The sequence below is a fragment of the Protomyctophum bolini genome, assembly GCF_963924005.1.
Source record: "Protomyctophum bolini genome assembly, chromosome: 15".
Lineage (NCBI taxonomy): Eukaryota > Metazoa > Chordata > Actinopteri > Myctophiformes > Myctophidae > Protomyctophum > Protomyctophum bolini.
In genome coordinates, this window is record NC_137876.1 from 44,390,818 (window position 1) to 44,462,906 (window position 72,089).

Sequence of the window (72,089 nt, forward strand, 5' to 3'; positions counted from 1 at the left end):
GAGGTTGTCATACTCATATTCCATGAATTGTCTTAGTTCTGAAGGTTCAGTTAACACAAACACATCTATAGCAACTCAAATTGACATTATAATATGACATATGACAATAATAATATAATATGTCAGCTCTATATGACATTAGAGCTGAACTATTGAACAGACTCTGCTAGGACTATGCTCTGTTACTGTGCATTGACGATACCTCGTGGCCATTCAGTTGCATGCATGCAGAGAAATCACAGCATCCATGAGAGGTGAGAGTGGTGTGTGAAATATGTGAATAATTATGACAGAACAGTAAGGTCGAGGGGTCATTGCCTTTGTTCTCAGAGTTACATTACTCAACTCACCTCTTCACTCTTGATTTTAGTTTTGTTCTCTGCCATGGTTAAATATGAATGAATGAATTAGTTAGTTAGTTAGTTAAACATTACAAATAAAATAAAATCATTATTCTGAAGTTAGTCTGTCAATAATTGTATATCAATAGCCTAGCTAAATTTGATTTATGGTTGTGAGCTTGTAGATCAGCTAATGTCCCAGTTCAAAGGAAGGTCAGTAAGGTTCAAAGCTCTAGGCTTCCTTATCAATCAATCCGTCCCCCAGATTGAAGGGAAGGAACCAGATCATAATAATACAACTTTATTTGTATAGCACCTTTCATGACATGAAATGCAGCTCAAAGTGCTTTACAGAACAATGGAGAATAAAAGAAAAGCAGTAATGCAATACAGTGAGGACATGAATAACAAAAAATAAAATAAAAGATCAATTAAAAGCAATGTTGTAGAAGTCATAGATCATTTTAAATCCTGGCTATGACAATACAGCGGAGAAAATAAATGGGTATATCACAGCAGGTTATTAGCAATGCAGGGAATCGCACCCCGTACAGTCCAGCAGAAGCTGGCTATAGTACTATACCATTGCTGTTTGTGTTTGCATGTGAATTGGCCCTAGACAGTACAGTATTACATGATTTTCACATCTAAAGAATTAACCTTCGATATAACATTTAACCAACCTCATATACATTTCCTATATGAAATGAGCAGATCTACAAGCTCACAACATGCTATTTAAAAACATGCTATTGTGTATTGTTCTCAATTTGAGTAAAACATTTCTAAAATAGCAAGCTGTTGCTGCTCCACGCTAATGTACACCAATTGAACATACAGTAATAAATAATGAGAAGAACCCATCCTGCAGCTAACATGTTAACATATGCTGCAATGTCCATATATATGCCAAAATGAAGCAAAAATGTTCCAAATTAAAATCGATTCCTTGGTGGGACCTGGTTGAAGACAAGGTGCCTTTAAATATTTTCCAAACACCTTGTACGATTTAATAAAAAATATTAAATATCCCACTGTCTGTCTCTCTGAGGTAGATGGATGGGGAAAAAGGCTATCATGCTAGCCGATGCTACAGGTCCATAACCATCCATAACTATGCCAAAATGAACCAAAAAAAATCCAAATTAAAATCGATTCCTTGGTGGGACCTGGTTGAAGACAAGGTGCCTTTAAATATTTTCCAAACACCTTGTACGATTTAAAAAATTTTTTTAAATATTCCACTGTCTGTCCCTCTGAGCTACATGGATGGGAAGAAGGCTATCATGCTATGCTAGCATCTCCATAACTATCCATAACTTTGCCAAAAATGGACAAAAATGTTCCAAATTAAAATCGATCCCTTATTGGCCCCTGGTTGAAGTCCTGCTGCCTTTCAATATTTTTCAAACACCTTGTATGATTTATTAAAAAAATATGAATAAATACCTACACTGTAGCACTGAACAACAGAGCAAGATGGCCGCCGTTGTTGTCTTGAATCTGGGAGAGGGGGCGGTGCCCTGCAGTCAGCTGTCAGACAGGAGACTGACAGACAGCAGAACTGGCCAACTGGGCGCACTCCAAGCGATATTAGATGGGCCAATAGCCCTCCAGGGAACATAGAGAAATCTTAGAAAGACATTTTAGAACAACCCAGAGAAGTAGGTGATGGAGGGAGCGCAAGGACACGAGTTCATTATTTGAGGTTGTCATACTCATATTCCATGAATTGTCTTAGTTCTGAAGGTTCAGTTAACACAAACACATCTATAGCAACTCAAATTGACATTATAATATGACATATGACAATAATAATATAATATGTCAGCTCTAATATGACATTAGAGCTGAACTATTGAACAGACTCTGCTAGGACTATGCTCTGTTACTGTGCATTTACGATACCTCGTGGCCATTCAGTTGCATGCATGCAGAGAAATCACAGCATCCATGAGAGGTGAGAGTGGTGTGTGAAATATGTGAATAATTATGACAGAACAGTAAGGTCGAGGGGTCATTGCCTTTGTTCTCAGAGTTACATTACTCAACTCACCTCTTCACTCTTGATTTTAGTTTTGTTCTCTGCCATGGTTAAATATGAATCTATGAATTAGTTAGTTAGTTAGTTAAACATTACAAATAAAATAAAATCAGTATTCTGAAGTTAGTCTGTCAATAATTGTATATCAATACCCTAGCTAAATTTGATTTATGGTTGTGAGCTTGTAGATCAGCTAATGTCCCAGTTCAAAGGAAGGTCAGTAAGGTTCAAAGCTCTAGGCTTCCTTATCAATCAATCCGTCCCCCAGATTGAAGGGAAGGAACCAGATCATAATAATACAACTTTATTTGTATAGCACCTTTCATGACATGAAATGCAGCTCAAAGTGCTTTACAGAACAATGGAGAATAAAAGAAAAGCAGTAATGCAATACAGTGAGGACATGAATAACAAAAAATAAAATAAAAGATCAATTAAAAGCAATGTTGTAGAAGTCATAGATCATTTTAAATCCTGGCTATGACAATACAGCGGAGAAAATAAATGGGTATATCACAGCAGGTTTTTAGCAATGCAGGGAATCGCACCCCGTACAGTCCAGCAGAAACTGGCTATAGTACTATACCATTGCTGTTTGTGTTTGCATGTGAATTGGCCCTAGACAGTACAGTATTACATGATTTTCACATCTAAATAATTAACCTTCGATATAACATTTAACCAACCTCATATACATTTCCTATATGAAATGAGCAGATCTACAAGCTCACAACATGCTATTTAAAAACATGCTATTGTTTATTGTTCTCAATTTGAGTAAAACATTTCGAAAATAGCAAGCTGTTGCTGCTCCACGCTAATGTACACCAATTGAACATACAGTAATAAATAATGAGAAGAACCCATCCTGCAGCTAACATGTTAACATATGCTGCAATGTCCATATATATGCCAAAATGAACCAAAATTTTTCCAAATTAAAATCGATTCCTTGGTGGGACCTGGTTGAAGACAAGGTGCCTTTAAATATTTTCCAAACACCTTGTACGATTTAATAAAAAATATCAAATATTCCACTGTCTGTCTCTCTGAGGTAGATGGATGGGGAAAAAGGCTATCATGCTAGCCGATGCTATAGGTCCATAACCATCCATAACTATGCCAAAATGAACCAAATTTTTTCCAAATTAAAATTGATTCCTTGGTGGGACCTGGTTGAAGACAAGGTGCCTTTAAATATTTTCCAAACACCTTGTACGATATAATAAAAAATATTAAATATTCCACTGTCTGTCCCTCTGAGCTACATGGATGGGAAGAAGGCTATCATGCTATGCTAGCATCTCCATAACTATCCATAACTTTGCCAAAAATGGACAAAAATGTTCCAAATTAAAATCGATCCCTTATTGGCCCCTGGTTGAAGTCCTGCTGCCTTTCAATATTTTTCAAACACCTTGTATGATTTATTAAAAAAATATGAAGAAATACCTACACTGTAGCACTGAACAACAGAGCAAGATGGCCGCCGTTGTTGTCTTGAATCTGGGAGAGGGGGCGGTGCCCTGCAGTCAGCTGTCAGACAGGAGACTGACAGACAGCAGAACTGGCCAACTGGGCGCACTCCAAGCGATATTAGATGGGCCAATAGCCCTCCAGGGAACATAGAGAAATCTTAGAAAGACATTTTAGAACAACCCAGAGAAGTAGGTGATGGAGGGAGCGCAAAGGATCCGGAACAATCCTCTCTGTTTTACCCCTGCCCTTATTGGCCGCCCAAAAGCATGCAGGCTCCCATTGTCCCGTGAGTTCCAACCTCTCGGCCAACGGGAGATTGCCCCTGTGTTTCAATGGCGTTGCCACGTCTGCTCGTATCAAGCCTGGCTTCGTCCACTGAAAACGTTTTTATTTCGGGAACATTTTTCTGATTTTATTTGACTTGATTATGTTGTTCTTATTTGCTTGTTGTACTGTCACTGTTTTAATTATGATTGATTTTATTGTGTCACTGTACAGCACTTTGTAACATTGTTAAGAAAGGTGCTTTATAAATAAAATGTACTTACTTACTTACACAAGGCAGGTCGCTGGTTTCCGTGGCAAAACATGGCAACGACCCAGTGCGTCTCACAATGTTGTGATTTCTCTGCATGCATGCAATTAAAATGAATGACCATTAGGTGTCGTCAATGCACAGCGTCTGATCAATAGTTGAAATGTCAATTTTGATTGATTGATTGAAATATTTATTAACAGTTTGCAGAATTACAGTAGGCCTACATTTCAAGCACAAACTCAATACAAAGACTGTTAACTGTGAGTGGACGACCCAATTAAGCCTTACACTTGTTTACCAAAAGGGCATTGTTCAATTCATGAAAACATTTAGAGACAAACAAATAGACACTTAAATCAAATGTAAAATTCTACAGTGTAAAGACACCAATTTAATTATAAATGTCAATATAGTTGAATATCTAAGAATATCAATTTAAAATGTATTATCCAATACAAATTTCCTTACCATTTTTAATGTTTTAGTTTTGTATTATATTTGCTAATTGTAGATTGACCTTTTTTTTGTTTCTGGCATTCCGCTGCTTGTTATTTTTTATTTTATTTTCATGTGAAGTACTTTGAGTTGCATTTTATGTATGAAATGTGCTATATAAATAAAGTTTACACCACTGACTGTCCCTCCATATAAAATAAAGGCGAAAGTCACCATAAAAAATGGATCAGTTACAATTCCAGACTATGAAGAATCATTTAATAAAGGAAGACTTCCAGATTCAGTTAAATTAGCTACAATAATTGTGATATTAAAAGTTAAATCAAGTAAACCTTCAACTGAATGCTCGTCATATGACATAACAGAGAGGAATGGGCCGGACCCTAAGCGCAAGGGGACAATTTACAATTTAGGCATTTAGCAGACGCTCTTAATCCAGAGCGATTTACATTTTAAATTGATATTGTAATCACAGACTATCTTCTTGGTGTCTTTGAACTATAATTTGACATTTGATTTAAACATACAAAAGGACAAAAGTGTCATCAAAGCAGGTTATTGAGCAATGCAGGGCCTCGCACCCCATATAGGTCAGCAGAAGCTGGCTAATAGTACTATTACCATCGCTTTTCGTGTTGCTTTGCTTTGTGACACTTGAGTTCATTGTTCATCATCCAGCAGCTAGCTAACATGCTAACAGATACTACATGTCCATAACTAAGCCAAAAATGGACAGAAATGTTCCAAATTAAAATCGTTCCCTTATTGGCCCCTGGAGAAAGCCCTGCCGCCTTTAAATATTTTCCAAACGCCTTGTACGATTTAATAAAAAAATATCAAATATTCACACATAATATTAAGAACCCATCATCATCATCATCATCCAGCAGCTAGCTAACATGCTAACAGATACTACATGTCCATAACTAAGCCAAAAATGGACAGAAATGTTCCAAATTAAAATCGTTCCCTTATTGGCCCCTGGAGAAAGCCCCGCTGCCTTTAAATATTTTCCAAACACCTTGTACGATTTATTAAAATTATGAATACGTCCATCCACCGCACACTGTAACAAGATGGCCGCCGCCGTGCTGTTTTGGAATTACTGAGAGGTAGGGGCGGGACCATGCCCCCATTGGCTCCTGGGGTGGAACCCCAGGTGGAACCAGCCAATGGTAGCCTGCACGATCCGGGCACCGGCCAATCGGTGGCCCGGAAGTTGAAACAATGTTGGAACACTTGGAACAAAAAAAGGACGAAGATGGAACTCGACCAAGCGCAAGGATGACACGCAAATTCGTGAAGCGTTCCGTATTTTTCACCATTTTGAGCACTTTTTTTTGCGAATCCACTTTTTTGTTTTTTTTGCTAATCCTAAATTACATCCGTGCGCAGGGAGACACATATCAGCACGTTCGTCTTATCGATAGCTATGCGTAGATGCAAGGCACTTCCATTTTCGACCTTTGTGGGAGGAGCTATCGCGCTTTAAGGGTTAGCGACCGTACGACCTTGTGTGGAGAAACACATATCAAAATGTTCGTCTTGACAAGCTACATAACATACTAAAAGATGGGACCGTGTCGACCTTTGTGGGAGGAGTTATCTGACTGTAACTGCGGCGTGCCCTACACAGTTAGCCTTAGCCGGGAGACCCATAGATGTCCACACTGAGACCTATATCTATTTGGACTAGCCAGGGTACTCCTGTGTCAGCTTCTTCTGCACATATAATAAAATTGGAACAATACAGAGTAGATTGGTTTTCTGCTAAAATTGGAACGAAACAGTAATTTGTTTTTTTCTAAAATTGGAACAAAACAGTAATTCGTTTTTTTCTAAAATTGGAACGATACAGAGTAGATTGGTTTTCTGCTATAATTGGAACAAAACAGTAATTCGTTTTTTTCTAAAATTGGAACGATACAGAGTAGATTGGTTTTCTGCTAAAATTGGAACGATACAATAGATTAGTTTTTTCTAAAATTGGAACGAAACAGTAGATACATTTTTTTCTAAAATTGGAACGATACAGAGTAGATTAGTTTTCTGCTAAAATTGGAACGAAACAGTAGATACATTTTTTTCTAAAATTGGAACGATACAGAGTAGATTGGTTTTCTGCTAAAATTGAGGACCCTTTCTGTTCTTTGAGTTTTTGGCCCCTGGCCCCGTGCGGCCCCGCAGGGGCCGTGCGGACGCCGCCCCTGGGCATGGTGCCGAGCCCCAGGCCGCCCAGGCCTGGGAAACGCGGCCGGCGTGCCCTGGCATGGCCTCGTTTGCCCGTGGCGGGCCCAAAAGCCCGATAATTGGAACGCACAGCCTCCGCGTTCCTATTTTAGTCGGTGCGTTCCTATTCCCCTCTCAACCCGCCTCCCAGAACGTGGGAGGCGCCTTCCCAGAACGTGGGAGGCGCCTCCGACTCTATTAAAATAGCATTTTTGTATATGCCCGCCCACAGTGTCCTGAGGTGACCCTGGCCCGAGGTGACCCGAGGTGACCCTGAAAGAAAAAGCAGTGCGCCGAGCGGTTTCCGTGTGTTTTACTCAAAATTGAGAACAATACACAATAGCATGTTTTTAAAAAGCATGTTGTGAGCTTGTAGATCAGCTATTTTCACTCATGCTTAAACATTTAATTTCTAATGTATGAAAGCTAGAATGAAGTGATAACTGAATGACATAGTGGAATCAGCCACATCAATTTAAGCCGTGCAGCTACAGATAACTAACCAGATTGATTACGTTAATGTTATCCATACTGATATTACCTTATTCACAATCCACGTTATCCATTGACAGCTTATTAATATAGATGACATGGTTATAAAACTATATGCATGTATGCGGGATATGGCTCAGGAGCCACTGGAAGGTTTGACCTCTGTACTTCTCCTCCAGCCTGGATGATGCAGGCCGTGGCCTTCTTCAGCACCTCCACAGGCATCTTCACCTTCGACCCCGAGCGTGACTTCTGAATTTCAACTGGTTATAGTTTTAACTGGTTTGACCCTATACTGACTGACTTACTGACCGACTCAATCTATAGTTATTTCCTTTACCAGAGTAGGCAATAAAGCATTGGAAACATTTTTGATTAAAGGTGGCACGTCGTGAGCTGGTGATCTGCTATTTCTGCAGAGTCTATTGTAGGTTACAATGAGATAGCCTTTATCTAGCTATGCATGCTCTAAACTGTGCTTAATATGTTTTCAAAAGGATGAAATATAAAATAATATATCATAATCAAAGGTCTACATCATTCATCTTTATGCTCATTGGGTCTTCTTCATCCATTCATTAATAGTTTGACCCCAGTTTGACAGCTGTCTGCTGTACCTAGAGAGGCATTATCATGGTACATGGTACATGGCTGGACAGATTATGCCAAATATCCCGTGGAATACATGTTAACAAGGCAGAGCCAACACGCTAACATGGATTCTACATTCACGTGTTGGCACAAGGCCCTTGCGCTTGGACACGAGTTCATTATTTGAGGTTGTCATACTCATATTCCATGAATTGTCTTAGTTCTGAAGGTTCAGTTAACACAAACACATCTATAGCAACTCAAATTGACATTATAATATGACATATGACAATAATAATATAATATGTCAGCTCTAATATGACATTAGAGCTGAACTATTGAACAGACTCTGCTAGGACTATGCTCTGTTACTGTGCATTTACGATACCTCGTGGCCATTCAGTTGCATGCATGCAGAGAAATCACAGCATCCATGAGAGGTGAGAGTGGTGTGTGAAATATGTGAATAATTATGACAGAACAGTAAGGTCGAGGGGTCATTGCCTTTGTTCTCAGAGTTACATTACTCAACTCACCTCTTCACTCTTGATTTTAGTTTTGTTCTCTGCCATGGTTAAATATGAATCTATGAATTAGTTAGTTAGTTAGTTAAACATTACAAATAAAATAAAATCAGTATTCTGAAGTTAGTCTGTCAATAATTGTATATCAATACCCTAGCTAAATTTGATTTATGGTTGTGAGCTTGTAGATCAGCTAATGTCCCAGTTCAAAGGAAGGTCAGTAAGGTTCAAAGCTCTAGGCTTCCTTATCAATCAATCCGTCCCCCAGATTGAAGGGAAGGAACCAGATCATAATAATACAACTTTATTTGTATAGCACCTTTCATGACATGAAATGCAGCTCAAAGTGCTTTACAGAACAATGGAGAATAAAAGAAAAGCAGTAATGCAATACAGTGAGGACATGAATAACAAAAAATAAAATAAAAGATCAATTAAAAGCAATGTTGTAGAAGTCATAGATCATTTTAAATCCTGGCTATGACAATACAGCGGAGAAAATAAATGGGTATATCACAGCAGGTTTTTAGCAATGCAGGGAATCGCACCCCGTACAGTCCAGCAGAAACTGGCTATAGTACTATACCATTGCTGTTTGTGTTTGCATGTGAATTGGCCCTAGACAGTACAGTATTACATGATTTTCACATCTAAATAATTAACCTTCGATATAACATTTAACCAACCTCATATACATTTCCTATATGAAATGAGCAGATCTACAAGCTCACAACATGCTATTTAAAAACATGCTATTGTTTATTGTTCTCAATTTGAGTAAAACATTTCGAAAATAGCAAGCTGTTGCTGCTCCACGCTAATGTACACCAATTGAACATACAGTAATAAATAATGAGAAGAACCCATCCTGCAGCTAACATGTTAACATATGCTGCAATGTCCATATATATGCCAAAATGAACCAAAATTTTTCCAAATTAAAATCGATTCCTTGGTGGGACCTGGTTGAAGACAAGGTGCCTTTAAATATTTTCCAAACACCTTGTACGATTTAATAAAAAATATCAAATATTCCACTGTCTGTCTCTCTGAGGTAGATGGATGGGGAAAAAGGCTATCATGCTAGCCGATGCTATAGGTCCATAACCATCCATAACTATGCCAAAATGAACCAAATTTTTTCCAAATTAAAATTGATTCCTTGGTGGGACCTGGTTGAAGACAAGGTGCCTTTAAATATTTTCCAAACACCTTGTACGATATAATAAAAAATATTAAATATTCCACTGTCTGTCCCTCTGAGCTACATGGATGGGAAGAAGGCTATCATGCTATGCTAGCATCTCCATAACTATCCATAACTTTGCCAAAAATGGACAAAAATGTTCCAAATTAAAATCGATCCCTTATTGGCCCCTGGTTGAAGTCCTGCTGCCTTTCAATATTTTTCAAACACCTTGTATGATTTATTAAAAAAATATGAAGAAATACCTACACTGTAGCACTGAACAACAGAGCAAGATGGCCGCCGTTGTTGTCTTGAATCTGGGAGAGGGGGCGGTGCCCTGCAGTCAGCTGTCAGACAGGAGACTGACAGACAGCAGAACTGGCCAACTGGGCGCACTCCAAGCGATATTAGATGGGCCAATAGCCCTCCAGGGAACATAGAGAAATCTTAGAAAGACATTTTAGAACAACCCAGAGAAGTAGGTGATGGAGGGAGCGCAAAGGATCCGGAACAATCCTCTCTGTTTTACCCCTGCCCTTATTGGCCGCCCAAAAGCATGCAGGCTCCCATTGTCCCGTGAGTTCCAACCTCTCGGCCAACGGGAGATTGCCCCTGTGTTTCAATGGCGTTGCCACGTCTGCTCGTATCAAGCCTGGCTTCGTCCACTGAAAACGTTTTTATTTCGGGAACATTTTTCTGATTTTATTTGACTTGATTATGTTGTTCTTATTTGCTTGTTGTACTGTCACTGTTTTAATTATGATTGATTTTATTGTGTCACTGTACAGCACTTTGTAACATTGTTAAGAAAGGTGCTTTATAAATAAAATGTACTTACTTACTTACACAAGGCAGGTCGCTGGTTTCCGTGGCAAAACATGGCAACGACCCAGTGCGTCTCACAATGTTGTGATTTCTCTGCATGCATGCAATTAAAATGAATGACCATTAGGTGTCGTCAATGCACAGCGTCTGATCAATAGTTGAAATGTCAATTTTGATTGATTGATTGAAATATTTATTAACAGTTTGCAGAATTACAGTAGGCCTACATTTCAAGCACAAACTCAATACAAAGACTGTTAACTGTGAGTGGACGACCCAATTAAGCCTTACACTTGTTTACCAAAAGGGCATTGTTCAATTCATGAAAACATTTAGAGACAAACAAATAGACACTTAAATCAAATGTAAAATTCTACAGTGTAAAGACACCAATTTAATTATAAATGTCAATATAGTTGAATATCTAAGAATATCAATTTAAAATGTATTATCCAATACAAATTTCCTTACCATTTTTAATGTTTTAGTTTTGTATTATATTTGCTAATTGTAGATTGACCTTTTTTTTGTTTCTGGCATTCCGCTGCTTGTTATTTTTTATTTTATTTTCATGTGAAGTACTTTGAGTTGCATTTTATGTATGAAATGTGCTATATAAATAAAGTTTACACCACTGACTGTCCCTCCATATAAAATAAAGGCGAAAGTCACCATAAAAAATGGATCAGTTACAATTCCAGACTATGAAGAATCATTTAATAAAGGAAGACTTCCAGATTCAGTTAGATTAGCTACAATAATTGTGATATTAAAAGTTAAATCAAGTAAACCTTCAACTGAATGCTCGTCATATGACATAACAGAGAGGAATGGGCCGGACCCTAAGCGCAAGGGGACAATTTACAATTTAGGCATTTAGCAGACGCTCTTAATCCAGAGCGATTTACATTTTAAATTGATATTGTAATCACAGACTATCTTCTTGGTGTCTTTGAACTATAATTTGACATTTGATTTAAACATACAAAAGGACAAAAGTGTCATCAAAGCAGGTTATTGAGCAATGCAGGGCCTCGCACCCCATATAGGTCAGCAGAAGCTGGCTAATAGTACTATTACCATCGCTTTTCGTGTTGCTTTGCTTTGTGACACTTGAGTTCATTGTTCATCATCCAGCAGCTAGCTAACATGCTAACAGATACTACATGTCCATAACTAAGCCAAAAATGGACAGAAATGTTCCAAATTAAAATCGTTCCCTTATTGGCCCCTGGAGAAAGCCCTGCCGCCTTTAAATATTTTCCAAACGCCTTGTACGATTTAATAAAAAAATATCAAATATTCACACATAATATTAAGAACCCATCATCATCATCATCATCCAGCAGCTAGCTAACATGCTAACAGATACTACATGTCCATAACTAAGCCAAAAATGGACAGAAATGTTCCAAATTAAAATCGTTCCCTTATTGGCCCCTGGAGAAAGCCCCGCTGCCTTTAAATATTTTCCAAACACCTTGTACGATTTATTAAAATTATGAATACGTCCATCCACCGCACACTGTAACAAGATGGCCGCCGCCGTGCTGTTTTGGAATTACTGAGAGGTAGGGGCGGGACCATGCCCCCATTGGCTCCTGGGGTGGAACCCCAGGTGGAACCAGCCAATGGTAGCCTGCACGATCCGGGCACCGGCCAATCGGTGGCCCGGAAGTTGAAACAATGTTGGAACACTTGGAACAAAAAAAGGACGAAGATGGAACTCGACCAAGCGCAAGGATGACACGCAAATTCGTGAAGCGTTCCGTATTTTTCACCATTTTGAGCACTTTTTTTTGCGAATCCACTTTTTTGTTTTTTTTGCTAATCCTAAATTACATCCGTGCGCAGGGAGACACATATCAGCACGTTCGTCTTATCGATAGCTATGCGTAGATGCAAGGCACTTCCATTTTCGACCTTTGTGGGAGGAGCTATCGCGCTTTAAGGGTTAGCGACCGTACGACCTTGTGTGGAGAAACACATATCAAAATGTTCGTCTTGACAAGCTACATAACATACTAAAAGATGGGACCGTGTCGACCTTTGTGGGAGGAGTTATCTGACTGTAACTGCGGCGTGCCCTACACAGTTAGCCTTAGCCGGGAGACCCATAGATGTCCACACTGAGACCTATATCTATTTGGACTAGCCAGGGTACTCCTGTGTCAGCTTCTTCTGCACATATAATAAAATTGGAACAATACAGAGTAGATTGGTTTTCTGCTAAAATTGGAACGAAACAGTAATTTGTTTTTTTCTAAAATTGGAACAAAACAGTAATTCGGTTTTTTCTAAAATTGGAACGATACAGAGTAGATTGGTTTTCTGCTATAATTGGAACAAAACAGTAATTCGTTTTTTTCTAAAATTGGAACGATACAGAGTAGATTGGTTTTCTGCTAAAATTGGAACGATACAATAGATTAGTTTTTTCTAAAATTGGAACGAAACAGTAGATACATTTTTTTCTAAAATTGGAACGATACAGAGTAGATTAGTTTTCTGCTAAAATTGGAACGAAACAGTAGATACATTTTTTTCTAAAATTGGAACGATACAGAGTAGATTGGTTTTCTGCTAAAATTGAGGACCCTTTCTGTTCTTTGAGTTTTTGGCCCCTGGCCCCGTGCGGCCCCGCAGGGGCCGTGCGGACGCCGCCCCTGGGCATGGTGCCGAGCCCCAGGCCGCCCAGGCCTGGGAAACGCGGCCGGCGTGCCCTGGCATGGCCTCGTTTGCCCGTGGCGGGCCCAAAAGCCCGATAATTGGAACGCACAGCCTCCGCGTTCCTATTTTAGTCGGTGCGTTCCTATTCCCCTCTCAACCCGCCTCCCAGAACGTGGGAGGCGCCTTCCCAGAACGTGGGAGGCGCCTCCGACTCTATTAAAATAGCATTTTTGTATATGCCCGCCCACAGTGTCCTGAGGTGACCCTGGCCCGAGGTGACCCGAGGTGACCCTGAAAGAAAAAGCAGTGCGCCGAGCGGTTTCCGTGTGTTTTACTCAAAATTGAGAACAATACACAATAGCATGTTTTTAAAAAGCATGTTGTGAGCTTGTAGATCAGCTATTTTCACTCATGCTTAAACATTTAATTTCTAATGTATGAAAGCTAGAATGAAGTGATAACTGAATGACATAGTGGAATCAGCCACATCAATTTAAGCCGTGCAGCTACAGATAACTAACCAGATTGATTACGTTAATGTTATCCATACTGATATTACCTTATTCACAATCCACGTTATCCATTGACAGCTTATTAATATAGATGACATGGTTATAAAACTATATGCATGTATGCGGGATATGGCTCAGGAGCCACTGGAAGGTTTGACCTCTGTACTTCTCCTCCAGCCTGGATGATGCAGGCCGTGGCCTTCTTCAGCACCTCCACAGGCATCTTCACCTTCGACCCCGAGCGTGACTTCTGAATTTCAACTGGTTATAGTTTTAACTGGTTTGACCCTATACTGACTGACTTACTGACCGACTCAATCTATAGTTATTTCCTTTACCAGAGTAGGCAATAAAGCATTGGAAACATTTTTGATTAAAGGTGGCACGTCGTGAGCTGGTGATCTGCTATTTCTGCAGAGTCTATTGTAGGTTACAATGAGATAGCCTTTATCTAGCTATGCATGCTCTAAACTGTGCTTAATATGTTTTCAAAAGGATGAAATATAAAATAATATATCATAATCAAAGGTCTACATCATTCATCTTTATGCTCATTGGGTCTTCTTCATCCATTCATTAATAGTTTGACCCCAGTTTGACAGCTGTCTGCTGTACCTAGAGAGGCATTATCATGGTACATGGTACATGGCTGGACAGATTATGCCAAATATCCCGTGGAATACATGTTAACAAGGCAGAGCCAACACGCTAACATGGATTCTACATTCACGTGTTGGCACAAGGCCCTTGCGCTTGGACACGAGTTCATTATTTGAGGTTGTCATACTCATATTCCATGAATTGTCTTAGTTCTGAAGGTTCAGTTAACACAAACACATCTATAGCAACTCAAATTGACATTATAATATGACATATGACAATAATAATATAATATGTCAGCTCTAATATGACATTAGAGCTGAACTATTGAACAGACTCTGCTAGGACTATGCTCTGTTACTGTGCATTTACGATACCTCGTGGCCATTCAGTTGCATGCATGCAGAGAAATCACAGCATCCATGAGAGGTGAGAGTGGTGTGTGAAATATGTGAATAATTATGACAGAACAGTAAGGTCGAGGGGTCATTGCCTTTGTTCTCAGAGTTACATTACTCAACTCACCTCTTCACTCTTGATTTTAGTTTTGTTCTCTGCCATGGTTAAATATGAATGAATGAATTAGTTAGTTAGTTAAACATTACAAATAAAATAAAATAATTATTCTGAAGTTAGTCTGTCAATAATTGTATATCAATAGCCTAGCTAAATTTGATTTATGGTTGTGAGCTTGTAGATCAGCTAATGTCCCAGTTCAAAGGAAGGTCAGTAAGGTTCAAAGCTCTAGGCTTCCTTATCAATCAATCCGTCCCCCAGATTGAAGGGAAGGAAGCAGATAATAATAATACAACTTTATTTGTATAGCACCTTTCATGACATGAAATGCAGCTCAAAGTGCTTTACAGAACAATGGAGAATAAAAGAAAAGCAGTAATGCAATACAGTGAGGACATGAATAACAAAAAATAAAATAAAAGATCAATTAAAAGCAATGTTGTAGAAGTCATAGATAATTTTAAATCCTGGCTATGACAATACAGCGGAGAAAATAAATGGGTATATCACAGCAGGTTATTAGCAATGCAGGGAATCGCACCCCGTACAGTCCAGCAGAAGCTGGCTATAGTACTATACCATTGCTGTTTGTGTTTGCATGTGAATTGGCCCTAGACAGTGCAGTATTACATGATTTTCACATCTAAAGAATTAACCTTCGATATAACATTTAACCAACCTCATATACATTTCCTATATGAAATGAGCAGATCTACAAGCTCACAACATGCTATTTAAAAACATGCTATTGTGTATTGTTCTCAATTTGAGTAAAACATTTCTAAAATAGCAAGCTGTTGCTGCTCCACGCTAATGTACACCAATTGAACATACAGTAATAAATAATGAGAAGAACCCATCCTGCAGCTAACATGTTAACATATGCTGCAATGTCCATATATATGCCAAAATGAACCAATTTTTTTCCAAATTAAAATCGATTCCTTGGTGGGACCTGGTTGAAGACAAGGTGCCTTTAAATATTTTCCAAACACCTTGTACGATTTAATAAAAAATATTAAATATTCCACTGTCTGTCTCTCTGAGGTAGATGGATGGGGAAAAAGGTTATCATGCTAGCCGATGCTATAGGTCCATAACCATCCATAACTATGCCAAAATGAACCAAATTTTTTCCAAATTAAAATCGATTCCTTGGTGGGACCTGGTTGAAGACAAGGTGCCTTTAAATATTTTCCAAACACCTTGTACGATTTAATAAAAAATATTAAATATTCCACTGTCTGTCCCTCTGAGCTGCATGGATGGGAAGAAGGCTATCATGCTATGCTAGCATCTCCATAACTATCCATAACTTTGCCAAAAATGGACAAAAATGTTCCAAATTAAAATCGATCCCTTATTGGCCCCTGGTTGAAGTCCTGCTGCCTTTCAATATTTTTCAAACACCTTGTATGATTTATTAAAAAAATATGAAGAAATACCTACACTGTAGCACTGAACAACAGAGCAAGATGGCCGCCGTTGTTGTCTTGAATCTGGGAGAGGGGGCGGTGCCCTGCAGTCAGCTGTCAGACAGGAGACTGACAGACAGCAGAACTGGCCAACTGGGCGCACTCCAAGCGATATTAGATGGGCCAATAGCCCTCCAGGGAACATAGAGAAATCTTAGAAAGACATTTTAGAACAACCCAGAGAAGTAGGTGATGGAGGGAGCGCAAGGACACGAGTTCATTATTTGAGGTTGTCATACTCATATTCCATGAATTGTCTTAGTTCTGAAGGTTCAGTTAACACAAACACATCTATAGCAACTCAAATTGACATTATAATATGACATATGACAATAATAATATAATATGTCAGCTCTAATATGACATTAGAGCTGAACTATTGAACAGACTCTGCTAGGACTATGCTCTGTTACTGTGCATTTACGATACCTCGTGGCCATTCAGTTGCATGCATGCAGAGAAATCACAGCATCCATGAGAGGTGAGAGTGGTGTGTGAAATATGTGAATAATTATGACAGAACAGTAAGGTCGAGGGGTCATTGCCTTTGTTCTCAGAGTTACATTACTCAACTCACCTCTTCACTCTTGATTTTAGTTTTGTTCTCTGCCATGGTTAAATATGAATGAATGAATTAGTTAGTTAGTTAAACATTACAAATAAAATAAAATAATTATTCTGAAGTTAGTCTGTCAATAATTGTATATCAATAGCCTAGCTAAATTTGATTTATGGTTGTGAGCTTGTAGATCAGCTAATGTCCCAGTTCAAAGGAAGGTCAGTAAGGTTCAAAGCTCTAGGCTTCCTTATCAATCAATCCGTCCCCCAGATTGAAGGGAAGGAAGCAGATAATAATAATACAACTTTATTTGTATAGCACCTTTCATGACATGAAATGCAGCTCAAAGTGCTTTACAGAACAATGGAGAATAAAAGAAAAGCAGTAATGCAATACAGTGAGGACATGAATAACAAAAAATAAAATAAAAGATCAATTAAAAGCAATGTTGTAGAAGTCATAGATAATTTTAAATCCTGGCTATGACAATACAGCGGAGAAAATAAATGGGTATATCACAGCAGGTTATTAGCAATGCAGGGAATCGCACCCCGTACAGTCCAGCAGAAGCTGGCTATAGTACTATACCATTGCTGTTTGTGTTTGCATGTGAATTGGCCCTAGACAGTGCAGTATTACATGATTTTCACATCTAAAGAATTAACCTTCGATATAACATTTAACCAACCTCATATACATTTCCTATATGAAATGAGCAGATCTACAAGCTCACAACATGCTATTTAAAAACATGCTATTGTGTATTGTTCTCAATTTGAGTAAAACATTTCTAAAATAGCAAGCTGTTGCTGCTCCACGCTAATGTACACCAATTGAACATACAGTAATAAATAATGAGAAGAACCCATCCTGCAGCTAACATGTTAACATATGCTGCAATGTCCATATATATGCCAAAATGAACCAATTTTTTTCCAAATTAAAATCGATTCCTTGGTGGGACCTGGTTGAAGACAAGGTGCCTTTAAATATTTTCCAAACACCTTGTACGATTTAATAAAAAATATTAAATATTCCACTGTCTGTCTCTCTGAGGTAGATGGATGGGGAAAAAGGTTATCATGCTAGCCGATGCTATAGGTCCATAACCATCCATAACTATGCCAAAATGAACCAAATTTTTTCCAAATTAAAATCGATTCCTTGGTGGGACCTGGTTGAAGACAAGGTGCCTTTAAATATTTTCCAAACACCTTGTACGATTTAATAAAAAATATTAAATATTCCACTGTCTGTCCCTCTGAGCTGCATGGATGGGAAGAAGGCTATCATGCTATGCTAGCATCTCCATAACTATCCATAACTTTGCCAAAAATGGACAAAAATGTTCCAAATTAAAATCGATCCCTTATTGGCCCCTGGTTGAAGTCCTGCTGCCTTTCAATATTTTTCAAACACCTTGTATGATTTATTAAAAAAATATGAAGAAATACCTACACTGTAGCACTGAACAACAGAGCAAGATGGCCGCCGTTGTTGTCTTGAATCTGGGAGAGGGGGCGGTGCCCTGCAGTCAGCTGTCAGACAGGAGACTGACAGACAGCAGAACTGGCCAACTGGGCGCACTCCAAGCGATATTAGATGGGCCAATAGCCCTCCAGGGAACATAGAGAAATCTTAGAAAGACATTTTAGAACAACCCAGAGAAGTAGGTGATGGAGGGAGCGCAAGGACACGAGTTCATTATTTGAGGTTGTCATACTCATATTCCATGAATTGTCTTAGTTCTGAAGGTTCAGTTAACACAAACACATCTATAGCAACTCAAATTGACATTATAATATGACATATGACAATAATAATATAATATGTCAGCTCTAATATGACATTAGAGCTGAACTATTGAACAGACTCTGCTAGGACTATGCTCTGTTACTGTGCATTTACGATACCTCGTGGCCATTCAGTTGCATGCATGCAGAGAAATCACAGCATCCATGAGAGGTGAGAGTGGTGTGTGAAATATGTGAATAATTATGACAGAACAGTAAGGTCGAGGGGTCATTGCCTTTGTTCTCAGAGTTACATTACTCAACTCACCTCTTCACTCTTGATTTTAGTTTTGTTCTCTGCCATGGTTAAATATGAATGAATGAATTAGTTAGTTAGTTAAACATTACAAATAAAATAAAATAATTATTCTGAAGTTAGTCTGTCAATAATTGTATATCAATAGCCTAGCTAAATTTGATTTATGGTTGTGAGCTTGTAGATCAGCTAATGTCCCAGTTCAAAGGAAGGTCAGTAAGGTTCAAAGCTCTAGGCTTCCTTATCAATCAATCCGTCCCCCAGATTGAAGGGAAGGAAGCAGATAATAATAATACAACTTTATTTGTATAGCACCTTTCATGACATGAAATGCAGCTCAAAGTGCTTTACAGAACAATGGAGAATAAAAGAAAAGCAGTAATGCAATACAGTGAGGACATGAATAACAAAAAATAAAATAAAAGATCAATTAAAAGCAATGTTGTAGAAGTCATAGATAATTTTAAATCCTGGCTATGACAATACAGCGGAGAAAATAAATGGGTATATCACAGCAGGTTATTAGCAATGCAGGGAATCGCACCCCGTACAGTCCAGCAGAAGCTGGCTATAGTACTATACCATTGCTGTTTGTGTTTGCATGTGAATTGGCCCTAGACAGTGCAGTATTACATGATTTTCACATCTAAAGAATTAACCTTCGATATAACATTTAACCAACCTCATATACATTTCCTATATGAAATGAGCAGATCTACAAGCTCACAACATGCTATTTAAAAACATGCTATTGTGTATTGTTCTCAATTTGAGTAAAACATTTCTAAAATAGCAAGCTGTTGCTGCTCCACGCTAATGTACACCAATTGAACATACAGTAATAAATAATGAGAAGAACCCATCCTGCAGCTAACATGTTAACATATGCTGCAATGTCCATATATATGCCAAAATGAACCAATTTTTTTCCAAATTAAAATCGATTCCTTGGTGGGACCTGGTTGAAGACAAGGTGCCTTTAAATATTTTCCAAACACCTTGTACGATTTAATAAAAAATATTAAATATTCCACTGTCTGTCTCTCTGAGGTAGATGGATGGGGAAAAAGGTTATCATGCTAGCCGATGCTATAGGTCCATAACCATCCATAACTATGCCAAAATGAACCAAATTTTTTCCAAATTAAAATCGATTCCTTGGTGGGACCTGGTTGAAGACAAGGTGCCTTTAAATATTTTCCAAACACCTTGTACGATTTAATAAAAAATATTAAATATTCCACTGTCTGTCCCTCTGAGCTGCATGGATGGGAAGAAGGCTATCATGCTATGCTAGCATCTCCATAACTATCCATAACTTTGCCAAAAATGGACAAAAATGTTCCAAATTAAAATCGATCCCTTATTGGCCCCTGGTTGAAGTCCTGCTGCCTTTCAATATTTTTCAAACACCTTGTATGATTTATTAAAAAAATATGAAGAAATACCTACACTGTAGCACTGAACAACAGAGCAAGATGGCCGCCGTTGTTGTCTTGAATCTGGGAGAGGGGGCGGTGCCCTGCAGTCAGCTGTCAGACAGGAGACTGACAGACAGCAGAACTGGCCAACTGGGCGCACTCCAAGCGATATTAGATGGGCCAATAGCCCTCCAGGGAACATAGAGAAATCTTAGAAAGACATTTTAGAACAACCCAGAGAAGTAGGTGATGGAGGGAGCGCAAGGACACGAGTTCATTATTTGAGGTTGTCATACTCATATTCCATGAATTGTCTTAGTTCTGAAGGTTCAGTTAACACAAACACATCTATAGCAACTCAAATTGACATTATAATATGACATATGACAATAATAATATAATATGTCAGCTCTAATATGACATTAGAGCTGAACTATTGAACAGACTCTGCTAGGACTATGCTCTGTTACTGTGCATTTACGATACCTCGTGGCCATTCAGTTGCATGCATGCAGAGAAATCACAGCATCCATGAGAGGTGAGAGTGGTGTGTGAAATATGTGAATAATTATGACAGAACAGTAAGGTCGAGGGGTCATTGCCTTTGTTCTCAGAGTTACATTACTCAACTCACCTCTTCACTCTTGATTTTAGTTTTGTTCTCTGCCATGGTTAAATATGAATGAATGAATTAGTTAGTTAGTTAAACATTACAAATAAAATAAAATAATTATTCTGAAGTTAGTCTGTCAATAATTGTATATCAATAGCCTAGCTAAATTTGATTTATGGTTGTGAGCTTGTAGATCAGCTAATGTCCCAGTTCAAAGGAAGGTCAGTAAGGTTCAAAGCTCTAGGCTTCCTTATCAATCAATCCGTCCCCCAGATTGAAGGGAAGGAAGCAGATAATAATAATACAACTTTATTTGTATAGCACCTTTCATGACATGAAATGCAGCTCAAAGTGCTTTACAGAACAATGGAGAATAAAAGAAAAGCAGTAATGCAATACAGTGAGGACATGAATAACAAAAAATAAAATAAAAGATCAATTAAAAGCAATGTTGTAGAAGTCATAGATAATTTTAAATCCTGGCTATGACAATACAGCGGAGAAAATAAATGGGTATATCACAGCAGGTTATTAGCAATGCAGGGAATCGCACCCCGTACAGTCCAGCAGAAGCTGGCTATAGTACTATACCATTGCTGTTTGTGTTTGCATGTGAATTGGCCCTAGACAGTGCAGTATTACATGATTTTCACATCTAAAGAATTAACCTTCGATATAACATTTAACCAACCTCATATACATTTCCTATATGAAATGAGCAGATCTACAAGCTCACAACATGCTATTTAAAAACATGCTATTGTGTATTGTTCTCAATTTGAGTAAAACATTTCTAAAATAGCAAGCTGTTGCTGCTCCACGCTAATGTACACCAATTGAACATACAGTAATAAATAATGAGAAGAACCCATCCTGCAGCTAACATGTTAACATATGCTGCAATGTCCATATATATGCCAAAATGAACCAATTTTTTTCCAAATTAAAATCGATTCCTTGGTGGGACCTGGTTGAAGACAAGGTGCCTTTAAATATTTTCCAAACACCTTGTACGATTTAATAAAAAATATTAAATATTCCACTGTCTGTCTCTCTGAGGTAGATGGATGGGGAAAAAGGTTATCATGCTAGCCGATGCTATAGGTCCATAACCATCCATAACTATGCCAAAATGAACCAAATTTTTTCCAAATTAAAATCGATTCCTTGGTGGGACCTGGTTGAAGACAAGGTGCCTTTAAATATTTTCCAAACACCTTGTACGATTTAATAAAAAATATTAAATATTCCACTGTCTGTCCCTCTGAGCTGCATGGATGGGAAGAAGGCTATCATGCTATGCTAGCATCTCCATAACTATCCATAACTTTGCCAAAAATGGACAAAAATGTTCCAAATTAAAATCGATCCCTTATTGGCCCCTGGTTGAAGTCCTGCTGCCTTTCAATATTTTTCAAACACCTTGTATGATTTATTAAAAAAATATGAAGAAATACCTACACTGTAGCACTGAACAACAGAGCAAGATGGCCGCCGTTGTTGTCTTGAATCTGGGAGAGGGGGCGGTGCCCTGCAGTCAGCTGTCAGACAGGAGACTGACAGACAGCAGAACTGGCCAACTGGGCGCACTCCAAGCGATATTAGATGGGCCAATAGCCCTCCAGGGAACATAGAGAAATCTTAGAAAGACATTTTAGAACAACCCAGAGAAGTAGGTGATGGAGGGAGCGCAAGGATGACACGCAAATTCGTGAAGCGTTCCATATTTTTCACCCTTTTGAGCTCTTTTTTTTGCTAATCCTAAATTACATCCGTGATTTTTCTAAAATTCGAACGATACAGAGTAGATTGGTTTTCTGCTAAAATTGGAACAATACAGTAATTTGTTTTTTTCTAAAATTGGAACGATACAGGGTAGATTGGTTTTCTGCTAAAATTGGAACAAAACAGTAATTTGTTTTTTTCTAAAATTGGAACGATACAGAGTAGATTGGTTTTCTGCTAAAATTGGAACAAAACAGTAATTCGTTTTTTTCTAAAATTGGAACGATACAGAGTAGATTGGTTTTCTGCTAAAATTAGGACCCCTTCCGTTCTTTGAGTTTTTGGCCCCTGGCCCAAAAACCTTTTCCAAAGGAACGAAACAGTAATTTGTTTTTTTCTAAAATTGGAACGATACAGAGTAGATTGGTTTTCTGCTAAAATTGGAACAATACAGTAATTTGTTTTTTTCTAAAATTGGAACGATACAGGGTAGATTGGTTTTCTGCTAAAATTGGAACAAAACAGTAATTTGTTTTTTTCTAAAATTGGAACGATACAGAGTAGATTGGTGCTAAAATTGAGGACCCCTTCCGTTCTTTGAGTTTTTGGCCCCTGGCCCAAAAACCTTTTCCAAAGGAACGAAACAGTAATTTGTTTTTTTCTAAAATTGGAACGATACAGAGTAGATTGGTTTTCTGCTAAAATTGGAACAATACAGTAATTTGTTTTTTTCTAAAATTGGAACGATACAGGGTAGATTGGTTTTCTGCTAAAATTGGAACAAAACAGTAATTTGTTTTTTTCTAAAATTGGAACGATACAGAGTAGATTGGTTTTCTGCTAAAATTGGAACAATACAGTAATTTGTTTTTTTCTAAAATTGGAACGATACAGGGTAGATTGGTTTTCTGCTAAAATTGGAACAAAACAGTAATTTGTTTTTTTCTAAAATTGGAACGATACAGAGTAGATTGGTTTTCTGCTAAAATTGGAACAAAACAGTAATTCGTTTTTTTCTAAAATTGGAACGATACAGAGTAGATTGGTTTTCTGCTAAAATTAGGACCCCTTCCGTTCTTTGAGTTTTTGGCCCCTGGCCCAAAAACCTTTTCCAAAGGAACGAAACAGTAATTTGTTTTTTTCTAAAATTGGAACGATACAGAGTAGATTGGTTTTCTGCTAAAATTGGAACAATACAGTAATTTGTTTTTTTCTAAAATTGGAACGATACAGGGTAGATTGGTTTTCTGCTAAAATTGGAACAAAACAGTAATTTGTTTTTTTCTAAAATTGGAACGATACAGAGTAGATTGGTGCTAAAATTGAGGACCCCTTCCGTTCTTTGAGTTTTTGGCCCCTGGCCCAAAAACCTTTTCCAAAGGAACGAAACAGTAATTTGTTTTTTTCTAAAATTGGAACGATACAGAGTAGATTGGTTTTCTGCTAAAATTGGAACAATACAGTAATTTGTTTTTTTCTAAAATTGGAACGATACAGGGTAGATTGGTTTTCTGCTAAAATTGGAACAAAACAGTAATTTGTTTTTTTCTAAAATTGGAACGATACAGAGTAGATTGGTTTTCTGCTAAAATTGGAACAATACAGTAATTTGTTTTTTTCTAAAATTGGAACGATACAGGGTAGATTGGTTTTCTGCTAAAATTGGAACAAAACAGTAATTTGTTTTTTTCTAAAATTGGAACGATACAGAGTAGATTGGTTTTCTGCTAAAATTGGAACAAAACAGTAATTTGTTTTTTTCTAAAATTGGAACGATACAGAGTAGATTGGTTTTCTGCTAAAATTGGAACAAAACAGTAATTCGTTTTTTTCTAAAATTGGAACGATACAGAGTAGATTGGTTTTCTGCTAAAATTGGAACGATACAGTAGATTAGTTTTTTCTAAAATTGGAACGAAACAGTAGATACATTTTTTTCTAAAATTGGAACGATACAGAGTAGATTAGTTTGTTTCCTAAAATTGGAACAATACAGTAATTTGTTTTTTTCCTAGAATTGGAACGATACAGAGTAGATTGTTTTTCTGCTAAAATTGGAACGAAACAGTAATTTGTTTTTTTCAAAAATTGGAACGATACAGAGTAGATTGGTTTTCTGCTAAAATTGGAACGAAACAGTAGGTTAATTTTTTTCTAAAATTGGAACGATAGAGTAGATTAGTTTTCTGCTAAAATTGGAACAAAATTATTTTCTAAAATTGGAACGATACAGAGTAGATTGTTTTTCTGCTAAAATTGGAACGAAACAGTAATTTGTTTTTTTCAAAAATTGGAACGATACAGAGTAGATTGGTTTTCTGCTAAAATTGGAACGAAACAGTAGGTTAATTTTTTTCTAAAATTGGAACGATAGAGTAGATTAGTTTTCTGCTAAAATTGGAACAAAATTATTTTCTAAAATTGGAACGATACAGAGTAGATTGGTTTTCTGCTAAAATTGGAACAAAATTATTTTTTTTCTAAAATTGGAACGATACAGAGTAGATTGGTTTTCTGCTAAAATTGGAACGAAACAGTAATTAGTTTTTTTCTAAAATTGGAACGATACAGAGTAGATTGGTTTTCTGCTAAAATTGGAACGAAACAGTAATTTGTTTTTTTCTAAAATTGGAACGATACAGAGTAGATTGGTTTTCTGCTAAAATTGGAACGAAACAGTAGGTTAATTTTTTTCTAAAATTGGAACGATAGAGTAGATTCGTTTTCTGCTAAAATTGGAACAAAATTATTTTCTAAAATTGGAACGATACAGAGTAGATTGGTTTTCTGCTAAAATTGGAACAAAATTATTTTTTTTCTAAAATTGGAACGATACAGGGTAGATTGGTTTTCTGCTAAAATTGGAACAAAACAGTAATTTGTTTTTTTCTAAAATTGGAACGATACAGAGTAGATTGGTTTTCTGCTAAAATTGGAACAAAATTATTTTCTTTCTAAAATTGGAACGATACAGGGTAGATTGGTTTTCTGCTAAAATTGGAACAAAACAGTAATTTGTTTTTTTCTAAAATTGGAACGATACAGAGTAGATTGGTTTTCTGCTAAAATTGGAACGAAACAGTAATTTGTTTTTTTCTAAAATTGGAACGATACAGAGTAGATTGGTTTTCTGCTAAAATTGGAACGAAACAGTAATTCGTTTTTTCTAAAATTGGAACGATACAGAGTAGATTAGTTTGTTTCCTAAAATTGGAACAATACAGTAATTTGTTTTTTTCCTAAAATTGGAACGATACAGAGTAGATTGTTTTTCTGCTAAAATTGGAACGAAACAGTAATTTGTTTTTTTCTAAAATTGGAACGATACAGAGTAGATTGGTTTTCTGCTAAAATTGGAACAAAATTATTTTCTTTCTAAAATTGGAACGATACAGGGTAGATTGGTTTTCTGCTAAAATTGGAACAAAACAGTAATTTGTTTTTTTCTAAAATTGGAACGATACAGAGTAGATTGGTTTTCTGCTAAAATTGGAACGAAACAGTAATTTGTTTTTTTCTAAAATTGGAACGATACAGAGTAGATTGGTTTTCTGCTAAAATTGGAACGAAACAGTAATTCGTTTTTTCTAAAATTGGAACGATACAGAGTAGATTAGTTTGTTTCCTAAAATTGGAACAATACAGTAATTTGTTTTTTTCCTAAAATTGGAACGATACAGAGTAGATTGTTTTTCTGCTAAAATTGGAACGAAACAGTAATTTGTTTTTTTCTAAAATTGGAACGATACAGAGTAGATTGGTTTTCTGCTAAAATTGGAACGAAACAGTAATTCGTTTTTTCTAAAATTTGAACGATACAGAGTAGATTAGTTTGTTTCCTAAAATTGGAACAATACAGTAATTTGTTTTTTTCAAAAATTGGAACGATACAGAGTAGATTGGGTGCAGGCCGTGGCCTTCTTCAGCACCTCCACAGGCATCTTCACCTTCGACCCCGAGCGTGACTTCTGAATTTCAACTGGTTATAGTTTTAACTGGTTTGACCCTATACTGACTGACTTACTGACCGACTCAATCTATAGTTATTTCCTTTACCAGAGTAGGCAATAAAGCATTGGAAAACATTTTTGATTAAAGGTGGCACGTCGTGAGCTGGTGATCTGCTATTTCTGCAGAGTCTATTGTAGGTTACAATGAGATAGCCTTTATCTAGCTATGCATGCTCTAAACTGTGCTTAATATGTTTTCAAAAGGATGAAATATAAAATAATATATCATAATCAAAGGTCTACATCATTCATCTTTATGCTCATTGGGTCTTCTTCATCCATTCATTAATAGTTTGACCCCAGTTTGACAGCTGTCTGCTGTACCTAGAGAGGCATTATCATGGTACATGGTACATGGCTGGACAGATTATGCCAAATATCCCGTGGAATACATGTTAACAAGGCAGAGCCAACACGCTAACATGGATTCTACATTCACGTGTTGGCACAAGGCCCTTGCGCTTGGACACGAGTTCATTATTTGAGGTTGTCATACTCATATTCCATGAATTGTCTTAGTTCTGAAGGTTCAGTTAACACAAACACATCTATAGCAACTCAAATTGACATTATAATATGACATATGACAATAATAATATAATATGTCAGCTCTATATGACATTAGAGCTGAACTATTGAACAGACTCTGCTAGGACTATGCTCTGTTACTGTGCATTGACGATACCTCGTGGCCATTCAGTTGCATGCATGCAGAGAAATCACAGCATCCATGAGAGGTGAGAGTGGTGTGTGAAATATGTGAATAATTATGACAGAACAGTAAGGTCGAGGGGTCATTGCCTTTGTTCTCAGAGTTACATTACTCAACTCACCTCTTCACTCTTGATTTTAGTTTTGTTCTCTGCCATGGTTAAATATGAATGAATGAATTAGTTAGTTAGTTAAACATTACAAATAAAATAAAATAATTATTCTGAAGTTAGTCTGTCAATAATTGTATATCAATAGCCTAGCTAAATTTGATTTATGGTTGTGAGCTTGTAGATCAGCTAATGTCCCAGTTCAAAGGAAGGTCAGTAAGGTTCAAAGCTCTAGGCTTCCTTATCAATCAATCCGTCCCCCAGATTGAAGGGAAGGAAGCAGATAATAATAATACAACTTTATTTGTATAGCACCTTTCATGACATGAAATGCAGCTCAAAGTGCTTTACAGAACAATGGAGAATAAAAGAAAAGCAGTAATGCAATACAGTGAGGACATGAATAACAAAAAATAAAATAAAAGATCAATTAAAAGCAATGTTGTAGAAGTCATAGATAATTTTAAATCCTGGCTATGACAATACAGCGGAGAAAATAAATGGGTATATCACAGCAGGTTATTAGCAATGCAGGGAATCGCACCCCGTACAGTCCAGCAGAAGCTGGCTATAGTACTATACCATTGCTGTTTGTGTTTGCATGTGAATTGGCCCTAGACAGTGCAGTATTACATGATTTTCACATCTAAAGAATTAACCTTCGATATAACATTTAACCAACCTCATATACATTTCCTATATGAAATGAGCAGATCTACAAGCTCACAACATGCTATTTAAAAACATGCTATTGTGTATTGTTCTCAATTTGAGTAAAACATTTCTAAAATAGCAAGCTGTTGCTGCTCCACGCTAATGTACACCAATTGAACATACAGTAATAAATAATGAGAAGAACCCATCCTGCAGCTAACATGTTAACATATGCTGCAATGTCCATATATATGCCAAAATGAACCAATTTTTTTCCAAATTAAAATCGATTCCTTGGTGGGACCTGGTTGAAGACAAGGTGCCTTTAAATATTTTCCAAACACCTTGTACGATTTAATAAAAAATATTAAATATTCCACTGTCTGTCTCTCTGAGGTAGATGGATGGGGAAAAAGGTTATCATGCTAGCCGATGCTATAGGTCCATAACCATCCATAACTATGCCAAAATGAACCAAATTTTTTCCAAATTAAAATCGATTCCTTGGTGGGACCTGGTTGAAGACAAGGTGCCTTTAAATATTTTCCAAACACCTTGTACGATTTAATAAAAAATATTAAATATTCCACTGTCTGTCCCTCTGAGCTGCATGGATGGGAAGAAGGCTATCATGCTATGCTAGCATCTCCATAACTATCCATAACTTTGCCAAAAATGGACAAAAATGTTCCAAATTAAAATCGATCCCTTATTGGCCCCTGGTTGAAGTCCTGCTGCCTTTCAATATTTTTCAAACACCTTGTATGATTTATTAAAAAAATATGAAGAAATACCTACACTGTAGCACTGAACAACAGAGCAAGATGGCCGCCGTTGTTGTCTTGAATCTGGGAGAGGGGGCGGTGCCCTGCAGTCAGCTGTCAGACAGGAGACTGACAGACAGCAGAACTGGCCAACTGGGCGCACTCCAAGCGATATTAGATGGGCCAATAGCCCTCCAGGGAACATAGAGAAATCTTAGAAAGACATTTTAGAACAACCCAGAGAAGTAGGTGATGGAGGGAGCGCAAGGACACGAGTTCATTATTTGAGGTTGTCATACTCATATTCCATGAATTGTCTTAGTTCTGAAGGTTCAGTTAACACAAACACATCTATAGCAACTCAAATTGACATTATAATATGACATATGACAATAATAATATAATATGTCAGCTCTATATGACATTAGAGCTGAACTATTGAACAGACTCTGCTAGGACTATGCTCTGTTACTGTGCATTGACGATACCTCGTGGCCATTCAGTTGCATGCATGCAGAGAAATCACAGCATCCATGAGAGGTGAGAGTGGTGTGTGAAATATGTGAATAATTATGACAGAACAGTAAGGTCGAGGGGTCATTGCCTTTGTTCTCAGAGTTACATTACTCAACTCACCTCTTCACTCTTGATTTTAGTTTTGTTCTCTGCCATGGTTAAATATGAATGAATGAATTAGTTAGTTAGTTAAACATTACAAATAAAATAAAATAATTATTCTGAAGTTAGTCTGTCAATAATTGTATATCAATAGCCTAGCTAAATTTGATTTATGGTTGTGAGCTTGTAGATCAGCTAATGTCCCAGTTCAAAGGAAGGTCAGTAAGGTTCAAAGCTCTAGGCTTCCTTATCAATCAATCCGTCCCCCAGATTGAAGGGAAGGAAGCAGATAATAATAATACAACTTTATTTGTATAGCACCTTTCATGACATGAAATGCAGCTCAAAGTGCTTTACAGAACAATGGAGAATAAAAGAAAAGCAGTAATGCAATACAGTGAGGACATGAATAACAAAAAATAAAATAAAAGATCAATTAAAAGCAATGTTGTAGAAGTCATAGATAATTTTAAATCCTGGCTATGACAATACAGCGGAGAAAATAAATGGGTATATCACAGCAGGTTATTAGCAATGCAGGGAATCGCACCCCGTACAGTCCAGCAGAAGCTGGCTATAGTACTATACCATTGCTGTTTGTGTTTGCATGTGAATTGGCCCTAGACAGTGCAGTATTACATGATTTTCACATCTAAAGAATTAACCTTCGATATAACATTTAACCAACCTCATATACATTTCCTATATGAAATGAGCAGATCTACAAGCTCACAACATGCTATTTAAAAACATGCTATTGTGTATTGTTCTCAATTTGAGTAAAACATTTCTAAAATAGCAAGCTGTTGCTGCTCCACGCTAATGTACACCAATTGAACATACAGTAATAAATAATGAGAAGAACCCATCCTGCAGCTAACATGTTAACATATGCTGCAATGTCCATATATATGCCAAAATGAACCAATTTTTTTCCAAATTAAAATCGATTCCTTGGTGGGACCTGGTTGAAGACAAGGTGCCTTTAAATATTTTCCAAACACCTTGTACGATTTAATAAAAAATATTAAATATTCCACTGTCTGTCTCTCTGAGGTAGATGGATGGGGAAAAAGGTTATCATGCTAGCCGATGCTATAGGTCCATAACCATCCATAACTATGCCAAAATGAACCAAATTTTTTCCAAATTAAAATCGATTCCTTGGTGGGACCTGGTTGAAGACAAGGTGCCTTTAAATATTTTCCAAACACCTTGTACGATTTAATAAAAAATATTAAATATTCCACTGTCTGTCCCTCTGAGCTGCATGGATGGGAAGAAGGCTATCATGCTATGCTAGCATCTCCATAACTATCCATAACTTTGCCAAAAATGGACAAAAATGTTCCAAATTAAAATCGATCCCTTATTGGCCCCTGGTTGAAGTCCTGCTGCCTTTCAATATTTTTCAAACACCTTGTATGATTTATTAAAAAAATATGAAGAAATACCTACACTGTAGCACTGAACAACAGAGCAAGATGGCCGCCGTTGTTGTCTTGAATCTGGGAGAGGGGGCGGTGCCCTGCAGTCAGCTGTCAGACAGGAGACTGACAGACAGCAGAACTGGCCAACTGGGCGCACTCCAAGCGATATTAGATGGGCCAATAGCCCTCCAGGGAACATAGAGAAATCTTAGAAAGACATTTTAGAACAACCCAGAGAAGTAGGTGATGGAGGGAGCGCAAGGATGACACGCAAATTCGTGAAGCGTTCCATATTTTTCACCCTTTTGAGCTCTTTTTTTTGCTAATCCTAAATTACATCCGTGATTTTTCTAAAATTGGAACGATACAGAGTAGATTGGTTTTCTGCTAAAATTGGAACAATACAGTAATTTGTTTTTTTCTAAAATTGGAACGATACAGGGTAGATTGGTTTTCTGCTAAAATTGGAACAAAACAGTAATTTGTTTTTTTCTAAAATTGGAACGATACAGAGTAGATTGGTTTTCTCCTAAAATTGGAACAAAACAGTAATTCGTTTTTTTCTAAAATTGGAACGATACAGAGTAGATTGGTTTTCTGCTAAAATTAGGACCCCTTCCGTTCTTTGAGTTTTTGGCCCCTGGCCCAAAAACCTTTTCCAAAGGAACGAAACAGTAATTTGTTTTTTTCTAAAATTGGAACGATACAGAGTAGATTGGTTTTCTGCTAAAATTGGAACAATACAGTAATTTGTTTTTTTCTAAAATTGGAACGATACAGGGTAGATTGGTTTTCTGCTAAAATTGGAACAAAACAGTAATTTGTTTTTTTCTAAAATTGGAACGATACAGAGTAGATTGGTGCTAAAATTGAGGACCCCTTCCGTTCTTTGAGTTTTTGGCCCCTGGCCCAAAAACCTTTTCCAAAGGAACGAAACAGTAATTTGTTTTTTTCTAAAATTGGAACGATACAGAGTAGATTGGTTTTCTGCTAAAATTGGAACAATACAGTAATTTGTTTTTTTCTAAAATTGGAACGATACAGGGTAGATTGGTTTTCTGCTAAAATTGGAACAAAACAGTAATTTGTTTTTTTCTAAAATTGGAACGATACAGAGTAGATTGGTTTTCTGCTAAAATTGGAACAATACAGTAATTTGTTTTTTTCTAAAATTGGAACGATACAGGGTAGATTGGTTTTCTGCTAAAATTGGAACAAAACAGTAATTTGTTTTTTTCTAAAATTGGAACGATACAGAGTAGATTGGTTTTCTGCTAAAATTGGAACAAAACAGTAATTCGTTTTTTTCTAAAATTGGAACGATACAGAGTAGATTGGTTTTCTGCTAAAATTAGGACCCCTTCCGTTCTTTGAGTTTTTGGCCCCTGGCCCAAAAACCTTTTCCAAAGGAACGAAACAGTAATTTGTTTTTTTCTAAAATTGGAACGATACAGAGTAGATTGGTTTTCTGCTAAAATTGGAACAATACAGTAATTTGTTTTTTTCTAAAATTGGAACGATACAGGGTAGATTGGTTTTCTGCTAAAATTGGAACAAAACAGTAATTTGTTTTTTTCTAAAATTGGAACGATACAGAGTAGATTGGTGCTAAAATTGAGGACCCCTTCCGTTCTTTGAGTTTTTGGCCCCTGGCCCAAAAACCTTTTCCAAAGGAACGAAACAGTAATTTGTTTTTTTCTAAAATTGGAACGATACAGAGTAGATTGGTTTTCTGCTAAAATTGGAACAATACAGTAATTTGTTTTTTTCTAAAATTGGAACGATACAGGGTAGATTGGTTTTCTGCTAAAATTGGAACAAAACAGTAATTTGTTTTTTTCTAAAATTGGAACGATACAGAGTAGATTGGTTTTCTGCTAAAATTGGAACAATACAGTAATTTGTTTTTTTCTAAAATTGGAACGATACAGGGTAGATTGGTTTTCTGCTAAAATTGGAACAAAACAGTAATTTGTTTTTTTCTAAAATTGGAACGATACAGAGTAGATTGGTTTTCTGCTAAAATTGGAACAAAACAGTAATTTGTTTTTTTCTAAAATTGGAACGATACAGAGTAGATTGGTTTTCTGCTAAAATTGGAACAAAACAGTAATTCGTTTTTTTCTAAAATTGGAACGATACAGAGTAGATTGGTTTTCTGCTAAAATTGGAACGATACAGTAGATTAGTTTTTTCTAAAATTGGAACGAAACAGTAGATACATTTTTTTCTAAAATTGGAACGATACAGAGTAGATTAGTTTGTTTCCTAAAATTGGAACAATACAGTAATTTGTTTTTTTCCTAGAATTGGAACGATACAGAGTAGATTGTTTTTCTGCTAAAATTGGAACGAAACAGTAATTTGTTTTTTTCAAAAATTGGAACGATACAGAGTAGATTGGTTTTCTGCTAAAATTGGAACGAAACAGTAGGTTAATTTTTTTCTAAAATTGGAACGATAGAGTAGATTAGTTTTCTGCTAAAATTGGAACAAAATTATTTTCTAAAATTGGAACGATACAGAGTAGATTGTTTTTCTGCTAAAATTGGAACGAAACAGTAATTTGTTTTTTTCAAAAATTGGAACGATACAGAGTAGATTGGTTTTCTGCTAAAATTGGAACGAAACAGTAGGTTAATTTTTTTCTAAAATTGGAACGATAGAGTAGATTAGTTTTCTGCTAAAATTGGAACAAAATTATTTTCTAAAATTGGAACGATACAGAGTAGATTGGTTTTCTGCTAAAATTGGAACAAAATTATTTTTTTTCTAAAATTGGAACGATACAGAGTAGATTGGTTTTCTGCTAAAATTGGAACGAAACAGTAATTAGTTTTTTTCTAAAATTGGAACGATACAGAGTAGATTGGTTTTCTGCTAAAATTGGAACGAAACAGTAATTTGTTTTTTTCTAAAATTGGAACGATACAGAGTAGATTGGTTTTCTGCTAAAATTGGAACGAAACAGTAGGTTAATTTTTTTCTAAAATTGGAACGATAGAGTAGATTCGTTTTCTGCTAAAATTGGAACAAAATTATTTTCTAAAATTGGAACGATACAGAGTAGATTGGTTTTCTGCTAAAATTGGAACAAAATTATTTTTTTTCTAAAATTGGAACGATACAGGGTAGATTGGTTTTCTGCTAAAATTGGAACAAAACAGTAATTTGTTTTTTTCTAAAATTGGAACGATACAGAGTAGATTGGTTTTCTGCTAAAATTGGAACAAAATTATTTTCTTTCTAAAATTGGAACGATACAGGGTAGATTGGTTTTCTGCTAAAATTGGAACAAAACAGTAATTTGTTTTTTTCTAAAATTGGAACGATACAGAGTAGATTGGTTTTCTGCTAAAATTGGAACGAAACAGTAATTTGTTTTTTTCTAAAATTGGAACGATACAGAGTAGATTGGTTTTCTGCTAAAATTGGAACGAAACAGTAATTCGTTTTTTCTAAAATTGGAACGATACAGAGTAGATTAGTTTGTTTCCTAAAATTGGAACAATACAGTAATTTGTTTTTTTCCTAAAATTGGAACGATACAGAGTAGATTGTTTTTCTGCTAAAATTGGAACGAAACAGTAATTTGTTTTTTTCTAAAATTGGAACGATACAGAGTAGATTGGTTTTCTGCTAAAATTGGAACAAAATTATTTTCTTTCTAAAATTGGAACGATACAGGGTAGATTGGTTTTCTGCTAAAATTGGAACAAAACAGTAATTTGTTTTTTTCTAAAATTGGAACGATACAGAGTAGATTGGTTTTCTGCTAAAATTGGAACGAAACAGTAATTTGTTTTTTTCTAAAATTGGAACGATACAGAGTAGATTGGTTTTCTGCTAAAATTGGAACGAAACAGTAATTCGTTTTTTCTAAAATTGGAACGATACAGAGTAGATTAGTTTGTTTCCTAAAATTGGAACAATACAGTAATTTGTTTTTTTCCTAAAATTGGAACGATACAGAGTAGATTGTTTTTCTGCTAAAATTGGAACGAAACAGTAATTTGTTTTTTTCTAAAATTGGAACGATACAGAGTAGATTGGTTTTCTGCTAAAATTGGAACGAAACAGTAATTCGTTTTTTCTAAAATTTGAACGATACAGAGTAGATTAGTTTGTTTCCTAAAATTGGAACAATACAGTAATTTGTTTTTTTCAAAAATTGGAACGATACAGAGTAGATTGGTTTTCTGCTAAAATTGGAACAATACAGTAATTTGTTTTTTTCTAAAATTGGAACGATACAGGGTAGATTGTTTTTCTGCTAAAATTGGAACGAAACAGTAATTTGTTTTTTTCTAAAATTGGAACGATACAGAGCAGATTGGTTTTCTGCTAAAATTGGAACGAAACAGTAATTAGTTTTTTTCTAAAATTGGAACGATACAGAGTAGATTGGTTTTCTGCTAAAATTGGAACAAAACAGTAATTCGGTTTTTCTAAAATTGGAACGATACAGAGTAGATTGGTTTTCTGCTAAAATTGGAACGATACAGTAGATTAGTTTTTTCTAAAATTGGAACGAAACAGTAGATACATTTTTTTCTAAAATTGGAACGATACAGAGTAGATTAGTTTGTTTCCTAAAATTGGAACAATACAGTAATTTGTTTTTTTCCTAGAATTGGAACGATACAGAGTAGATTGTTTTTCTGCTAAAATTGGAACGAAACAGTAATTTGTTTTTTTCAAAAATTGGAACGATACAGAGTAGATTGGTTTTCTGCTAAAATTGGAACGAAACAGTAGGTTAATATTTTTCTAAAATTGGAACGATAGAGTAGATTAGTTTTCTGCTAAAATTGGAACAAAATTATTTTCTAAAATTGGAACGATACAGAGTAGATTGGTTTTCTGCTAAAATTGGAACAAAATTATTTTTTTTCTAAAATTGGAACGATACAGAGTAGATTGGTTTTCTGCTAAAATTGGAACGAAACAGTAATTTGTTTTTTTCTAAAATTGGAACGATACAGAGTAGATTGGTTTTCTGCTAAAATTGGAACGAAATTATTTTCTTTCTAAAATTGGAACGATACAGGGTAGATTGGTTTTCTGCTAAAATTGGAACAAAACAGTAATTTGTTTTTTTCTAAAATTGGAACGATACAGAGTAGATTGGTTTTCTGCTAAAATTGGAACGAAACAGTAATTTGTTTTTTTCTAAAATTGGAACGATACAGAGTAGATTGGTTTTCTGCTAAAATTGGAACGAAACAGTAATTTGTTTTTTTCTAAAATTGGAACGATACAGAGTAGATTGGTTTTCTGCTAAAATTGGAACGATACAGAGTAGATTAGTTTGTTTCCTAAAATTGGAACAATACAGTAATTTGTTTTTTTCCTAGAATTGGAACGATACAGAGTAGATTGTTTTTCTGCTAAAATTGGAACGAAACAGTAATTTGTTTTTTTCAAAAATTGGAACGATACAGAGTAGATTGGTTTTCTGCTAAAATTGGAACGAAACAGTAGGTTAATTTTTTTCTAAAATTGGAACGATAGAGTAGATTAGTTTTCTGCTAAAATTGGAACAAAATTATTTTCTAAAATTGGAACGATACAGAGTAGATTGGTTTTCTGCTAAAATTGGAACAAAATTATTTTTTTTCTAAAATTGGAACGATACAGAGTAGATTGGTTTTCTGCTAAAATTGGAACGAAACAGTAATTTGTTTTTTTCTAAAATTGGAACGATACAGAGTAGATTGGTTTTCTGCTAAAATTGGAACGAAACAGTAATTTGTTTTTTTCAAAAATTGGAACGATACAGAGTAGATTGGTTTTCTGCTAAAATTGGAACGAAACAGTAATTTGTTTTTTTCTAAAATTGGAACGATACAGAGTAGATTGGTTTTCTGCTAAAATTGGAACAAAACAGTAATTTGTTTTTTTCTAAAATTGGAACGATACAGAGTAGATTGGTTTTCTGCTAAAATTGGAACGATACAGTAGATTAGTTTTTTCTAAAATTGGAACGAAACAGTAGATACATTTTTTTCTAAAATTGGAACGATACAGAGTAGATTAGTTTGTTTCCTAAAATTGGAACAATACAGTAATTTGTTTTTTTCCTAGAATTGAAACGATACAGAGTAGATTGTTTTTCTGCTAAAATTGGAACAATACAGTAATTTGTTTTTTTCTAAAATTGGAACGATACAGGGTAGATTGTTTTTCTGCTAAAATTGGAACGAAACAGTAATTTGTTTTTTTCTAAAATTGGAACGATACAGAGTAGATTGGTTTTCTGCTAAAATTGGAACGAAACAGTAATTTGTTTTTTTCTAAAATTGGAACGATACAGAGTAGATTGGTTTTCTGCTAAAATTGGAACGAAACAGTAATTCGTTTTTTTCTAAAATTGGAACGATACAGAGTAGATTGGTTTTCTGCTAAAATTGGAACGAAACAGTAATTCGGTTTTTCTAAAATTGGAACGATACAGAGTAGATTGGTTTTCTGCTAAAATTGGAACGATACAGTAGATTAGTTTTTTCTAAAATTGGAACGAAACAGTAGATACATTTTTTTCTAAAATTGGAACGATACAGAGTAGATTAGTTTGTTTCCTAAAATTGGAACAATACAGTAATTTGTTTTTTTCCTAGAATTGGAACGATACAGAGTAGATTGTTTTTCTGCTAAAATTGGAACGAAACAGTAATTTGTTTTTTTCAAAAATTGGAACGATACAGAGTAGATTGGTTTTCTGCTAAAATTGGAACGAAACAGTAGGTTAATTTTTTTCTAAAATTGGAACGATAGAGTAGATTAGTTTTCTGCTAAAATTGGAACAAAATTATTTTCTAAAATTGGAACGATACAGAGTAGATTGGTTTTCTGCTAAAATTGGAACAAAATTATTTTTTTTCTAAAATTGGAACGATACAGAGTAGATTGGTTTTCTGCTAAAATTGGAACGAAACAGTAATTTGTTTTTTTCTAAAATTGGAACGATACAGAGTAGATTGGTTTTCTGCTAAAATTGGAACGAAACAGTAATTTGTTTTTTTCTAAAATTGGAACGATACAGAGTAGATTGGTTTTCTGCTAAAATTGGAACGAAACAGTAGGTTAATTTTTTTCTAAAATTGGAACGATAGAGTAGATTCGTTTTCTGCTAAAATTGGAACAAAATTATTTTCTAAAATTGGAACGATACAGAGTAGATTGGTTTTCTGCTAAAATTGGAACAAAATTATTTTTTTTCTAAAATTGGAACGATACAGGGTAGATTGGTTTTCTGCTAAAATTGGAACAAAACAGTAATTTGTTTTTTTCTAAAATTGGAACGATACAGAGTAGATTGGTTTTCTGCTAAAATTGGAACAAAATTATTTTCTTTCTAAAATTGGAACGATACAGGGTAGATTGGTTTTCTGCTAAAATTGGAACAAAACAGTAATTTGTTTTTTTCTAAAATTGGAACGATACAGAGTAGATTGGTTTTCTGCTAAAATTGGAACGAAACAGTAATTTGTTTTTTTCTAAAATTGGAACGATACAGAGTAGATTGGTTTTCTGCTAAAATTGGAACGAAACAGTAATTCGTTTTTTCTAAAATTGGAACGATACAGAGTAGATTAGTTTGTTTCCTAAAATTGGAACAATACAGTAATTTGTTTTTTTCCTAAAATTGGAACGATACAGAGTAGATTGTTTTTCTGCTAAAATTGGAACGAAACAGTAATTTGTTTTTTTCTAAAATTGGAACGATACAGAGTAGATTGGTTTTCTGCTAAAATTGGAACAAAATTATTTTCTTTCTAAAATTGGAACGATACAGGGTAGATTGGTTTTCTGCTAAAATTGGAACAAAACAGTAATTTGTTTTTTTCTAAAATTGGAACGATACAGAGTAGATTGTTTTTCTGCTAAAATTGGAACGAAACAGTAATTTGTTTTTTTCTAAAATTGGAACGATACAGAGTAGATTGGTTTTCTGCTAAAATTGGAACAAAATTATTTTCTTTCTAAAATTGGAACGATACAGGGTAGATTGGTTTTCTGCTAAAATTGGAACAAAACAGTAATTTGTTTTTTTCTAAAATTGGAACGATACAGAGTAGATTGGTTTTCTGCTAAAATTGGAACGAAACAGTAATTTGTTTTTTTCTAAAATTGGAACGATACAGAGTAGATTGGTTTTCTGCTAAAATTGGAACGAAACAGTAATTCGTTTTTTCTAAAATTGGAACGATACAGAGTAGATTAGTTTGTTTCCTAAAATTGGAACAATACAGTAATTTGTTTTTTTCCTAAAATTGGAACGATACAGAGTAGATTGTTTTTCTGCTAAAATTGGAACGAAACAGTAATTTGTTTTTTTCTAAAATTGGAACGATACAGAGTAGATTGGTTTTCTGCTAAAATTGGAACGAAACAGTAATTCGTTTTTTCTAAAATTTGAACGATACAGAGTAGATTAGTTTGTTTCCTAAAATTGGAACAATACAGTAATTTGTTTTTTTCAAAAATTGGAACGATACAGAGTAGATTGGTTTTCTGCTAAAATTGGAACAATACAGTAATTTGTTTTTTTCTAAAATTGGAACGATACAGGGTAGATTGTTTTTCTGCTAAAATTGGAACGAAACAGTAATTTGTTTTTTTCTAAAATTGGAACGATACAGAGCAGATTGGTTTTCTGCTAAAATTGGAACGAAACAGTAATTAGTTTTTTTCTAAAATTGGAACGATACAGAGTAGATTGGTTTTCTGCTAAAATTGGAACAAAACAGTAATTCGGTTTTTCTAAAATTGGAACGATACAGAGTAGATTGGTTTTCTGCTAAAATTGGAACGATACAGTAGATTAGTTTTTTCTAAAATTGGAACGAAACAGTAGATACATTTTTTTCTAAAATTGGAACGATACAGAGTAGATTAGTTTGTTTCCTAAAATTGGAACAATACAGTAATTTGTTTTTTTCCTAGAATTGGAACGATACAGAGTAGATTGTTTTTCTGCTAAAATTGGAACGAAACAGTAATTTGTTTTTTTCAAAAATTGGAACGATACAGAGTAGATTGGTTTTCTGCTAAAATTGGAACGAAACAGTAGGTTAATATTTTTCTAAAATTGGAACGATAGAGTAGATTAGTTTTCTGCTAAAATTGGAACAAAATTATTTTCTAAAATTGGAACGATACAGAGTAGATTGGTTTTCTGCTAAAATTGGAACAAAATTATTTTTTTTCTAAAATTGGAACGATACAGAGTAGATTGGTTTTCTGCTAAAATTGGAACGAAACAGTAATTTGTTTTTTTCTAAAATTGGAACGATACAGAGTAGATTGGTTTTCTGCTAAAATTGGAACGAAATTATTTTCTTTCTAAAATTGGAACGATACAGGGTAGATTGGTTTTCTGCTAAAATTGGAACAAAACAGTAATTTGTTTTTTTCTAAAATTGGAACGATACAGAGTAGATTGGTTTTCTGCTAAAATTGGAACGAAACAGTAATTTGTTTTTTTCTAAAATTGGAACGATACAGAGTAGATTGGTTTTCTGCTAAAATTGGAACGAAACAGTAATTTGTTTTTTTCTAAAATTGGAACGATACAGAGTAGATTGGTTTTCTGCTAAAATTGGAACGATACAGAGTAGATTAGTTTGTTTCCTAAAATTGGAACAATACAGTAATTTGTTTTTTTCCTAGAATTGGAACGATACAGAGTAGATTGTTTTTCTGCTAAAATTGGAACGAAACAGTAATTTGTTTTTTTCAAAAATTGGAACGATACAGAGTAGATTGGTTTTCTGCTAAAATTGGAACGAAACAGTAGGTTAATTTTTTTCTAAAATTGGAACGATAGAGTAGATTAGTTTTCTGCTAAAATTGGAACAAAATTATTTTCTAAAATTGGAACGATACAGAGTAGATTGGTTTTCTGCTAAAATTGGAACAAAATTATTTTTTTTCTAAAATTGGAACGATACAGAGTAGATTGGTTTTCTGCTAAAATTGGAACGAAACAGTAATTTGTTTTTTTCTAAAATTGGAACGATACAGAGTAGATTGGTTTTCTGCTAAAATTGGAACGAAACAGTAATTTGTTTTTTTCAAAAATTGGAACGATACAGAGTAGATTGGTTTTCTGCTAAAATTGGAACGAAACAGTAATTTGTTTTTTTCTAAAATTGGAACGATACAGAGTAGATTGGTTTTCTGCTAAAATTGGAACAAAACAGTAATTTGTTTTTTTCTAAAATTGGAACGATACAGAGTAGATTGGTTTTCTGCTAAAATTGGAACGATACAGTAGATTAGTTTTTTCTAAAATTGGAACGAAACAGTAGATACATTTTTTTCTAAAATTGGAACGATACAGAGTAGATTAGTTTGTTTCCTAAAATTGGAACAATACAGTAATTTGTTTTTTTCCTAGAATTGAAACGATACAGAGTAGATTGTTTTTCTGCTAAAATTGGAACAATACAGTAATTTGTTTTTTTCTAAAATTGGAACGATACAGGGTAGATTGTTTTTCTGCTAAAATTGGAACGAAACAGTAATTTGTTTTTTTCTAAAATTGGAACGATACAGAGTAGATTGGTTTTCTGCTAAAATTGGAACGAAACAGTAATTTGTTTTTTTCTAAAATTGGAACGATACAGAGTAGATTGGTTTTCTGCTAAAATTGGAACGAAACAGTAATTCGTTTTTTTCTAAAATTGGAACGATACAGAGTAGATTGGTTTTCTGCTAAAATTGGAACGAAACAGTAATTCGGTTTTTCTAAAATTGGAACGATACAGAGTAGATTGGTTTTCTGCTAAAATTGGAACGATACAGTAGATTAGTTTTTTCTAAAATTGGAACGAAACAGTAGATACATTTTTTTCTAAAATTGGAACGATACAGAGTAGATTAGTTTGTTTCCTAAAATTGGAACAATACAGTAATTTGTTTTTTTCCTAGAATTGGAACGATACAGAGTAGATTGTTTTTCTGCTAAAATTGGAACGAAACAGTAATTTGTTTTTTTCAAAAATTGGAACGATACAGAGTAGATTGGTTTTCTGCTAAAATTGGAACGAAACAGTAGGTTAATTTTTTTCTAAAATTGGAACGATAGAGTAGATTAGTTTTCTGCTAAAATTGGAACAAAATTATTTTCTAAAATTGGAACGATACAGAGTAGATTGGTTTTCTGCTAAAATTGGAACAAAATTATTTTTTTTCTAAAATTGGAACGATACAGAGTAGATTGGTTTTCTGCTAAAATTGGAACGAAACAGTAATTTGTTTTTTTCTAAAATTGGAACGATACAGAGTAGATTGGTTTTCTGCTAAAATTGGAACGAAACAGTAATTTGTTTTTTTCTAAAATTGGAACGATACAGAGTAGATTGGTTTTCTGCTAAAATTGGAACGAAACAGTAGGTTAATTTTTTTCTAAAATTGGAACGATAGAGTAGATTCGTTTTCTGCTAAAATTGGAACAAAATTATTTTCTAAAATTGGAACGATACAGAGTAGATTGGTTTTCTGCTAAAATTGGAACAAAATTATTTTTTTTCTAAAATTGGAACGATACAGGGTAGATTGGTTTTCTGCTAAAATTGGAACAAAACAGTAATTTGTTTTTTTCTAAAATTGGAACGATACAGAGTAGATTGGTTTTCTGCTAAAATTGGAACAAAATTATTTTCTTTCTAAAATTGGAACGATACAGGGTAGATTGGTTTTCTGCTAAAATTGGAACAAAACAGTAATTTGTTTTTTTCTAAAATTGGAACGATACAGAGTAGATTGGTTTTCTGCTAAAATTGGAACGAAACAGTAATTTGTTTTTTTCTAAAATTGGAACGATACAGAGTAGATTGGTTTTCTGCTAAAATTGGAACGAAACAGTAATTCGTTTTTTCTAAAATTGGAACGATACAGAGTAGATTAGTTTGTTTCCTAAAATTGGAACAATACAGTAATTTGTTTTTTTCCTAAAATTGGAACGATACAGAGTAGATTGTTTTTCTGCTAAAATTGGAACGAAACAGTAATTTGTTTTTTTCTAAAATTGGAACGATACAGAGTAGATTGGTTTTCTGCTAAAATTGGAACAAAATTATTTTCTTTCTAAAATTGGAACGATACAGGGTAGATTGGTTTTCTGCTAAAATTGGAACAAAACAGTAATTTGTTTTTTTCTAAAATTGGAACGATACAGAGTAGATTGGTTTTCTGCTAAAATTGGAACGAAACAGTAATTTGTTTTTTTCTAAAATTGGAACGATACAGAGTAGATTGGTTTTCTGCTAAAATTGGAACGAAACAGTAATTCGTTTTTTCTAAAATTGGAACGATACAGAGTAGATTAGTTTGTTTCCTAAAATTGGAACAATACAGTAATTTGTTTTTTTCCTAAAATTGGAACGATACAGAGTAGATTGTTTTTCTGCTAAAATTGGAACGAAACAGTAATTTGTTTTTTTCTAAAATTGGAACGATACAGAGTAGATTGGTTTTCTGCTAAAATTGGAACGAAACAGTAATTCGTTTTTTCTAAAATTTGAACGATACAGAGTAGATTAGTTTGTTTCCTAAAATTGGAACAATACAGTAATTTGTTTTTTTCAAAAATTGGAACGATACAGAGTAGATTGGTTTTCTGCTAAAATTGGAACAATACAGTAATTTGTTTTTTTCTAAAATTGGAACGATACAGGGTAGATTGTTTTTCTGCTAAAATTGGAACGAAACAGTAATTTGTTTTTTTCTAAAATTGGAACGATACAGAGCAGATTGGTTTTCTGCTAAAATTGGAACGAAACAGTAATTAGTTTTTTTCTAAAATTGGAACGATACAGAGTAGATTGGTTTTCTGCTAAAATTGGAACGAAACAGTAATTCGGTTTTTCTAAAATTGGAACGATACAGAGTAGATTGGTTTTCTGCTAAAATTGGAACGATACAGTAGATTAGTTTTTTCTAAAATTGGAACGAAACAGTAGATACATTTTTTTCTAAAATTGGAACGATACAGAGTAGATTAGTTTGTTTCCTAAAATTGGAACAATACAGTAATTTGTTTTTTTCCTAGAATTGGAACGATACAGAGTAGATTGTTTTTCTGCTAAAATTGGAACGAAACAGTAATTTGTTTTTTTCAAAAATTGGAACGATACAGAGTAGATTGGTTTTCTGCTAAAATTGGAACGAAACAGTAGGTTAATATTTTTCTAAAATTGGAACGATAGAGTAGATTAGTTTTCTGCTAAAATTGGAACAAAATTATTTTCTAAAATTGGAACGATACAGAGTAGATTGGTTTTCTGCTAAAATTGGAACAAAATTATTTTTTTTCTAAAATTGGAACGATACAGAGTAGATTGGTTTTCTGCTAAAATTGGAACGAAACAGTAATTTGTTTTTTTCTAAAATTGGAACGATACAGAGTAGATTGGTTTTCTGCTAAAATTGGAACGAAATTATTTTCTTTCTAAAATTGGAACGATACAGGGTAGATTGCTTTTCTGCTAAAATTGGAACAAAACAGTAATTTGTTTTTTTCTAAAATTGGAACGATACAGAGTAGATTGGTTTTCTGCTAAAATTGGAACGAAACAGTAATTTGTTTTTTTCTAAAATTGGAACGATACAGAGTAGATTGGTTTTCTGCTAAAATTGGAACGAAACAGTAATTTGTTTTTTTCTAAAATTGGAACGATACAGAGTAGATTGGTTTTCTGCTAAAATTGGAACGATACAGAGTAGATTAGTTTGTTTCCTAAAATTGGAACAATACAGTAATTTGTTTTTTTCCTAGAATTGGAACGATACAGAGTAGATTGTTTTTCTGCTAAAATTGGAACGAAACAGTAATTTGTTTTTTTCAAAAATTGGAACGATACAGAGTAGATTGGTTTTCTGCTAAAATTGGAACGAAACAGTAGGTTAATTTTTTTCTAAAATTGGAACGATAGAGTAGATTAGTTTTCTGCTAAAATTGGAACAAAATTATTTTCTAAAATTGGAACGATACAGAGTAGATTGGTTTTCTGCTAAAATTGGAACAAAATTATTTTTTTTCTAAAATTGGAACGATACAGAGTAGATTGGTTTTCTGCTAAAATTGGAACGAAACAGTAATTTGTTTTTTTCTAAAATTGGAACGATACAGAGTAGATTGGTTTTCTGCTAAAATTGGAACGAAACAGTAATTTGTTTTTTTCAAAAATTGGAACGATACAGAGTAGATTGGTTTTCTGCTAAAATTGGAACGAAACAGTAATTTGTTTTTTTCTAAAATTGGAACGATACAGAGTAGATTGGTTTTCTGCTAAAATTGGAACAAAACAGTAATTTGTTTTTTTCTAAAATTGGAACGATACAGAGTAGATTGGTTTTCTGCTAAAATTGGAACGATACAGTAGATTAGTTTTTTCTAAAATTGGAACGAAACAGTAGATACATTTTTTTCTAAAATTGGAACGATACAGAGTAGATTAGTTTGTTTCCTAAAATTGGAACAATACAGTAATTTGTTTTTTTCCTAGAATTGAAACGATACAGAGTAGATTGTTTTTCTGCTAAAATTGGAACAATACAGTAATTTGTTTTTTTCTAAAATTGGAACGATACAGGGTAGATTGTTTTTCTGCTAAAATTGGAACGAAACAGTAATTTGTTTTTTTCTAAAATTGGAACGATACAGAGTAGATTGGTTTTCTGCTAAAATTGGAACGAAACAGTAATTTGTTTTTTTCTAAAATTGGAACGATACAGAGTAGATTGGTTTTCTGCTAAAATTGGAACGAAACAGTAATTCGTTTTTTTCTAAAATTGGAACGATACAGAGTAGATTGGTTTTCTGCTAAAATTGGAACGAAACAGTAATTCGGTTTTTCTAAAATTGGAACGATACAGAGTAGATTGGTTTTCTGCTAAAATTGGAACGATACAGTAGATTAGTTTTTTCTAAAATTGGAACGAAACAGTAGATACATTTTTTTCTAAAATTGGAACGATACAGAGTAGATTAGTTTGTTTCCTAAAATTGGAACAATACAGTAATTTGTTTTTTTCCTAGAATTGGAACGATACAGAGTAGATTGTTTTTCTGCTAAAATTGGAACGAAACAGTAATTTGTTTTTTTCAAAAATTGGAACGATACAGAGTAGATTGGTTTTCTGCTAAAATTGGAACGAAACAGTAGGTTAATTTTTTTCTAAAATTGGAACGATATAGTAGATTAGTTTTCTGCTAAAATTGGAACAAAATTATTTTCTAAAATTGGAACGATACAGAGTAGATTGGTTTTCTGCTAAAATTGGAACAAAATTTTTTTTTTTCTAAAATTGGAACGATACAGGGTAGATTGGTTTTCTGCTAAAATTGGAACAAAACAGTAATTTGTTTTTTTCTAAAATTGGAACGATACAGAGTAGATTGGTTTTCTGCTAAAATTGGAACAAAATTATTTTTTTTCTAAAATTGGAACGATACAGGGTAGATTGGTTTTCTGCTACAATTGGAACAAAACAGTCATTTGTTTTTTTCTAAAATTGGAACGATACAGAGTAGATTGGTTTTCTGCTAAAATTGGAACGAAACAGTAATTTGTTTTTTTCTAAAATTGGAACGATACAGAGTAGATTGGTTTTCTGCTAAAATTGGAACGAAACAGTAATTTGTTTTTTTCTAAAATTGGAACGATACAGAGTAGATTGGTTTTCTGCTAAAATTGGAACGAAACAGTAATTTGTTTTTTTCTAAAATTGGAACGATACAGAGTAGATTGGTTTTCTGCTAAAATTGGAACGAAACAGTAATTCGTTTTTTCTAAAATTTGAACGATACAGAGTAGATTAGTTTGTTTCCTAAAATTGGAACAATACAGTAATTTGTTTTTTTCAAAAATTGGAACGATACAGAGTAGATTGGTTTTCTGCTAAAATTGGAACAATACAGTAATTTGTTTTTTTCTAAAATTGGAACGATACAGGGTAGATTGGTTTTCTGCTAAAATTGGAACAAAACAGTAATTTGGTTTTTTCTAAAATTGGAACGATACAGAGTAGATTGGTTTTCTGCTAAAATTGGAACGAAACAGTAATTTGTTTTTTTCTAAAATTGGAACGATACAGAGTAGATTGGTTTTCTGCTAAAATTGGAAAGAAACAGTAATTCGTTTTTTTCTAAAATTGGAACGATACAGAGTAGATTGGTTTTCTGCTAAAATTGGAACGAAACAGTAATTCGGTTTTTCTAAAATTGGAACGATACGGAGTAGATTGGTTTTCTGCTAAAATTGGAACGATACAGTAATTTGTTTTTTTCTAAAATTGGAACGATACAGAGTAGATTGGTTTTCTGCTAAAATTGGAACGAAACAGTAATTTGTTTTTTTCTAAAATTGGAACGATACAGAGTAGATTGGTTTTCTGCTAAAATTGGAAAAAAACAGTAATTCGTTTTTTTCTAAAATTGGAACGATACAGAGTAGATTGGTTTTCTGCTAAAATTGGAACGAAACAGTAATTCGGTTTTTCTAAAATTGGAACGATACGGAGTAGATTGGTTTTCTGCTAAAATTGGAAAGAAACAGTAATTCGTTTTTTTCTAAAATTGGAACGATACAGAGTAGATTGGTTTTCTGCTAAAATTGGAACGAAACAGTAATTCGGTTTTTCTAAAATTGGAACGATACAGGGTAGATTGGTTTTCTGCTAAAATTGGAACAAAACAGTAATTTGTTTTTTTCTAAAATTGGAACGATACAGAGTAGATTGGTTTTCTGCTAAAATTGGAACGAAACAGTAATTTGTTTTTTTCTAAAATTGGAACGATACAGAGTAGATTGGTTTTCTGCTAAAATTGGAACGAAACAGTAATTTGTTTTTTTCTAAAATTGGAACGATACAGAGTAGATTGGTTTTCTGCTAAAATTGGAACGAAACAGTAATTCATTTTTTCTAAAATTGGAACGATACAGAGTAGATTAGTTTGTTTCCTAAAATTGGAACAATACAGTAATTTGTTTTTTTCCTAAAATTGGAACGATACAGAGTAGATTGTTTTTCTGCTAAAATTGGAACGAAACAGTAATTTGTTTTTTTCTAAAATTGGAACGATACAGAGTAGATTGGTTTTCTGCTAAAATTGGAACGAAACAGTAATTCGTTTTTTCTAAAATTTGAACGATACAGAGTAGATTAGTTTGTTTCCTAAAATTGGAACAATACAGTAATTTGTTTTTTTCCTAAAATTGGAACGATACAGAGTAGATTGGTTTTCTGCTAAAATTGGAACAATACAGTAATTTGTTTTTTTCTAAAATTGGAACGATACAGGGTAGATTGGTTTTCTGCTAAAATTGGAACAAAACAGTAATTTGGTTTTTTCTAAAATTGGAACGATACAGAGTAGATTGGTTTTCTGCTAAAATTGGAACGAAACAGTAATTTGTTTTTTTCTAAAATTGGAACGATACAGAGTAGATTGGTTTTCTGCTAAAATTGGAACGAAACAGTAATTAGTTTTTTTCTAAAATTGGAACGATACAGAGTAGATTGGTTTTCTGCTAAAATTGGAACGAAACAGTAATTCGGTTTTTCTAAAATTGGAACGATACAGAGTAGATTGGTTTTCTGCTAAAATTGGAACGATACAGTAGATTAGTTTTTTCTAAAATTGGAACGAAACAGTTGATACATTTTTTTCTAAAATTGGAACGATACAGAGTAGATTAGTTTTCTGCTAACATTGGAACAAAACAGTAGATTTGTTGTTTTCTAAAATTGGAACGATACAGAGTAGATTAGTTTTCTGCTAAAATTGGAACGAAACAGTAGGTTAATTTTTTTCTAAAATTGGAACGATAGAGTAGATTAGTTTTCTGCTAAAATTGGAACAAAATTATTTTCTAAAATTGGAACGATACAGAGTAGATTGGTTTTCTGCTAAAATTGGAACAAAATTATTTTTTTTCTAAAATTGGAACGATACAGGGTAGATTGGTTTTCTGCTAAAATTGGAACAAAACAGTAATTTGTTTTTTTCTAAAATTGGAACGATACAGAGTAGATTTGTTTTCTGCTAAAATTGGAACGAAACAGTAATTTGTTTTTTTCTAAAATTGGAACGATACAGAGTAGATTGGTTTTCTGCTAAAATTGGAACGAAACAGTAATTTGTTTTTTTCTAAAATTGGAACGATACAGAGTAGATTGGTTTTCTGCTAAAATTGGAACGAAACAGTAATTCGTTTTTTCTAAAATTGGAACGATACAGAGTAGATTAGTTTGTTTCCTAAAATTGGAACAATACAGTAATTTGTTTTTTTTCCTAAAATTGGAACGATACAGAGTAGATTGTTTTTCTGCTAAAATTGGAACGAAACAGTAATTTGTTTTTTTCTAAAATTGGAACGATACAGAGTAGATTGGTTTTCTGCTAAAATTGGAACGAAACAGTAGGTTAATTTTTTTCTAAAATTGGAACGATAGAGTAGATTAGTTTTCTGCTAAAATTGGAACAAAATTATTTTCTAAAATTGGAACGATACAGAGTAGATTGGTTTTCTGCTAAAATTGGAACAAAATTATTTTTTTTCTAAAATTGGAACGATACAGGGTAGATTGGTTTTCTGCTAAAATTGGAACAAAACAGTAATTTGTTTTTTTCTAAAATTGGAACGATACAGAGTAGATTGTTTTTCTGCTAAAATTGGAACGAAACAGTAATTTGTTTTTTTCTAAAATTGGAACGATACAGAGTAGATTGGTTTTCTGCTAAAATTGGAACGAAACAGTAATTCGTTTTTTCTAAAATTGGAACGATACAGAGTAGATTAGTTTGTTTCCTAAAATTGGAACAATACAGTAATTTGTTTTTTTCAAAAATTGGAACGATACAGAGTAGATTGGTTTTCTGCTAAAATTGGAACGAAACAGTAATATGTTTTTTTCTAAAATTGGAACGATACAGAGTAGATTGGTTTTCTGCTAAAATTGGAACAAAATTATTTTTTTTCTAAAATTGGAACGATACAGAGTAGATTGGTTTTCAGCTAAAATTGGAACGAAACAGTAATTTGTTTTTTTCTAAAATTGGAACGATACAGAGTAGATTGGTTTTCTGCTAAAATTGGAACGAAACAGTAATTAGTTTTTTCTAAAATTGGAACGATACAGAGTAGATTAGTTTGTTTCCTAAAATTGGAACAATACAGTAATTTGTTTTTTTCCTAAAATTGGAACGATACAGAGTAGATTGTTTTTCTGCTAAAATTGGAACGAAACAGTAATTCGTTTTTTTCTAAAATTGGAACGATACAGAGTAGATTGGTTTTCTGCTAAAATTGGAACGAAACAGTAATTCGGTTTTTCTAAAATTGGAACGATACGGAGTAGATTGGTTTTCTGCTAAAATTGGAACGATACAGTAATTTGTTTTTTTCTAAAATTGGAACGATACAGAGTAGATTGGTTTTCTGCTAAAATTGGAACGAAACAGTAATTTGTTTTTTTCTAAAATTGGAACGATACAGAGTAGATTGGTTTTCTGCTAAAATTGGAAAAAAACAGTAATTCGTTTTTTTCTAAAATTGGAACGATACAGAGTAGATTGGTTTTCTGCTAAAATTGGAACGAAACAGTAATTCGGTTTTTCTAAAATTGGAACGATACGGAGTAGATTGGTTTTCTGCTAAAATTGGAAAGAAACAGTAATTCGTTTTTTTCTAAAATTGGAACGATACAGAGTAGATTGGTTTTCTGCTAAAATTGGAACGAAACAGTAATTCGGTTTTTCTAAAATTGGAACGATACAGGGTAGATTGGTTTTCTGCTAAAATTGGAACAAAACAGTAATTTGTTTTTTTCTAAAATTGGAACGATACAGAGTAGATTGGTTTTCTGCTAAAATTGGAACAAAATAAAAAAATTTCTAAAATTGGAACGATACAGGGTAGATTGGTTTTCTGCTAAAATTGGAACAAAACAGTAATTTGTTTTTTTCTAAAATTGGAACGATACAGAGTAGATTGGTTTTCTGCTAAAATTGGAACGAAACAGTAATTTGTTTTTTTCTAAAATTGGAACGATACAGAGTAGATTGGTTTTCTGCTAAAATTGGAACGAAACAGTAATTTGTTTTTTTCTAAAATTGGAACGATACAGAGTAGATTGGTTTTCTGCTAAAATTGGAACGAAACAGTAATTCATTTTTTCTAAAATTGGAACGATACAGAGTAGATTAGTTTGTTTCCTAAAATTGGAACAATACAGTAATTTGTTTTTTTCCTAAAATTGGAACGATACAGAGTAGATTGTTTTTCTGCTAAAATTGGAACGAAACAGTAATTTGTTTTTTTCTAAAATTGGAACGATACAGAGTAGATTGGTTTTCTGCTAAAATTGGAACGAAACAGTAATTCGTTTTTTCTAAAATTTGAACGATACAGAGTAGATTAGTTTGTTTCCTAAAATTGGAACAATACAGTAATTTGTTTTTTTCCTAAAATTGGAACGATACAGAGTAGATTGGTTTTCTGCTAAAATTGGAACAATACAGTAATTTGTTTTTTTTCTAAAATTGGAACGATACAGGGTAGATTGGTTTTCTGCTAAAATTGGAACAAAACAGTAATTTGGTTTTTTCTAAAATTGGAACGATACAGAGTAGATTGGTTTTCTGCTAAAATTGGAACGAAACAGTAATTTGTTTTTTTCTAAAATTGGAACGATACAGAGTAGATTGGTTTTCTGCTAAAATTGGAACGAAACAGTAATTAGTTTTTTTCTAAAATTGGAACGATACAGAGTAGATTGGTTTTCTGCTAAAATTGGAACGAAACAGTAATTCGGTTTTTCTAAAATTGGAACGATACAGAGTAGATTGGTTTTCTGCTAAAATTGGAACGATACAGTAGATTAGTTTTTTCTAAAATTGGAACGAAACAGTTGATACATTTTTTTCTAAAATTGGAACGATACAGAGTAGATTAGTTTTCTGCTAACATTGGAACAAAACAGTAGATTTGTTGTTTTCTAAAATTGGAACGATACAGAGTAGATTAGTTTTCTGCTAAAATTGGAACGAAACAGTAGGTTAATTTTTTTCTAAAATTGGAACGATAGAGTAGATTAGTTTTCTGCTAAAATTGGAACAAAATTATTTTCTAAAATTGGAACGATACAGAGTAGATTGGTTTTCTGCTAAAATTGGAACAAAATTATTTTTTTTCTAAAATTGGAACGATACAGGGTAGATTGGTTTTCTGCTAAAATTGGAACAAAACAGTAATTTGTTTTTTTCTAAAATTGGAACGATACAGAGTAGATTTGTTTTCTGCTAAAATTGGAACGAAACAGTAATTTGTTTTTTTCTAAAATTGGAACGATACAGAGTAGATTGGTTTTCTGCTAAAATTGGAACGAAACAGTAATTTGTTTTTTTCTAAAATTGGAACGATACAGAGTAGATTGGTTTTCTGCTAAAATTGGAACGAAACAGTAATTCGTTTTTTCTAAAATTGGAACGATACAGAGTAGATTAGTTTGTTTCCTAAAATTGGAACAATACAGTAATTTGTTTTTTTTCCTAAAATTGGAACGATACAGAGTAGATTGTTTTTCTGCTAAAATTGGAACGAAACAGTAATTTGTTTTTTTCTAAAATTGGAACGATACAGAGTAGATTGGTTTTCTGCTAAAATTGGAACGAAACAGTAGGTTAATTTTTTTCTAAAATTGGAACGATAGAGTAGATTAGTTTTCTGCTAAAATTGGAACAAAATTATTTTCTAAAATTGGAACGATACAGAGTAGATTGGTTTTCTGCTAAAATTGGAACAAAATTATTTTTTTTCTAAAATTGGAACGATACAGGGTAGATTGGTTTTCTGCTAAAATTGGAACAAAACAGTAATTTGTTTTTTTCTAAAATTGGAACGATACAGAGTAGATTGTTTTTCTGCTAAAATTGGAACGAAACAGTAATTTGTTTTTTTCTAAAATTGGAACGATACAGAGTAGATTGGTTTTCTGCTAAAATTGGAACGAAACAGTAATTCGTTTTTTCTAAAATTGGAACGATACAGAGTAGATTAGTTTGTTTCCTAAAATTGGAACAATACAGTAATTTGTTTTTTTCAAAAATTGGAACGATACAGAGTAGATTGGTTTTCTGCTAAAATTGGAACGAAACAGTAATATGTTTTTTTCTAAAATTGGAACGATACAGAGTAGATTGGTTTTCTGCTAAAATTGGAACAAAATTATTTTTTTTCTAAAATTGGAACGATACAGAGTAGATTGGTTTTCAGCTAAAATTGGAACGAAACAGTAATTTGTTTTTTTCTAAAATTGGAACGATACAGAGTAGATTGGTTTTCTGCTAAAATTGGAACGAAACAGTAATTAGTTTTTTCTAAAATTGGAACGATACAGAGTAGATTAGTTTGTTTCCTAAAATTGGAACAATACAGTAATTTGTTTTTTTCCTAAAATTGGAACGATACAGAGTAGATTGTTTTTCTGCTAAAATTGGAACGAAACAGTAATTTGTTTTTTTCTAAAATTGGAACGATACAGAGTAGATTGGTTTTCTGCTAAGATTGGAACGAAACAGTAATTCGTTTTTTCTAAAATGTGAACGATACAGAGTAGATTAGTTTGTTTCCTAAAATTGGAACAATACAGTAATTTGTTTTTTTCAAAAATTGGAACGATACAGAGTAGATTGGTTTTCTGCTAAAATTGGAACAATACAGTAATTCGTTTTTTTCTAAAATTGGAACGATACAGGGTAGATTGGTTTTCTGCTAAAATTGGAACAAAACAGTAATTTGTTTTTTTCTAAAATTGGAACGATACAGAGTAGATTTGTTTTCTGCTAAAATTGGAACGAAACAGTAATTTGTTTTTTTCTAAAATTGGAACGATACAGAGTAGATTGGTTTTCTGCTAAAATTGGAACGAAACAGTAATTAGTTTTTTTCTAAAATTGGAACGATACAGAGTAGATTGGTTTTCTGCTAAAATTGGAACGAAACAGTAATTCGGTTTTTCTAAAATTGGAACGATACAGAGTAGATTAGTTTATTTCCTAAAATTGGAACGAAACAGTAATTTGTTTTTTTCTAAAATTGGAACGATACAGAGTAGATTGGTTTTCTGCTAAAATTGGAACGAAACAGTAATTCGTTTTTTCTAAAATTGGAACGATACAGAGTAGATTAGTTTGTTTCCTAAAATTGGAACAATACAGTAATTTGTTTTTTTCAAAAATTGGAACGATACAGAGTAGATTGGTTTTCTGCTAAAATTGGAACGAAACAGTAATTTGTTTTTTCTAAAATTGGAACGATACAGAGTAGATTGGTTTTCTGCTAAAATTGGAACAAAACAGTAATTCGTTTTTTTCTAAAATTGGAACGAGACAGAGTAGATTGGTTTTCTGCTAAAATTGGAACAAAACAGTAATTCGTTTTTTTCTAAAATTGGAACGAGACAGAGTAGATTGGTTTTCTGCTAAAATTGGAACAAAACAGTAATTCGTTTTTTTCTAAAATTGGAACGATACAGAGTAGATTGGTTTTCTGCTAAAATTGGAACGATATAGTAGATTAGTTTTTTCTAAAATTGGAACGAAACAGTAGATACATTTTTTTCTAAAATTTGAACGATACAGAGTAGATTAGTTTTCTGCTAAAATTGGAACAAAACAGTAATTTGTTTTTTTCTAAAATTGGAACGATACAGAGTAGATTGGTTTTCTGCTAAAAATGGAACGAAACAGTAATTTGTTTTTTCTAAAATTGGAACGATACAGAGTTGATTGATTTTCTGCTAAAATTGGAACAAAATAGTAATTCGTTTTTTTCTAAAATTGGAACGAGACAGAGTAGATTGGTTTTCTGCTAAAATTGGAACGAAACAGTAATTCGTTTTTTCTAAAATTTGAACGATACAGAGTAGATTAGTTTGTTTCCTAAAATTGGAACAATACAGTAATTTGTTTTTTTCCTAAAATTGGAACGATACAGAGTAGATTGTTTTTCTGCTAAAATTGGAACGAAACAGTAATTTGTTTTTTTCTAAAATTGGAACGATACAGAGTAGATTGGTTTTCTGCTAAAATTGGAACGAAACAGTAATTCGTTTTTTCTAAAATTTGAACGATACAGAGTAGATTAGTTTGTTTCCTAAAATTGGAACAATACAGTAATTTGTTTTTTTCAAAAATTGGAACGATACAGAGTAGATTGGTTTTCTGCTAAAATTGGAACAATACAGTAATTTGTTTTTTTCTAAAATTGGAACGATACAGGGTAGATTGGTTTTCTGCTAAAATTGGAACAAAACAGTAATTTGTTTTTTTCTAAAATTGGAACGATACAGAGTAGATTTGTTTTCTGCTAAAATTGGAACGAAACAGTAATTTGTTTTTTTCTAAAATTGGAACGATACAGAGTAGATTGGTTTTCTGCTAAAATTGGAACGAAACAGTAATTAGTTTCTTTCTAAAATTGGAACGATACAGAGTAGATTGGTTTTCTGCTAAAATTGGAACGAAACAGTAATTCGGTTTTTCTAAAATTGGAACGATACAGAGTAGATTAGTTTATTTCCTAAAATTGGAACGAAACAGTAATTTGTTTTTTTCTAAAATTGGAACGATACAGAGTAGATTGGTTTTCTGCTAAAATTGGAACGAAACAGTAATTCGTTTTTTCTAAAATTGGAACGATACAGAGTAGATTAGTTTGTTTCCTAAAATTGGAACAATACAGTAATTAGTTTTTTTCAAAAATTGGAACGATACAGAGTAGATTGGTTTTCTGCTAAAATTGGAACGAAACAGTAATTTGTTTTTTCTAAAATTGGAACGATACAGAGTAGATTGGTTTTCTGCTAAAATTGGAACAAAACAGTAATTCGTTTTTTTCTAAAATTGGAACGAGACAGAGTAGATTGGTTTTCTGCTAAAATTGGAACAAAACAGTAATTCGTTTTTTTCTAAAATTGGAACGATACAGAGTAGATTGGTTTTCTGCTAAAATTGGAACGATACAGTAGATTAGTCTTTTCTAAAATTGGAACGAAACAGTAGATAAATTTTTTTCTAAAATTGGAACGATACAGAGTAGATTAGTTTTCTGCTAACATTGGAACAAAACAGTAGATTTGTTGTTTTCTAAAATTGGAACGATACAGAGTAGATTAGTTTTCTGCTAAAATTGGAACGAAACAGTAGGTTAATTTTTTTCTAAAATTGGAACGATAGAGTAGATAAGTTTTCTGCTAAAATTGGAACAAAATTATTTTCTAAAATTGGAACGATACAGAGTAGATTGGTTTTCTGCTAAAATTGGAACAAAATTATTTTTTTTCTAAAATTGGAACGATACAGAGTAGATTGGTTTTCAGCTAAAATTGGAACGAAACAGTAATTTGTTTTTTTCTAAAATTGGAACGATACAGAGTAGATTGGTTTTCTGCTAAAATTGGAACGAAACTTTAATTCGTTTTTTCTAAAATTGGAACGATACAGAGTAGATTAGTTTGTTTCCTAAAATTGGAACAATACAGTAATTTGTTTTTTTCCTAAAATTGGAACGATACAGAGTAGATTGTTTTTCTGCTAAAATTAAAACGAAACAGTAATTTGTTTTTTTCTAAAATTGGAACGATACAGAGTAGATTAGTTTATTTCCTAAAATTGGAACGAAACAGTAATTTGTTTTTTTCTAAAATTGGAACGATACAGAGTAGATTGGTTTTCTGCTAAAATTGGAACGAAACAGTAATTCGTTTTTTCTAAAATTGGAACGATACAGAGTAGATTAGTTTGTTTCCTAAAATTGGAACAATACAGTAATTTGTTTTTTTCAAAAATTGGAACGATACAGAGTAGATTGGTTTTCTGCTAAAATTGGAACGAAACAGTAATTTGTTTTTTTCTAAAATTGGAACGATACAGAGTAGATTGGTTTTCTGCTAAAATTGGAACAAAACAGTAATTCGTTTTTTTCTAAAATTGGAACGAGACAGAGTAGATTGGTTTTCTGCTAAAATTGGAACAAAACAGTAATTCGTTTTTTTCTAAAATTGGAACGAGACAGAGTAGATTGGTTTTCTGCTAAAATTGGAACAAAACAGTAATTCGTTTTTTTCTAAAATTGGAACGATACAGAGTAGATTGGTTTTCTGCTAAAATTGGAACGATATAGTAGATTAGTTTTTTCTAAAATTGGAACGAAACAGTAGATACATTTTTTTCTAAAATTTGAACGATACAGAGTAGATTAGTTTTCTGCTAAAATTGGAACAAAACAGTAATTTGTTTTTTTCTAAAATTGGAACGATACAGAGTAGATTGGTTTTCTGCTAAAAATGGAACGAAACAGTAATTTGTTTTTTCTAAAATTGGAACGATACAGAGTTGATTGATTTTCTGCTAAAATTGGAACAAAATAGTAATTCGTTTTTTTCTAAAATTGGAACGAGACAGAGTAGATTGGTTTTCTGCTAAAATTGGAACGAAACAGTAATTCGTTTTTTCTAAAATTTGAACGATACAGAGTAGATTAGTTTGTTTCCTAAAATTGGAACAATACAGTAATTTGTTTTTTTCCTAAAATTGGAACGATACAGAGTAGATTGTTTTTCTGCTAAAATTGGAACGAAACAGTAATTTGTTTTTTTCTAAAATTGGAACGATACAGAGTAGATTGGTTTTCTGCTAAAATTGGAACGAAACAGTAATTCGTTTTTTCTAAAATTTGAACGATACAGAGTAGATTAGTTTGTTTCCTAAAATTGGAACAATACAGTAATTTGTTTTTTTCAAAAATTGGAACGATACAGAGTAGATTGGTTTTCTGCTAAAATTGGAACAATACAGTAATTTGTTTTTTTCTAAAATTGGAACGATACAGGGTAGATTGGTTTTCTGCTAAAATTGGAACAAAACAGTAATTTGTTTTTTTCTAAAATTGGAACGATACAGAGTAGATTTGTTTTCTGCTAAAATTGGAACGAAACAGTAATTTGTTTTTTTCTAAAATTGGAACGATACAGAGTAGATTGGTTTTCTGCTAAAATTGGAACGAAACAGTAATTAGTTTCTTTCTAAAATTGGAACGATACAGAGTAGATTGGTTTTCTGCTAAAATTGGAACGAAACAGTAATTCGGTTTTTCTAAAATTGGAACGATACAGAGTAGATTAGTTTATTTCCTAAAATTGGAACGAAACAGTAATTTGTTTTTTTCTAAAATTGGAACGATACAGAGTAGATTGGTTTTCTGCTAAAATTGGAACGAAACAGTAATTCGTTTTTTCTAAAATTGGAACGATACAGAGTAGATTAGTTTGTTTCCTAAAATTGGAACAATACAGTAATTTGTTTTTTTCAAAAATTGGAACGATACAGAGTAGATTGGTTTTCTGCTAAAATTGGAACGAAACAGTAATTTGTTTTTTCTAAAATTGGAACGATACAGAGTAGATTGGTTTTCTGCTAAAATTGGAACAAAACAGTAATTCGTTTTTTTCTAAAATTGGAACGAGACAGAGTAGATTGGTTTTCTGCTAAAATTGGAACAAAACAGTAATTCGTTTTTTTCTAAAATTGGAACGATACAGAGTAGATTGGTTTTCTGCTAAAATTGGAACAATACAGTAGATTAGTCTTTTCTAAAATTGGAACGAAACAGTAGATACATTTTTTTCTAAAATTGGAACGATACAGAGTAGATTAGTTTTCTGCTAACATTGGAACAAAACAGTAGATTTGTTGTTTTCTAAAATTGGAACGATACAGAGTAGATTAGTTTTCTGCTAAAATTGGAACGAAACAGTAGGTTAATTTTTTTCTAAAATTGGAACGATAGAGTAGATAAGTTTTCTGCTAAAATTGGAACAAAATTATTTTCTAAAATTGGAACGATACAGAGTAGATTGGTTTTCTGCTAAAATTGGAACAAAATTATTTTTTTTCTAAAATTGGAACGATACAGAGTAGATTGGTTTTCAGCTAAAATTGGAACGAAACAGTAATTTGTTTTTTTCTAAAATTGGAACGATACAGAGTAGATTGGTTTTCTGCTAAAATTGGAACGAAACTTTAATTCGTTTTTTCTAAAATTGGAACGATACAGAGTAGATTAGTTTGTTTCCTAAAATTGGAACAATACAGTAATTTGTTTTTTTCTAAAATTGGAACGATACAGGGTAGATTGGTTTTCTGCTAAAATTGGAACAAAACAGTAATTTGTTTTTTTCTAAAATTGGAACGATACAGAGTAGATTTGTTTTCTGCTAAAATTGGAACGAAACAGTAATTTGTTTTTTTCTAAAATTGGAACGATACAGAGTAGATTGGTTTTCTGCTAAAATTGGAACGAAACAGTAATTAGTTTCTTTCTAAAATTGGAACGATACAGAGTAGATTGGTTTTCTGCTAAAATTGGAACGAAACAGTAATTCGGTTTTTCTAAAATTGGAACGATACAGAGTAGATTAGTTTATTTCCTAAAATTGGAACGAAACAGTAATTTGTTTTTTTCTAAAATTGGAACGATACAGAGTAGATTGGTTTTCTGCTAAAATTGGAACGAAACAGTAATTCGTTTTTTCTAAAATTGGAACGATACAGAGTAGATTAGTTTGTTTCCTAAAATTGGAACAATACAGTAATTTGTTTTTTTCAAAAATTGGAACGATACAGAGTAGATTGGTTTTCTGCTAAAATTGGAACGAAACAGTAATTTGTTTTTTCTAAAATTGGAACGATACAGAGTAGATTGGTTTTCTGCTAAAATTGGAACAAAACAGTAATTCGTTTTTTTCTAAAATTGGAACGAGACAGAGTAGATTGGTTTTCTGCTAAAATTGGAACAAAACAGTAATTCGTTTTTTTCTAAAATTGGAACGATACAGAGTAGATTGGTTTTCTGCTAAAATTGGAACGATACAGTAGATTAGTCTTTTCTAAAATTGGAACGAAACAGTAGATAAATTTTTTTCTAAAATTGGAACGATACAGAGTAGATTAGTTTTCTGCTAACATTGGAACAAAACAGTAGATTTGTTGTTTTCTAAAATTGGAACGATACAGAGTAGATTAGTTTTCTGCTAAAATTGGAACGAAACAGTAGGTTAATTTTTTTCTAAAATTGGAACGATAGAGTAGATAAGTTTTCTGCTAAAATTGGAACAAAATTATTTTCTAAAATTGGAACGATACAGAGTAGATTGGTTTTCTGCTAAAATTGGAACAAAATTATTTTTTTTCTAAAATTGGAACGATACAGAGTAGATTGGTTTTCAGCTAAAATTGGGACACGAGTTCATTATTTGAGGTTGTCATACTCATATTCCATGAATTGTCTTAGTTCTGAAGGTTCAGTTAACACAAACACATCTATAGCAACTCAAATTGACATTATAATATGACATATGACAATAATAATATAATATGTCAGCTCTAATATGACATTAGAGCTGAACTATTGAACAGACTCTGCTAGGACTATGCTCTGTTACTGTGCATTTACGATACCTCGTGGCCATTCAGTTGCATGCATGCAGAGAAATCACAGCATCCATGAGAGGTGAGAGTGGTGTGTGAAATATGTGAATAATTATGACAGAACAGTAAGGTCGAGGGGTCATTGCCTTTGTTCTCAGAGTTACATTACTCAACTCACCTCTTCACTCTTGATTTTAGTTTTGTTCTCTGCCATGGTTAAATATGAATGAATGAATTAGTTAGTTAGTTAAACATTACAAATAAAATAAAATAATTATTCTGAAGTTAGTCTGTCAATAATTGTATATCAATAGCCTAGCTAAATTTGATTTATGGTTGTGAGCTTGTAGATCAGCTAATGTCCCAGTTCAAAGGAAGGTCAGTAAGGTTCAAAGCTCTAGGCTTCCTTATCAATCAATCCGTCCCCCAGATTGAAGGGAAGGAAGCAGATAATAATAATACAACTTTATTTGTATAGCACCTTTCATGACATGAAATGCAGCTCAAAGTGCTTTACAGAACAATGGAGAATAAAAGAAAAGCAGTAATGCAATACAGTGAGGACATGAATAACAAAAAATAAAATAAAAGATCAATTAAAAGCAATGTTGTAGAAGTCATAGATAATTTTAAATCCTGGCTATGACAATACAGCGGAGAAAATAAATGGGTATATCACAGCAGGTTATTAGCAATGCAGGGAATCGCACCCCGTACAGTCCAGCAGAAGCTGGCTATAGTACTATACCATTGCTGTTTGTGTTTGCATGTGAATTGGCCCTAGACAGTGCAGTATTACATGATTTTCACATCTAAAGAATTAACCTTCGATATAACATTTAACCAACCTCATATACATTTCCTATATGAAATGAGCAGATCTACAAGCTCACAACATGCTATTTAAAAACATGCTATTGTGTATTGTTCTCAATTTGAGTAAAACATTTCTAAAATAGCAAGCTGTTGCTGCTCCACGCTAATGTACACCAATTGAACATACAGTAATAAATAATGAGAAGAACCCATCCTGCAGCTAACATGTTAACATATGCTGCAATGTCCATATATATGCCAAAATGAACCAATTTTTTTCCAAATTAAAATCGATTCCTTGGTGGGACCTGGTTGAAGACAAGGTGCCTTTAAATATTTTCCAAACACCTTGTACGATTTAATAAAAAATATTAAATATTCCACTGTCTGTCTCTCTGAGGTAGATGGATGGGGAAAAAGGTTATCATGCTAGCCGATGCTATAGGTCCATAACCATCCATAACTATGCCAAAATGAACCAAATTTTTTCCAAATTAAAATCGATTCCTTGGTGGGACCTGGTTGAAGACAAGGTGCCTTTAAATATTTTCCAAACACCTTGTACGATTTAATAAAAAATATTAAATATTCCACTGTCTGTCCCTCTGAGCTGCATGGATGGGAAGAAGGCTATCATGCTATGCTAGCATCTCCATAACTATCCATAACTTTGCCAAAAATGGACAAAAATGTTCCAAATTAAAATCGATCCCTTATTGGCCCCTGGTTGAAGTCCTGCTGCCTTTCAATATTTTTCAAACACCTTGTATGATTTATTAAAAAAATATGAAGAAATACCTACACTGTAGCACTGAACAACAGAGCAAGATGGCCGCCGTTGTTGTCTTGAATCTGGGAGAGGGGGCGGTGCCCTGCAGTCAGCTGTCAGACAGGAGACTGACAGACAGCAGAACTGGCCAACTGGGCGCACTCCAAGCGATATTAGATGGGCCAATAGCCCTCCAGGGAACATAGAGAAATCTTAGAAAGACATTTTAGAACAACCCAGAGAAGTAGGTGATGGAGGGAGCGCAAGGATGACACGCAAATTCGTGAAGCGTTCCATATTTTTCACCCTTTTGAGCTCTTTTTTTTGCTAATCCTAAATTACATCCGTGATTTTTCTAAAATTCGAACGATACAGAGTAGATTGGTTTTCTGCTAAAATTGGAACAATACAGTAATTTGTTTTTTTCTAAAATTGGAACGATACAGAGTAGATTGGTTTTCTGCTAAAATTGGAACGAAACTTTAATTCGTTTTTTCTAAAATTGGAACGATACAGAGTAGATTAGTTTGTTTCCTAAAATTGGAACAATACAGTAATTTGTTTTTTTCCTAAAATTGGAACGATACAGAGTAGATTGTTTTTCTGCTAAAATTAAAACGAAACAGTAATTTGTTTTTTTCTAAAATTGGAACGATACAGAGTAGATTAGTTTATTTCCTAAAATTGGAACGAAACAGTAATTTGTTTTTTTCTAAAATTGGAACGATACAGAGTAGATTGGTTTTCTGCTAAAATTGGAACGAAACAGTAATTCGTTTTTTCTAAAATTGGAACGATACAGAGTAGATTAGTTTGTTTCCTAAAATTGGAACAATACAGTAATTTGTTTTTTTCAAAAATTGGAACGATAAAGAGTAGATTGGTTTTCTGCTAAAATTGGAACGAAACAGTAATTTGTTTTTTTCTAAAATTGGAACGATACAGAGTAGATTGGTTTTCTGCTAAAATTGGAACAAAACAGTAATTCGTTTTTTTCTAAAATTGGAACGAGACAGAGTAGATTGGTTTTCTGCTAAAATTGGAACAAAACAGTAATTCGTTTTTTTCTAAAATTGGAACGAGACAGAGTAGATTGGTTTTCTGCTAAAATTGGAACAAAACAGTAATTCGTTTTTTTCTAAAATTGGAACGATACAGAGTAGATTGGTTTTCTGCTAAAATTGGAACGATATAGTAGATTAGTTTTTTCTAAAATTGGAACGAAACAGTAGATACATTTTTTTCTAAAATTGGAACGATACAGAGTAGATTAGTTTTCTGCTAACATTGGAACAAAACAGTAATTTGTTTTTTTCTAAAATTAGAACGATACAGAGTAGATTGGTTTTCTGCTAAAATTGGAACGAAACAGTAATTTGTTTTTTCTAAAATTGGAACGATACAGAGTAGATTGGTTTTCTGCTAAAATTGGAACAAAACAGTAATTCGTTTTTTTCTAAAATTGGAACGAGACAGAGTAGATTGGTTTTCTGCTAAAATTGGAACAAAACAGTAATTCGTTTTTTTCTAAAATTGGAACGAGACAGAGTAGATTGGTTTTCTTCTAAAATTGGAACAAAACAGTAATTTGTTTTTTTCTAAAATTGGAACGATACAGAGTAGATTGGTTTTCTGCTAAAATTGGAACGATATAGTAGATTAGTTTTTTCTAAAATTGGAACGAAACAGTAGATACATTTTTTTCTAAAATTGGAACGATACAGAGTAGATTAGTTTTCTGCTAACATTGGAACAAAACAGTAATTCGTTTTTTTCTAAAATTGGAACGATACAGAGTAGATTGGTTTTCTGCTAAAATTGGAACGATATAGTAGATTAGTTTTTTCTAAAATTGGAACGAAACAGTAGATACATTTTTTTCTAAAATTGGAACGATACAGAGTAGATTAGTTTTCTGCTAACATTGGAACAAAATTATTTTCTAAAATTGGAACGATACAGAGTAGATTGGTTTTCTGCTAAAATTGGAACAAAATTATTTTTTTTCTAAAATTGGAACGATACAGAGTAGATTAGTTTTCTGCTAAAATTGGAACGAAACAGTAGGTTAATTTTTTTCTAAAATTGGAACGATAGAGTAGATTAGTTTTCTGCTAAAATTGGAACAAAATTATTTTCTAAAATTGGAACGATACAGAGTAGATTGGTTTTCTGCTAAAATTGGAACAAAATTATTTTTTTTCTAAAATTGGAACGATACAGAGTAGATTGGTTTTCAGCTAAAATTGGAACGAAACAGTAATTTGTTTTTTTCTAAAATTGGAACGATACAGAGTAGATTGGTTTTCTGCTAAAATTGGAACGAAACAGTAATTCGTTTTTTCTAAAATTGGAACGATACAGAGTAGATTAGTTTGTTTCCTAAAATTGGAACAATACAGTAATTTGTTTTTTTCCTAAAATTGGAACGATACAGAGTAGATTGTTTTTCTGCTAAAATTGGAACGAAACAGTAATTTGTTTTTTTCTAAAATTGGAACGATACAGAGTAGATTAGTTTATTTCCTAAAATTGGAACGAAACAGTAATTTGTTTTTTTCTAAAATTGGAACGATACGGAGTAGATTGGTTTTCTGCTAAAATTGGAACGAAACAGTAATTCGTTTTTTCTAAAATTGGAACGATACAGAGTAGATTAGTTTGTTTCCTAAAATTGGAACAATACAGTAATTTGTTTTTTTCAAAAATTGGAACGATACAGAGTAGATTGGTTTTCTGCTAAAATTGGAACGAAACAGTAATTTGTTTTTTCTAAAATTGGAACGATACAGAGTAGATTGGTTTTCTGCTAAAATTGGAACAAAACAGTAATTCGTTTTTTTCTAAAATTGGAACGAGACAGAGTAGATTGGTTTTCTGCTAAAATTGGAACAAAACAGTAATTCGTTTTTTTCTAAAATTGGAACGAGACAGAGTAGATTGGTTTTCTGCTAAAATTGGAACAAAACAGTAATTCGTTTTTTTCTAAAATTGGAACGATACAGAGTAGATTGGTTTTCTGCTAAAATTGGAACGATATAGTAGATTAGTTTTTTCTAAAATTGGAACGAAACAGTAGATACATTTTTTTCTAAAATTGGAACGATACAGAGTAGATTAGTTTTCTGCTAACATTGGAACAAAACAGTAATTTGTTTTTTTCAAAAATTGGAACGATACAGAGTAGATTGGTTTTCTGCTAAAATTGGAACGAAACAGTAATTTGTTTTTTCTAAAATTGGAACGATACAGAGTAGATTGGTTTTCTGCTAAAATTGGAACAAAACAGTAATTCGTTTTTTTCTAAAATTGGAACGAGACAGAGTAGATTGGTTTTCTGCTAAAATTGGAACAAAACAGTAATTCGTTTTTTTCTAAAATTGGAACGAGACAGAGTAGATTGGTTTTCTTCTAAAATTGGAACAAAACAGTAATTTGTTTTTTTCTAAAATTGGAACGATACAGAGTAGATTGGTTTTCTGCTAAAATTGGAACGATATAGTAGATTAGTTTTTTCTAAAATTGGAACGAAACAGTAGATACATTTTTTTCTAAAATTGGAACGATACAGAGTAGATTAGTTTTCTGCTAACATTGGAACAAAACAGTAATTCGTTTTTTTCTAAAATTGGAACGATACAGAGTAGATTGGTTTTCTGCTAAAATTGGAACGATATAGTAGATTAGTTTTTTCTAAAATTGGAACGAAACAGTAGATACATTTTTTTCTAAAATTGGAACGATACAGAGTAGATTAGTTTTCTGCTAACATTGGAACAAAATTATTTTCTAAAATTGGAACGATACAGAGTAGATTGGTTTTCTGCTAAAATTGGAACAAAATTATATTTTTTCTAAAATTGGAACGATACAGAGTAGATTAGTTTTCTGCTAAAATTGGAACGAAACAGTAGGTTAATTTTTTTCTAAAATTGGAACGATAGAGTAGATTAGTTTTCTGCTAAAATTGGAACAAAATTATTTTCTAAAATTGGAACGATACAGAGTAGATTGGTTTTCTGCTAAAATTGGAACAAAATTATTTTTTTTCTAAAATTGGAACGATACAGAGTAGATTGGTTTTCAGCTAAAATTGGAACGAAACAGTAATTTGTTTTTTTCTAAAATTGGAACGATACAGAGTAGATTGGTTTTCTGCTAAAATTGGAACGAAACAGTAATTCGTTTTTTCTAAAATTGGAACGATACAGAGTAGATTAGTTTGTTTCCTAAAATTGGAACAATACAGTAATTTGTTTTTTTCCTAAAATTGGAACGATACAGAGTAGATTGTTTTTCTGCTAAAATTGGAACGAAACAGTAATTTGTTTTTTTCTAAAATTGGAACGATACAGAGTAGATTAGTTTATTTCCTAAAATTGGAACGAAACAGTAATTTGTTTTTTTCTAAAATTGGAACGATACGGAGTAGATTGGTTTTCTGCTAAAATTGGAACGAAACAGTAATTCGTTTTTTCTAAAATTGGAACGATACAGAGTAGATTAGTTTGTTTCCTAAAATTGGAACAATACAGTAATTTGTTTTTTTCAAAAATTGGAACGATACAGAGTAGATTGGTTTTCTGCTAAAATTGGAACGAAACAGTAATTTGTTTTTTCTAAAATTGGAACGATACAGAGTAGATTGGTTTTCTGCTAAAATTGGAACAAAACAGTAATTCGTTTTTTTCTAAAATTGGAACGAGACAGAGTAGATTGGTTTTCTGCTAAAATTGGAACAAAACAGTAATTCGTTTTTTTCTAAAATTGGAACGAGACAGAGTAGATTGGTTTTCTGCTAAAATTGGAACAAAACAGTAATTCGTTTTTTTCTAAAATTGGAACGATACAGAGTAGATTGGTTTTCTGCTAAAATTGGAACGAAACAGTAGATACATTTTTTTCTAAAATTGGAACGATACAGAGTAGATTAGTTTTCTGCTAACATTGGAACAAAACAGTAATTTGTTTTTTTCTAAAATTGGAACGATACAGAGTAGATTGGTTTTCTGCTAAAATTGGAACGAAACAGTAATTTGTTTTTTCTAAAATTGGAACGATACAGAGTAGATTGGTTTTCTGCTAAAATTGGAACAAAACAGTAATTCGTTTTTTTCTAAAATTGGAACGAGACAGAGTAGATTGGTTTTCTGCTAAAATTGGAACAAAACAGTAATTCGTTTTTTTCTAAAATTGGAACGAGACAGAGTAGATTGGTTTTCTTCTAAAATTGGAACAAAACAGTAATTTGTTTTTTTCTAAAATTGGAACGATACAGAGTAGATTGGTTTTCTGCTAAAATTGGAACGATATAGTAGATTAGTTTTTTCTAAAATTGGAACGAAACAGTAGATACATTTTTTTCTAAAATTGGAACGATACAGAGTAGATTAGTTTTCTGCTAACATTGGAACAAAACAGTAATTCGTTTTTTTCTAAAATTGGAACGATACAGAGTAGATTGGTTTTCTGCTAAAATTGGAACGATATAGTAGATTAGTTTTTTCTAAAATTGGAACGAAACAGTAGATACATTTTTTTCTAAAATTGGAACGATACAGAGTAGATTAGTTTTCTGCTAAGATTGGAACAAAATTATTTTCTAAAATTGGAACGATACAGAGTAGATTGGTTTTCTGCTAAAATTGGAACAAAATTATTTTTTTTCTAAAATTGGAACGATACAGAGTAGATTAGTTTTCTGCTAAAATTGGAACGAAACAGTAGGTTAATTTTTTTCTAAAATTGGAACGATAGAGTAGATTAGTTTTCTGCTAAAATTGGAACAAAATTATTTTCTAAAATTGGAACGATACAGAGTAGATTGGTTTTCTGCTAAAATTGGAACAAAATTATTTTTTTTCTAAAATTGGAACGATACAGAGTAGATTGGTTTTCAGCTAAAATTGGAACGAAACAGTAATTTGTTTTTTTCTAAAATTGGAACGATACAGAGTAGATTGGTTTTCTGCTAAAATTGGAACGAAACAGTAATTCGTTTTTTCTAAAATTGGAACGATACAGAGTAGATTAGTTTGTTTCCTAAAATTGGAACAATACAGTAATTTGTTTTTTTCCTAAAATTGGAACGATACAGAGTAGATTGTTTTTCTGCTAAAATTGGAACGAAACAGTAATTTGTTTTTTTCTAAAATTGGAACGATACAGAGTAGATTAGTTTATTTCCTAAAATTGGAACGAAACAGTAATTTGTTTTTTTCTAAAATTGGAACGATACGGAGTAGATTGGTTTTCTGCTAAAATTGGAACGAAACAGTAATTCGTTTTTTCTAAAATTGGAACGATACAGAGTAGATTAGTTTGTTTCCTAAAATTGGAACAATACAGTAATTTGTTTTTTTCAAAAATTGGAACGATACAGAGTAGATTGGTTTTCTGCTAAAATTGGAACGAAACAGTAATTTGTTTTTTCTAAAATTGGAACGATACAGAGTAGATTGGTTTTCTGCTAAAATTGGAACAAAACAGTAATTCGTTTTTTTCTAAAATTGGAACGAGACAGAGTAGATTGGTTTTCTGCTAAAATTGGAACAAAACAGTAATTCGTTTTTTTCTAAAATTGGAACGAGACAGAGTAGATTGGTTTTCTGCTAAAATTGGAACAAAACAGTAATTCGTTTTTTTCTAAAATTGGAACGATACAGAGTAGATTGGTTTTCTGCTAAAATTGGAACGATATAGTAGATTAGTTTTTTCTAAAATTGGAACGAAACAGTAGATACATTTTTTTCTAAAATTGGAACGATACAGAGTAGATTAGTTTTCTGCTAACATTGGAACAAAACAGTAATTTGTTTTTTTCTAAAATTGGAACGATACAGAGTAGATTGGTTTTCTGCTAAAATTGGAACGAAACAGTAATTTGTTTTTTCTAAAATTGGAACGATACAGAGTAGATTGGTTTTCTGCTAAAATTGGAACAAAACAGTAATTCGTTTTTTTCTAAAATTGGAACGAGACAGAGTAGATTGGTTTTCTGCTAAAATTGGAACAAAACAGTAATTCGTTTTTTTCTAAAATTGGAACGAGACAGAGTAGATTGGTTTTCTTCTAAAATTGGAACAAAACAGTAATTCGTTTTTTTCTAAAATTGGAACGATACAGAGTAGATTGGTTTTCTGCTAAAATTGGAACGATATAGTAGATTAGTTTTTTCTAAAATTGGAACGAAACAGTAGATACATTTTCTTCTAAAATTGGAACGATACAGAGTAGATTAGTTTTCTGCTAACATTGGAACAAAACAGTAATTCGTTTTTTTCTAAAATTGGAACGATACAGAGTAGATTGGTTTTCTGCTAAAATTGGAACGATATAGTAGATTAGTTTTTTCTAAAATTGGAACGAAACAGTAGATACATTTTTTTCTAAAATTGGAACGATACAGAGTAGATTAGTTTTCTGCTAACATTGGAACAAAACAGTAATTTGTTTTTTTCTAAAATTGGAACGATACAGAGTAGATTGGTTTTCTGCTAAAATTGGAACAAAACAGTAATTTGTTTTTTTCTAAAATTGGAACGATACAGAGTAGATTGGTTTTCTGCTAAAAATGGAACGAAACAGTAATTTGTTTTTTCTAAAATTGGAACGATACAGAGTTGATTGATTTTCTGCTAAAATTGGAACAAAACAGTAATTCGTTTTTTTCTAAAATTGGAACGAGACAGAGTAGATTGGTTTTCTGCTAAAATTGGAACGAAACAGTAATTCGTTTTTTCTAAAATTTGAACGATACAGAGTAGATTAGTTTGTTTCCTAAAATTGGAACAATACAGTAATTTGTTTTTTTCCTAAAATTGGAACGATACAGAGTAGATTGTTTTTCTGCTAAAATTGGAACGAAACAGTAATTTGTTTTTTTCTAAAATTGGAACGATACAGAGTAGATTGGTTTTCTGCTAAAATTGGAACGAAACAGTAATTCGTTTTTTCTAAAATTTGAACGATACAGAGTAGATTAGTTTGTTTCCTAAAATTGGAACAATACAGTAATTTGTTTTTTTCAAAAATTGGAACGATACAGAGTAGATTGGTTTTCTGCTAAAATTGGAACAATACAGTAATTTGTTTTTTTCTAAAATTGGAACGATACAGGGTAGATTGGTTTTCTGCTAAAATTGGAACGAAACAGTAATTAGTTTTTTTCTAAAATTGGAACGATACAGAGTAGATTGGTTTTCTGCTAAAATTGGAACGAAACAGTAATTAGTTTTTTTCTAAAATTGGAACGATACAGAGTAGATTGGTTTTCTGCTAAAATTGGAACGAAACAGTAATTCGGTTTTTCTAAAATTGGAACGATACAGAGTAGATTAGTTTATTTCCTAAAATTGGAACGAAACAGTAATTTGTTTTTTTCTAAAATTGGAACGATACAGAGTAGATTGGTTTTCTGCTCAAATTGGAACGAAACAGTAATTCGTTTTTTCTAAAATTGGAACGATACAGAGTAGATTAGTTTGTTTCCTAAAATTGGAACAATACAGTAATTTGTTTTTTTCAAAAATTGGAACGATACAGAGTAGATTGGTTTTCTGCTAAAATTGGAACGAAACAGTAATTTGTTTTTTCTAAAATTGGAACGATACAGAGTAGATTGGTTTTCTGCTAAAATTGGAACAAAACAGTAATTCGTTTTTTTCTAAAATTGGAACGAGACAGAGTAGATTGGTTTTCTGCTAAAATTGGAACAAAACAGTAATTCGTTTTTTTCTAAAATTGGAACGATACAGAGTAGATTGGTTTTCTGCTAAAATTGGAACGATACAGTAGATTAGTCTTTTCTAAAATTGGAACGAAACAGTAGATACATTTTTTTCTAAAATTGGAACGATACAGAGTAGATTAGTTTTCTGCTAACATTGGAACAAAACAGTAGATTTGTTGTTTTCTAAAATTTGAACGATACAGAGTAGATTAGTTTTCTGCTAAAATTGGAACGAAACAGTAGGTTAATTTTTTTCTAAAATTGGAACGATAGAGTAGATTAGTTTTCTGCTAAAATTGGAACAAAATTATTTTCTAAAATTGGAACGATACAGAGTAGATTGGTTTTCTGCTAAAATTGGAACAAAATTATTTTTTTTCTAAGCTTGGAACGATACAGAGTAGATTGGTTTTCAGCTAAAATTGGAACGAAACAGTAATTTGTTTTTTTCTAAAATTGGAACGATACAGAGTAGATTGGTTTTCTGCTAAAATTGGAACGAAACAGTAATTCGTTTTTTCTAAAATTGGAACGATACAGAGTAGATTAGTTTGTTTCCTAAAATTGGAACAATACAGTAATTTGTTTTTTTCCTAAAATTGGAACGATACAGAGTAGATTGTTTTTCTGCTAAAATTGGAACGAAACAGTAATTTGTTTTTTTCTAAAATTGGAACGATACAGAGTAGATTGGTTTTCTGCTAAAATTGGAACGAAACAGTAATTCGTTTTTTCTAAAATTGGAACGATACAGAGTAGATTAGTTTGTTTCCTAAAATTGGAACAATACAGTAATTTGTTTTTTTCAAAAATTGGAACGATACAGAGTAGATTGGTTTTCTGCTAAAATTGGAACGAAACAGTAATATGTTTTTTTCTAAAATTGGAACGATACAGAGTAGATTGGTTTTCTGCTAAAATTGGAACAAAATTTTTTTTTTTCTAAAATTGGAACGATACAGAGTAGATTGGTTTTCAGCTAAAATTGGAACGAAACAGTAATTTGTTTTTTTCTAAAATTGGAACGATACAGAGTAGATTGGTTTTCTGCTAAAATTGGAACGAAACAGTAATTCGTTTTTTCTAAAATTGGAACGATACAAAGTAGATTAGTTTGTTTCCTAA